Source organism: Bufo bufo, chromosome 7 (assembly GCF_905171765.1).
Source record: "Bufo bufo chromosome 7, aBufBuf1.1, whole genome shotgun sequence".
Lineage (NCBI taxonomy): Eukaryota > Metazoa > Chordata > Amphibia > Anura > Bufonidae > Bufo > Bufo bufo.
Window position 1 is genome coordinate 15,275,914 of NC_053395.1, and position 70,693 is coordinate 15,346,606.

Consider the following 70,693-nt stretch of genomic DNA (forward strand, 5'->3'; position numbering starts at 1 on the left):
TAATTAAAGCACAAAAGGCTACATAATCAGTTTACAGAAATCCACTCTATTATGGGGCGGAGGGGTGGACCCCCCCTCCCCCCCCATACCGGCACATTTAACAGTGCAGCCAACCATAACCCAAGATGGGAAGAACCCCCCCCCCCCATAACGCTGCACACATTCACTGTACTGCCACAGCGCCACTCCTGTCCGTGGGTCGTGTCTGGTACTGCGGGGTGAGCTGAGCTGTAATACTACACACTGCCCACGGGCAGAAGAGGCGCTGTGCAAGAATATACAAAACGCCTGCAGCAAACAAATGGTTAAATAGGGATCCGACTGTTGCCACGGGCAACGACTACATCTCCCACAATGCACTGCAGCCAGGACTATAAATGGAGCACAAAACTCCAGATTTAGGACCACGGGTCAAGGAAAGTAGGACAGGCCGAGCCCCGGGGGTCACTAACCCAATGACTGGAGTCATCCTCCATATCTTCTGTTACCGGGAAAGTTGGGTGACCAGGAATAATCACCATGACAACTTCCAAAGGGGGCGTCACCGCAGGAGGACACTCTGCAAACACAGCCAGGGGTCTGGGAAAGCTGGGTGACACAGAAACAAAGGCCATGCTGTGGCAGAGCTGAGGGTTTGTTGTGGTGACATCCTCTCCGGATCAGACTGGCAGAATTCAGGCCATAACTGGAACCAGCTCCGCCAGAGCCGGAATCTGACAACCGCCGGCCTGTCCGCAGCCTGACAACATCTAGACAGTGTCAACACTGCACGGCTGCACTCACCATGCAGCTGGTTACCACTGGAAACTGTCAGCAAGCTGGTTGTCACACAGAGGTCACTGGAAACTGTCAGCAAGCTGGTTGTCACACAGAGGCCACTGGAAGCGGTCAGCAAGCTGGTTGTCACACAGAGACCACTGGAAGCGGTCAGCAAGCTGGTTGTCACACAGAGGCCACTGGAAGCGGTCAGCAAGCTGGTTGTCACACAGAGGCCACTGGAAGCGGTCAGCAAGCTGGTTGTCACACAGAGGCCACTGGAAGCGGTCAGCAAGCTGGTTGTCACACAGAGACCACTGGAAGCGGTCAGCAAGCTGGTTGTCACACAGAGGCCACTGGAAGCGGTCAGCAAGCGTGTTGTCACACAGAGGCCACTGGAAGCGGTCAGCAAGCTGGTTGTCACACAGAGGCCACTGGAAGCGGTCAGCAAGCTGGTTGTCACACAGAGGCCACTGGAAGCGGTCAGCAAGCTGGTTGTCACACAGAGGCCACTGGAAGCGGTCAGCAAGCTGGTTGTCACACAGAGGCCACTGGAAGCGGTCAGCAAGCGTGTTGTCACACAGAGGCCACTGGAAGCGGTCAGCAAGCTGGTTGTCACACAGAGGCCACTGGAAGCTGTCAGCAAGCTGGTTGTCACACAGAGGCCACTGGAAGCGGTCAGCAAGCTGGTTGTCACACAGAGGCCACTGGAAGCGGTCAGCAAGCGTGTTGTCACACAGAGGCCACTGGAAGCGGTCAGCAAGCTGGTTGTCACACAGAGGCCACTGGAAGCGGTCAGCAAGCTGGTTGTCACACAGAGGCCACTGGAAACTGTCAGCAAGCTGGTTGTCACACAGAGGCCACTGGAAGCGGTCAGCAAGCTGGTTGTCACACAGAGGCCACTGGAAGCTGTCAGCAAGCTGGTTGTCACACAGAGGCCATTGGAAACTGTCAGCAAGCTGGTTGTCACACAGAGGCCACTGGAAGCGGTCAGCAAGCTGGTTGTCACACAGAGGCCACTGGAAGCGGTCAGCAAGCTGGTTGTCACACAGAGGCCACTGGAAGCTGTCAGCAAGCTGGTTGTCACACAGAGGCCACTGGAAGCTGTCAGCAAGCTGGTTGTCACACAGAGGCCACTGGAAGCTGTCAGCAAGCTGGTTGTCACACAGAGGCCACTGGAAGCTGTCAGCAAGCTGGTTGTCACACAGAGGCCACTGGAAGCTGTCAGCAAGCTGGTTGTCACACAGAGGCCATTGGAAACTGTCAGCAAGCTGGTTGTCACACAGAGGCCATTGGAAACTGTCAGCAAGCTGGTTGTCACACAGAGGCCACTGGAAACTGTCAGCAGACCTCTGTGTGACAACCAGCTTGCTAACAGTCAGGAGCCGCTGCTTCTGTGTTCAGTAATTTCATAACTTTGTGGAAACTATCAGCAAGCAGTTAATGAAGGATCTGTTGTAGCTGGACTGACATCGACAGTGCGGGGATATTAACCCCTCCGGGGCCCCTGCCGAGCAGAATACAGGGGGGCCTGCGAATGGGATCAGTACCTGGCACAGCCCTGTGGCCCCCATCATGCTGTTGTTCGATGGGGGCCAGATTCATGTAGTGATCAGTCCAGGACATGCACACAAGCCATTATAAGATCCATGATCAGCAGACACCCTGCTTGCTGATGGTTTCCAAGGAAACCTGATTTGTTCCACACCCTGAAGACTCCCCACCATATAATAATACAATGTAATAGGTGACAGCATGCTGGGAGTTGTAGTCCCCCTAGTTTACAGGTTAGAAGATCTACGAAGAGAACACATAACAGATACTGCGATGGCAGAATGCATATATAATGGTGACAGCCCGGACCCGCAGCAGCCACGCATGGAGGACTGCGGCCGGGCACCTAGGTGGGCGACAACCCCAGCCGCCCGGAGACGCCCCCGCATCCCACGCACTCACCTCCACTCTCCCGGCTGCTGACTCTAACTGCTCCTGTTTACTCCCCGAACTGCACTTTGGGAGCTGTAGTCCCGCCCCTCCCTCAACGAACTACAACTCCCGGCGGCCAGCAGGAGCACTTCCGCTTTCTGATAACTCCCTAACAGGTTTTTTTTATGAATAACTTTATTGTCCATGTTACAATTTTACATTAAACAAATATTTATTATGACACAGATTTCGAGGGAGTCCTGCAGCAACCAATCAGAGAGCAACTTTCATTTTCTAAGTTGCCATAGAAAAACGTGAGCTGCCATCCAGTTGGTTGCTAAGGGCAATTCCCACTGTTTTTACTTTAACGAGACCCAATATAATTAGTAAAAATCAATTGATTGTTTGCGAGACTTGCTTAGCAAATTTTACTCGGTTTTCACAAAACGTTGTAAAAATGGCCTGGGTATAAAGTGCATGTTGCCCGTAGCAACCAATCAGATGGCCGCTTTCATTTTTTTCTAACTTGCCTCAAATTAACAGCTGCTTAGTGATTGGTCGCTAGGAGGAACGCCATTTTCTCCATTTGCTCTAGTTCTTACACATGTACCGTACACTGCTGTCGGGGCTTTAGAAGTAACCGGAGGACTTTTTTAACATTCGTGACTACAATAGGAATAGCGGTTTTTCCTTCAAGCGACACAACTTGAATATCTTTGAAACTGCCATGTGATTGGTTGTCCTTCCGGCCAATCACAGCCCAGCATGCAGCCGCCGAGTTTCAAATCCCAACCCCAGAAAATGTGATTCGTTGGGCAGAAATCGGGTGTTTTAGGTCGTAAACGAACCCCTTCCCCTGGCAATACGGTACGTGATGTAGGGCAAAAATAACCACGTGGAGGGCGCATAATTATTACAGGGACGGGAAAGGGGGCAAATGTGACTGTGATATCCGTATCATGGCCAAATGACATCAACAGACAAAGTCATGAAACGCATGGGATGTACATACAGCTGGGCGGGACGCGGGGGGGTTCGCTGGACTGGGCGCGTTTTAGGCTGAATTTGTGCTCTTAAACGTCCTCAGGTATGTAACACGCAGCAGGTAAGTGGACGGATGGCAAAAATGGAATTGTTGCTTCAAGCAAATAGACGACAAGCGCCTCCTCCACAATCACATCGTGAAGCCACTCTAAGGGTATATTCACACAATGGAAGCTCTGCATGGTATTCCTGCGGCTGCACATCCCCCCTCCCCTTGTTGTGGCTCCTGCGTTTAAAGGGTTTGTCCAGAATTAGAAAAACATGGCTGCCTTCTTCCAAAAACAGCGCCACCCCCATCTATTGGTTGTCTGTGGCATTGCAGCTCCACTGAAATGAATGCGGATAAGCGGCAGTACTCAGACGACCTGTGGAGAGGTGCGGCCCTGTTTTGGGAAGAAAGCAGCTATGTTTTTTCCACTCCTTTAAAAACTGCTTTAACCTTCTCCCGACTCCTCTGCATATGCGCAAGCTTGACCTCCTATAGCTACACCCGTTTAGTCAACGCTGATTTACGATTCTGACCGGGATCCGTCAGCAGGAGGTAATGACGGAAACCATCAGCATGTAGTAGTGGAAGGATCCGTCAGCAGTTTTGTTTTTCCTCTGCGCGCTGGTCCACTACCAGGGATAGAACGGGCAACCGTATATCGAGCCCCGTACTGCGCTCGCTGCCGGCTGACTGGTTGCAGAGGTCCATTGTGCAATGGTAGGAGGTGCAGGGGTTAAATTACCAGAGGTAGCAACAGGGACATAAACAGTAGACAAGTGTCCTCTGCAGATTACCAGGCGTTTCTGTGTCTCCTAGCAACCGGAGAAAACTTCCCGCACAGTCCGGGAGTCAGTAGGCATGGCTGGCTGCGAGGGTTGCTATGAGGGTTCAGTGTAGTGTAGAATGAATTCCAGCATGCATGAGCTAGACTGAAGAGCTTGCACTTTAGGTACAGCTATCTGGAGACCCCCGCTACCTCTGTTTCTTCATAAGGTAAGGTACTGGACTATTAATCATGGAGCTGAGGATGGAGCAGGGATTAGTGAAGAAAGTCACTATATTTCTGAGGGGAAGATGCCGGCGACAACACATTTCCACTTCTTTAGTAAATAAATGGACAACCCCTTTAAGTGTCCTTAGGACTATCCCTTTAAGTGCTGGTTTAGCCCCCCCATACAACATTTATCAGGTATCGACAGGTTAGGTCTGATCGCTGGGACCCCCGACGATCACGAAAATGGTCCTTGCGTGAAAGCAGTGGTAGGCGTGTTTCACCCTGAAGGCTGTTCTGGCCGGGAATAGCCTGCCGGATCCGGCATTGCCGGCACTGCTGGAATTCCATCCGTCCGGTCCAGCGGAGATGCGGCCAAAACCCGGCAAATATGCCAAAAATTCAGCCGGCAGGAAGACCGTACCTGTAGTGTGAAACAAGCCTTAGTGCCCATGTGTGACCACCACTCCATGGACTTTGGGACTGTTGAGGAGAGCGCTCGCTCGACCATAGAAGTGAATGGGGCGGTGGTCAGGTTGAGATCATCTCCTCAGGGGTGTCTTGCTCTTCTAGAGAATCTCTTGCCTCTTTACTCCAGTTTATTTATTTCTTCCTTTAGACCCCTCCGCCATTTCCACCATGTCTGGTTCCGTGTCCTTCAAGGAGCTACTGAAATTAGCAATAGGTTCTCCAGAACTTGGTGCCGTCAACTTCAATGCCCTCTACTCCCTGCTCTATGGTCTCCTGGAACACCTGCAGGCGGGGGACGTACGGAAGAAGTTGTCCCAGGAGGAGAGGGAATTCATACAGCCGGAGCAAATTCATGTGGACGACTCTGGGAAACCATCCACCCTATTCCACCACCTGCAAGACAAGATGGCTCAGATGGAGGCCAAGCTCCAACACCTAGATGCTCTGCCCAGCTCCACTAGTCTCTTGCAAGCCAGCCAGTCCCAGAAGAAACCTGTGGAGGAGATGTGGCAGCTAATGCAGCTGAAGAAGAAAACAGAGATGAACGAAGATGGAGTCAACAAGGTGAGACATGGATGTGATGCGGGGGCATACATACCCTAGAGGAAGCCTTAGCTATGGGAGCTATAGAGAAGCACCTCAGGTCAGCCATGTTCCCATCTGCCATGGGTGGTGTAAACATGGGCATGGTTTTGCAGAAGTACCTCAAAAGTTGGAGGGAACAAGCCTGAGGATCATTCTGTTCTACTGCGTTTCTGAATCACAACCCTCGCCCATAACCCTGGGCCCATGTGGGACTGCAACCACTACCCCCAATAGCTGCATCCCTGGCAGAGCTTGGTTTTCTGTATGAATATAGGAGAAAAGGTAAATGTCCAGGTGATGTCCTGTAACTGACCAATGATATCTCCATTTTCTAGGCCATGAACGCCTTCCAGGAATTACTCAGCACATTCAATTCCCTCAGGGAGGCCAACAACATGATCCAAGAAAGGCTGGCGACTCTTGGTGACCAAATGGCAAAGGTAAGACAGTGTGGTCAGGGTGGCTAAAGATTCAAGCCAGAAATGGTTGCTCCTTGGGGGCCGGCATGCCAAGAACAGAGGAACCACTAAAGGAATTCCAGCCCAGTTGATGCATTTTCTCCTCACCAGTAGATTTATCAGACCTTGTGCTGTTTCTTTTTTTGTAGATAAATATCGGAGAGATGGAGAGGAGACTACAAGATCTGGACGGGAGGACACAACATATCCCCCTGCTAGAAGACAAGCTGGTGAGATCACAAGGGAAGCTCAGCCCCATATATCTCATATAATTCTATGGTACTATGCTGGTTTTCCTCTGTCTGTGTAATTGGTAACCTTTACTGCAACTATAGACTATTCATGAACTAGAAAGCCCAGGATGAACAGGGCTCAAAGTCCTGTCTATATACAGGGAACATACAGTGTATGTGTTTTTAGCCAATGGAGTCCCCCGCAGTTTATTTTAAGAAGAATTTATAAATCCTCCTTTCCATTTTAATTTCCATGTTCTATATGGCCTGTATGGTGTCTATAGTCTATATGAAGTATAGGATTTACTGTATATGTGTCTATAGTCTATAGGAGTATATGATTTACTGTATATGTGTCTATAGTCTATATGGAGTATATGATTTACTGTATATGTGTCTATAGTCTATATGAGTATATGATTTACTGTATAGGTGTCCATAGTCTATATCAGTATATGATTTACTGCATATGTGTCTGTAGTCTATATGAGTATATGATTTACTGTATATGTGTCTATAGTCTATATGAGTATATGATTTACTGTATATGTGTCTAGAGTCTATATGGAGTATATGATTTACTGTTTATGTGTCTATAATCTATATGAGTATATGATTTACTGTAAATGTGTCTAGAGTCTATATGGAGTATATGATTTACTGTTTATGTGTCTATAATCTATATGAGTATATGATTTACTGTATAGGTGTCCATAGTCTATATGAGTATATGATTTACTGTATATGTGTCTATAGTCTATATGGAGTATAGGATTTACTGTATATGTGTCTATAGTCTATATGGAGTATATGATTTATTGTGTATGTGTCTATAGTCTATATGGAGTATATGATTTACTGTATATGTGTCTATAGTCTATATGAGTATATGATTTACTGTATAGGTGTCCATAGTCTATATCAGTATATGATTTACTGTATATGTGTCTATAGTCTATATGGAGTATATGATTTACTGTATATGTGTCTATAGTCTATGAGTATATGATTTACTGTATACGTGTCTAGAGTCTATATGGAGTATATAATTTACTGTATATGTGTCTATAGTCTATATGAGTATATGATTTACTGTATAGGTGTCCATAGTCTATATGAGTATATGATTTACTGTATATGTGTCTATAGTCTATATGGAGTACATAATTTATTGTATATGTGTCTATAGTCTATATGGAGTATATGATTTACTGTATAGGTGTCCATAGTCTATATGAGTATATGATTTACTGTATAGGTGTCCATAGTCTATATGAGTATATGATTTACTGTATAGGTGTCCATAGTCTATATCAGTATATGATTTACTGCATATGTGTCTGTAGTCTATATGAGTATATGATTTACTGTATATGTGTCTATAGTCTATATGGAGTATATGATTTACTGTATATGTGTCTATAGTCTATATGAGTATATGATTTACTGTATAGGTGTCTATAGTCTATATGGAGTATATGATTTACTGTATATGTGTCTATAGTCTATATGAGTATATGATTTACTGTATATGTGTCTATAGTCTATATGGAGTATATGATTTACTGTATATGTGTCTATAGTCTATATGAGTATATGATTTACTGTATATGTGTCTATAGTCTATATGAGTATATGATTTACTGTATAGGTGTCCATAGTCTTTATGGAGTATATGATTTACTGTTTATGTGTCTACAGTCTACAGGGGCCATGCCGTTATCTGCTATTTGCTTGTGAATGTCATTACTTCTCTTTACAGGAGAATCTGCAGAAAAGGCTCTATTCGTATCCGGAGCAGTCTGACCTGGCGACCTGGACATTGCTACACGATGCCTTCACTGACAAGGTTGGAGTATATATTATATGGATATTGTATTTTACATCTCAGACATTTCTCCACAGTTATTTGCTTTGCCCATGAAATAACGATTCTGCGGCATCTTTTCTTAGACCACCGTGTTGTGCCGTTCTGCTATAAATCCTCAAAAAAAAATGTATCAATAACTTGACAGTTGGGTGTCCTTGTCAATTTGGTGTCTCCCTACACAGTCTAATCAGTTGTCAACTTATTCATACACTTCCAGGAGGAATAACAGATGAACCAGAGCATTTTAAGAATAAATGTTTCAGAATTGTTATTGGGTGGGTGATGCAGGTACCTACTGATACGGACATTTCAGGAGAAAAACTATGGGGGAGATTTATCACACTAGGATAAAGTAGACTGGCTTAGTTTCCCATAGCAACCAGTCAGATTCCACCTTTCATTTTGGAATCTGATTGGTTGCTCTGGGCAACTAAGCCAGTTCTACTTAACACCAGTTTGATAAATCTCCCCCCTATATCTGCCTGTATCACCGTCAGACTGCAGACTGGGCCCTCAGCAACGAAACCAAGCAGCGTAATGTGAAGAGAATCCTGAACGGTCTAGGGACGCTGCCCGGAAAACATGACGGTCTAGAGAGTCGAGTTCAGGATATCGAACAAGAGCTGAAAAAGCTGAATCAAGAGATGGGTGAGCACAGAATAGTAATACAATGCGTGCACAGGGCATGGCCGTCACCTTATAAACTCATCCAGCCCTTCTCCTGACAAACGAAGTCTAAAATCATAACTCTATCACCACTAACTACTATAATACTGCTCCTATGTACAAGAATATAACTACTATAATACTGCTCCTATGTACAAGAATATAACTGCTATAATACTGCCTCCTATGTACAAGAATATAACTACTATAATACTGCTCCTATGTACAAGAATATAACTACTATAATACTGCCCTCTATGTACAAGAATATAACTACTATAATACTGCTCCTATGTACAAGAATATAACTACTATATACTGCTCCTATGTACAAGAATATAACTACTATAATACTGCTCCTATGTACAAGATTATAACTACTATAATACTGCCTCCTATGTACAGGAATATAACTACTATAATACTGCTCCTATGTACAAGAATATAACTGCTATAATACTGCTCCTATGTACAAGAATATAACTACTATAATACTGCTCCTATGTACAAGAATATAACTGCTATAATACTGCCTCCTATGTACAAGAATATAACTACTATAATACTGCCTCTATGTACAAGAATATAACTACTATAATACTGCCTCCTATGTACAAGAATATAACTACTATAATACTGCCTCCTATGTACAAGAATATAACTACTATAATACTGCCTCTATGTACAAGAATATAACTACTATAATACTGCCTCCTATGTACAAGAATATAACTACTATAATACTGCCTCTATGTACAAGAATATAACTACTATAATACTGCCTCCTATGTACAAGAATATAACTACTATAATACTGCTCCTATGTACAAGAATATAACTACTATAATACTGCTCCTATGTACAAGATTATAACTACTATAATACTGCCTCCTATGTACAGGAATATAACTACTATAATACTGCTCCTATGTACAAGAATATAACTGCTATAATACTGCTCCTATGTACAAGAATATAACTACTATAATACTGCTCCTATGTACAAGAATATAACTGCTATAATACTGCTTCCTATGTACAAGAATATAACTACTATAATACTGCCTCTATGTACAAGAATATAACTACTATAATACTGCTCCTATGTACAAGAATATAACTACTATATACTGCTCTTATGTACAAGAATATAACTACTATAATACTGCTCCTATGTACAAGAATATAACTACTATAATACTGCCTCCTATGTACAGGAATATAACTGCTATAATACTGCCTCCTATGTACAAGAATATATCTACTATAATACTGCCTCCTATGTACAAGAATATAACTACTATAATACTGCTTCTATGTACAAGAATATAACTACTATAATACTGCTCCTATGTACAAGAATATAACTACTATAATACTCCTCCTATGTACAAGAATATAACTACTATAATACTGCTCCTATGTACAAGAATATAACTACTATAATACTGCTCCTATGTACAAGAATATGACTACTATAATACTGCTCCTATGTACAGGAATATAACTACTATAATACTGCTCCTATGTACAAGAATATAACTACTATAATACTGCCTCCTATGTACAAGAATATAACTACTATAATACTGCCTCCTATGTACAAGAATATAACTACTATAATACTGCCTCCTATGTACAAGAATATAACTACTATAATACTGCTCCTATGTACAAGAATATAACTACTATAATACTGCTCCTATGTACAGGAATATAACTACTATAATACTGCCTCCTATGTACAAGAATATAACTACTATAATACTGCTCCTATGTACAAGAATATAACTACTATAATACTGCTCCTATGTACAAGAATATAACTACTATAATACTGCTCCTATGTACAAGAATATAACTACTATAATACTGCCTCCTATGTACAAGAATATAACTACTATAATACTGCCTCCTATGTACAAGAATATAACTGCTATAATACTGCTCCTATGTACAAGAATATAACTACTATAATACTGCTCCTATGTACAAGAATATAACTACTATAATACTGCTCCTATGTACAAGAATATAACTACTATAATACTACTCCTATGTACAAGAATATAACTATTATAATACTGCTCCTATGTACAAGAATATAACTACTATAATACTACCTCCTATGTACAAGAATATAACTACTATAATACTGCTCCTATGTACAAGAATATAACTACTATAATACTGCTCCTATGTACAAGAATATAACTACTATAATACTGCTCCTATGTACAAGAATATAACTACTATAATACTGCTCCTGTGTACAAGAATATAACTACTATAATACTGCTCCTATGTACAAGAATATAACTACTATAATACTGCTCCTATGTACAAGAATATAACTACTATAATACTGCCCCTATGTACAAGAATATAACTACTATAATACTGCTCCTATGTACAAGAATATAACTACTATAATACTGCTCCTATGTACAAGAATATAACTACTATAATACTGCTCCTATGTACAAGACAATAACTTCTATAATACTGCTCCTATGTACAAGAATATAACTACTATAATACTGCCTCCTATGTACAAGAATATAACTACTATAATACTGCCTCCTATGTACAAGAATATAACTACTATAATACTGCCTCCTATGTACAAGAATATAACTACTATAATACTGCTCCTATGTACAAGAATATAACTACTATAATACTGCCCCTATATATTAGTATAATACTGCCCCTATATATTAGTATAATACTGCCCCAATATATTAGTATAATACTGCCCCTGTATATTAGTATAATACTGCCCCTGTATATTAGTATAATACTGCCCCTGTATATTAGTATAATACTGCCTCCTTCTATATATTAGTATAATACTGCCCCTATATATTAGTATAATACTGCCTCCTTCTATATATTAGTATAATACTGCCCCTATATATTAGTATAATACTGCCTCCTTCTATATATTAGTATAATACTGCCCCTGTATATTAGTATAATACTGCCTCCTTCTATATATTAGTATAATACTGCCCCTATATATTAGTATAATACTGCCTCCTTCTATATATTAGTATAATACTGCCCCTATATATTAGTATAATACTGCCCCTGTATATTAGTATAATACTGCCCCTGTATATTAGTATAATACTGCCCCTATATATTAGTATAATACTGCCCCTGTATATTAGTATAATACTGCCCCTGTATATTAGTATAATACTGCCCCTATATATTAGTATAATACTGCCCCTGTATATTAGTATAATACTGCCCCTATATATTAGTATAATACTGCCTCCTTCTATATATTAGTATAATACTGCCCCTGTATATTAGTATAATACTGCCCCTATATATTAGTATAATACTGCCCCTATATATTAGTATAATACTGCCCCTATATATTAGTATAATACTGCCCCTATATATTAGTATAATACTGCCCCTATATATTAGTATAATACTGCCCCTATATATTAGTATAATACTGCCCCTATATATTAGTATAATACTGCCTCCTTCTATATATTAGTATAATACTGCCCCTGTATATTAGTATAATACTGCCCCTGTATATTAGTATAATACTGCCCCTATATATTAGTATAATACTGCCCCTGTATATTAGTATAATACTGCCCCTATATATTAGTATAATACTGCCCCTGTATATTAGTATAATACTGCCCCTATATATTAGTATAATACTGCCCCTGTATATTAGTATAATACTGCCCCTATATATTAGTATAATACTGCCCCTGTATATTAGTATAATACTGCCCCTGTATATTAGTATAATACTGCCCCTATATATTAGTATAATACTGCCCCTATATATTAGTATAATACTGCCCCTGTATATTAGTATAATACTGCCCCTATATATTAGTATAATACTGCCCCTATATATTAGTATAATACTGCCCCTGTATATTAGTATAATACTGCCCCTATATATTAGTATAATACTGCCCCTGTATATTAGTATAATACTGCCCCTGTATATTAGTATAATACTGCCCCTGTATATTAGTATAATACTGCCCCTGTATATTAGTATAATACTGCCCCTGTATATTAGTATAATACTGCCCCTATATATTAGTATAATACTGCCCCTATATATTAGTATAATACTGCCCCTGTATATTAGTATAATACTGCCCCTATATATTAGTATAATACTGCCCCTGTATATTAGTATAATACTGCCCCTGTATATTAGTATAATACTGCCCCTATATATTAGTATAATACTGCCCCTGTATATTAGTATAATACTGCCCCTGTATATTAGTATAATACTGCCCCTGTATATTAGTATAATACTGCCCCTGTATATTAGTATAATACTGCCCCTATATATTAGTATAATACTGCCCCTGTATATTAGTATAATACTGCCCCTGTATATTAGTATAATACTGCCCCTATATATTAGTATAATACTGCCCCTGTATATTAGTATAATACTGCCCCTGTATATTAGTATAATACTGCCCCTATATATTAGTATAATACTGCCTCCTTCTATATATTAGTATAATACTGCCCCTGTATATTAGTATAATACTGCCCCTATATATTAGTATAATACTGCCCCTATATATTAGTATAATACTGCCCCTATATATTAGTATAATACTGCCCCTATATATTAGTATAATACTGCCCCTATATATTAGTATAATACTGCCCCTATATATTAGTATAATACTGCCCCTATATATTAGTATAATACTGCCTCCTTCTATATATTAGTATAATACTGCCCCTGTATATTAGTATAATACTGCCCCTGTATATTAGTATAATACTGCCCCTATATATTAGTATAATACTGCCCCTGTATATTAGTATAATACTGCCCCTATATATTAGTATAATACTGCCCCTGTATATTAGTATAATACTGCCCCTATATATTAGTATAATACTGCCCCTGTATATTAGTATAATACTGCCCCTATATATTAGTATAATACTGCCCCTGTATATTAGTATAATACTGCCCCTGTATATTAGTATAATACTGCCCCTATATATTAGTATAATACTGCCCCTATATATTAGTATAATACTGCCCCTGTATATTAGTATAATACTGCCCCTATATATTAGTATAATACTGCCCCTATATATTAGTATAATACTGCCCCTGTATATTAGTATAATACTGCCCCTATATATTAGTATAATACTGCCCCTGTATATTAGTATAATACTGCCCCTGTATATTAGTATAATACTGCCCCTGTATATTAGTATAATACTGCCCCTGTATATTAGTATAATACTGCCCCTGTATATTAGTATAATACTGCCCCTATATATTAGTATAATACTGCCCCTATATATTAGTATAATACTGCCCCTGTATATTAGTATAATACTGCCCCTATATATTAGTATAATACTGCCCCTGTATATTAGTATAATACTGCCCCTGTATATTAGTATAATACTGCCCCTATATATTAGTATAATACTGCCCCTGTATATTAGTATAATACTGCCCCTGTATATTAGTATAATACTGCCCCTGTATATTAGTATAATACTGCCCCTGTATATTAGTATAATACTGCCCCTATATATTAGTATAATACTGCCCCTGTATATTAGTATAATACTGCCCCTGTATATTAGTATAATACTGCCCCTGTATATTAGTATAATACTGCCCATATATATTAGTATAATACTGCCCCTGTATATTAGTATAATACTGCCCCTGTATATTAGTATAATACTGCCCCTGTATATTAGTATAATACTGCCCCTGTATATTAGTATAATACTGCCCCTATACAGTGGGGGAAATAATTATTTGACCCCTCACTGATTTTGTAAGTTTGTCCAATGACAAAGAAATGAAAAGTCTCAGAACAGTATCATTTCAATGGTAGGTTTATTGTAACAGTGGCAGATAGCACATCAAAAGGAAAATCGAAAAAATAACTTTAAATAAAAGATAGCAACTGATTTGCATTTCATTGAGTGAAATAAGTATTTGAACCCTCTAACAAAAAAAAGACTTAATACTTGGAGGAAAAACCCTTGTTTGCAAGCACAGAGGTCAAACGTTTCTTGTAATTGATGACCAAGTTTGCGCACATTTTAGGAGGAATGTTGGTCCACTCCTCTTTGCAGATCATCTCTAAATCCCTAAGGTTTCGAGGCTGTCTCTGTGCAACTCTGAGCTTGAGCTCCCTCCATAGGTTTTCGATTGGATTAAGGTCCGGAGACTGACTAGGCCACTCCATGACCTTAATGTGCTTCTTCTTGAGCCACTCCTTTGTTGCCTTTGCTGTATGTTTTGGGTCATTGTCGTGCTGGAACACCCATCCACGACCCATTTTCAGTTTCCTGGCAGAGGGAAGGAGGTTGTCGCTCAGGATTTCACGATACATGGCTCCGTCCATTTTCCCGTTTATGCGAATAAGTTGTCCTGTGCCCTTAGCAGAAAAACACCCCCAAAGCAAAATGTTTCCACCCCCATGCTTGACGGTGGGGACGGTGTTTTGGGGGTCATAGGCAGCATTTTTCTTCCTCCAAACACAGCGAGTTGAGTTAATGCCAAAGAGCTCTATTTTGGTCTCATCAGACCACAGCACCTTCTCCCAGTCACTCTCTGAATCATTCAGGTGTTCATTGGCAAACTTCAGACGGGCCTGCACATGTGCCTTCCTGAGCAGGGGGACCTTGCGAGCCCTGCAGGATTTTAATCCATTGCGGTGTAATGTGTTTCCAATGGTTTTCTTGGTGACTGTGGTCCCTGCTAATTTGAGGTCATTAACTAACTCCTCCCGTGTAGTTCTAGGATGCTTTTTCACCTTTCTCAGAACCATTGACACCCCACGAGGTGAGATCTTGCGTGGAGCCCCAGAGCGAGGTCGATTGATGGTCATTTTGTGCTCCTTCCATTTTCGAACAATCGCACCAACAGTTGTCACCTTCTCTCCCAGCTTCTTGCTAATGGTTTTGTAGCCCATTCCAGCCTTGTGCAGGTCTACAATTTTGTCTCTGACATCCTTGGACAGCTCTTTGGTCTTTCCCATGTTGGAGAGTTTGGAGTCTGCTTGATTGATTGATTCTGTGGACAGGTGTCTTTTATACAGGTGACTAGTTAAGACAGGTGTCCTTAATGAGGGTGACTAATTGAGTAGAAGTGTCTAACCACTCTGTGGGAGCCAGAACTCTTAATGGTTGGTAGGGGTTCAAATACTTATTTCACTCAATGAAATGCAAATCAGTTGCTATCTTTTATTTAAAGTTATTTTTTCGATTTTCCTTTTGATGTGCTATCTGCCACTGTTACAATAAACCTACCATTGAAATGATACTGTTCTGAGACTTTTCATTTCTTTGTCATTGGACAAACTTACAAAATCAATGAGGGGTCAAATAATTATTTCCTCCACTGTATATTAGTATAATACTGCCCCTGTATATTAGTATAATACTGCCCCTGTATATTAGTATAATACTGCCCCTGTATATTAGTATAATACTGCCCCTGTATATTAGTATAATACTGCCCCTATATATTAGTATAATACTGCCCCTGTATATTAGTATAATACTGCCCCTGTATATTAGTATAATACTGCCCCTGTATATTAGTATAATACTGCCCCTATATATTAGTATAATACTGCCCCTATATATTAGTATAATACTGCCCCTGTATATTAGTATAATACTGCCCCTGTATATTAGTATAATACTGCCCCTATATATTAGTATAATACTGCCCCTGTATATTAGTATAATACTGCCCCTATATATTAGTATAATACTGCCCCTATATATTAGTATAATACTGCCCCTGTATATTAGTATAATACTGCCCCTGTATATTAGTATAATACTGCCCCTGTATATTAGTATAATACTGCCCCTATATATTAGTATAATACTGCCCCTATATATTAGTATAATACTGCCCCTATATATTAGTATAATACTGCCCCTGTATATTACTATATAACTATTCGGAGCTGTTTCCTATGATGACAGGTAAGATGGCTCTTCCTGAGGATCTGCTGAAGCAGTTGCGGACTCTGAGGACGGATGTGGACAGTCTGTTCTCTGAGAATAAGAAGGTTGGTGCTGCAGGTCCTGTGGTCGCCCTCCTTGTAGTGAGGTCCTTATTACAGAGATTTCTCCTCCTCTCAGGACAAGATAGACCTGAGCGCCCTGAAGACCGGACTGCATGATCTGAATATGGCTCTACAACGACTGGACACCAGAACTGACAAACTGGCAGCAGACCTGGCAGAGAGCGCGGTGAGGAGACCTACATATAATCTCCAGGGGAGCAGTGTATCTAAGCTTATCACGTGTGATACTGTCTGCTGAGCTGTGTATCTAACCCTATCCTGTGTGATACTGTCTTCTGAGCTGTGTATCTAATCCTATCCTGTGTGATACTGTCTGCTGAGCTCCTGTATCTAATCCTATCCTGTGTGATACAGTCTGCTGAGCTGTGTATCTAATCCTATCCTGTGTAATACAGTCTGCTGAGCTGTGTATCTAATCCTATCCTGTGTGATACTGTCTGCTGAGCTGTGTATCTAATCCTATCCTGTGTGATACTGTCTGCTGAGCTGTGTATCTAATCCTCTCCTGTGTGATAGTCTGCTGAGCTGTGTATCTAATCCTATCCTGTGTGATACTGTCTGCTGAGCTGTGTATCTAATCCTCTCCTGTGTGATACTGTCTGCTGAGCTGTGTATCTAATCCTCTCCTGTGTGATACTGTCTGCTGAGCTGTGTATCTAATTCTATCATGTGTGATACTGTCTGCTGAGCTGTGTATCTAATCCTCTCCTGTGTGATACTGTCTGCTGAGCTGTGTATCTAATCCTATCAGTGTGATACTGTGTGCTGAGCTGTGTATCTAATCCTCTCCTGTGTGATACTGTCTGCTGAGCTGTGTATCTAATCCTCTCCTGTGTGATACTGTCTGCTGAGCTCTGTATCTAATCCTATCCTGTGTGATACTGTCTGCTGAGCTGTGTATCTAATCCCATCCTGTGTGATACTGTCTGCTGAGCTGTGTATCTAATCCTATCCTGTGTGATACTGTCTGCTGAGCTGTGTATCTAATCCTCTCCTGTGTGATACTGTCTGCTGAGCTGTGTATCTAATCCTTTCCTGTGTGATACCGTCTGCTGAGCTCTGTATCTAATCCTATCCTGTGTGATACTGTCTGCTGAGCTGTGTATCTAATCCTATCCTGTGTGATACTGTCTGCTGAGCTGTGTATCTAATCCCATCATATGTGATACTGTCTGCTGAGCTGTGTGTATCTAATCCTATCCTGTGTGATACTGTCTGCTGAGCTGTGTATCTAATCCTATCCTGTGTGATACTGTCTGCTGAGCTGTGTATCTAATCCTATCCTGTGTGATACTGTCTGCTGAGCTGTGTATCTAATCCTATCCTGTGTGATACAGTCTGCTGAGCCGTGTATCTAATCCTATCCTGTGGGATACTGTCTGCTGAGCTGTGTATCTAATCCTATCCTGTGTGATACTGTCTGCTGAGCTGTGTATCTAATCCTATCCTGTGTGATACTGTCTGCTGAGCTGTGTATCTAATCCTCTCCTGTGTGATACTGTCTGCTGAGCTGTGTATCTAATCCTTTCCTGTGTGATACCGTCTGCTGAGCTGTGTATCTAATCCTCTCCTGTGTGATACAGTCTGCTGAGCTGTGTATCTAATCCTATCATGTGTGATACTGTCTGCTGAGCTGTGTATCTAATCCTATCCTGTGTGATACTGTCTGCTGAGCTGTGTATCTAATCCCATCATATGTGATACTGTCTGCTGAGCTGTGTGTATCTAATCCTATCCTGTGTGATACTGTCTGCTGAGCTGTGTATCTAATCCTATCCTGTGTGATACTGTCTGCTGAGCTCTGTATCTAATCCTATCCTGTGTGATACTGTCTGCTGAGCTGTGTATCTAATCCCATCCTGTGTGATACTGTCTGCTGAGCTGTGTATCTAATCCTATCCTGTGTGATACTGTCTGCTGAGCTGTGTATCTAATCCTCTCCTATGTGATACTGTCTGCTGAGCTGTGTATCTAATCCTATCCTGTGTGATACTGTCTGCTGAGCTGTGTGTATCTAATCCTATCCTGTGTGATACTGTCTGCTGAGCTGTGTATCTAATCCTATCCTGTGTGATACTGTCTGCTGAGCTCTGTATCTAATCCTATCCTGTGTGATACTGTCTGCTGAGCTGTGTATCTAATCCTGTCCTGTGTGATACTGTCTGCTGAGCTGTGTATCTAATCCTATCCTGTGTGATACTGTCTGCTGAGCTGTGTATCTAATGCTATCCTGTGTGATACTGTCTGCTGAGCTGTGTATCTAATCCTCTCCTGTGTGATACTGTCTGCTGAGCTGTGTATCTAATCCTTTCCTGTGTGATACCGTCTGCTGAGCTGTGTATCTAATCCTATCCTGTGTGATACTGTCTGCTGAGCTGTGTATCTAATCCTCTCCTGTGTGATACTGTCTGCTGAGCTGTGTATCTAATTCTATCATGTGTGATACTGTCTGCTGAGCTGTGTATCTAATCCTCTCCTGTGTGATACTGTCTGCTGAGCTGTGTATCTAATCCTATCAGTGTGATACTGTGTGCTGAGCTGTGTATCTAATCCTCTCCTGTGTGATACTGTCTGCTGAGCTGTGTATCTAATCCTCTCCTGTGTGATACTGTCTGCTGAGCTCTGTATCTAATCCTATCCTGTGTGATACTGTCTGCTGAGCTGTGTATCTAATCCCATCCTGTGTGATACTGTCTGCTGAGCTGTGTATCTAATCCTATCCTGTGTGATACTGTCTGCTGAGCTGTGTATCTAATCCTCTCCTGTGTGATACTGTCTGCTGAGCTGTGTATCTAATCCTTTCCTGTGTGATACCGTCTGCTGAGCTCTGTATCTAATCCTATCCTGTGTGATACTGTCTGCTGAGCTGTGTATCTAATCCTATCCTGTGTGATACTGTCTGCTGAGCTGTGTATCTAATCCCATCATATGTGATACTGTCTGCTGAGCTGTGTGTATCTAATCCTATCCTGTGTGATACTGTCTGCTGAGCTGTGTATCTAATCCTATCCTGTGTGATACTGTCTGCTGAGCTGTGTATCTAATCCTATCCTGTGTGATACAGTCTGCTGAGCCGTGTATCTAATCCTATCCTGTGGGATACTGTCTGCTGAGCTGTGTATCTAATCCTGTCCTGTGTGATACTGTCTGCTGAGCTGTGTATCTAATCCTATCCTGTGTGATACTGTCTGCTGAGCTGTGTATCTAATCCTCTCCTGTGTGATACTGTCTGCTGAGCTGTGTATCTAATCCTTTCCTGTGTGATACCGTCTGCTGAGCTGTGTATCTAATCCTCTCCTGTGTGATACAGTCTGCTGAGCTGTGTATCTAATCCTATCATGTGTGATACTGTCTGCTGAGCTGTGTATCTAATCCTATCCTGTGTGATACTGTCTGCTGAGCTGTGTATCTAATCCCATCATATGTGATACTGTCTGCTGAGCTGTGTGTATCTAATCCTATCCTGTGTGATACTGTCTGCTGAGCTGTGTATCTAATCCTATCCTGTGTGATACTGTCTGCTGAGCTCTGTATCTAATCCTATCCTGTGTGATACTGTCTGCTGAGCTGTGTATCTAATCCCATCCTGTGTGATACTGTCTGCTGAGCTGTGTATCTAATCCTATCCTGTGTGATACTGTCTGCTGAGCTGTGTATCTAATGCTATCCTGTGTGATACTGTCTGCTGAGCTGTGTATCTAATCCTCTCCTGTGTGATACTGTCTGCTGAGCTGTGTATCTAATCCTTTCCTGTGTGATACCGTCTGCTGAGCTGTGTATCTAATCCTTTCCTGTGTGATACCGTCTGCTGAGCTGTGTATCTAATCCTCTCCTGTGTGATACTGTCTGCTGAGCTCTGTATCTAATCCTATCCTGTGTGATACTGTCTGCTGAGCTGTGTATCTAATCCTATCCTGTGTGATACTGTCTGCTGAGCTGTGTATCTAATCCCATCATATGTGATACTGTCTGCTGAGCTGTGTGTATCTAATCCTATCCTGTGTGATACTGTCTGCTGAGCTGTGTATCTAATCCTATCCTGTGTGATACTGTCTGCTGAGCTGTGTATCTAATCCCATCCTGTGTTATACTGTCTGCTGAGCTGTGTATCTAATCCTATCCTGTGTGATACTGTCTGCTGATCTGTGTATCTAATCCTATCCTGTGTGATACTGTCTGCTGAGCTGTGTATCTAATCCTATCCTGTGTGATACTGTCTGCTGAGCTCTGTATCTAATCCTATCCTGTGTGATACTGTCTGCGGAGCTGTGTATCTAATCCTATCCTGTGCGATACTCTCTGCTGAGCTGTGTATCTAATCCTATCCTGTGTGATACAGTCTGCTGAGCTGTGTATCTAATCCCATCCTGTGTTATACTGTCTGCTGAGCTATGTATCTAATCCTATCCTGTGTGATACTGTTTGCTGATCTGTGTATCTAATCCTATCCTGTGTGATACTGTCTGCTGAGCTGTGTATCTAATCCCATCCTGTGTTATACTGTCTGCTGAGCTATGTATCTAATCCTATCCTGTGTGATACTGTCTGCTGAGCTGTGTATCTAATCCTATCCTGTGTGATACTGTTTGCTGATCTGTGTATCTAATCCTATCCTGTGTGATACTGTCTGCTGAGCTGTGTATCTAATCCTATCCTGTGTGATACAGTCTGCTGAGCCGTGTATCTAAATCCTATAAGTCTGTGATACAGTCGTAGCAGCACATGGCACTACAACCCCCATCATGTACAGTCACTGATTTTCTCCTCCCCTCGCAGACCCTCCAGAGTCAGATCGATGAGCTGGAGAAGAAGAAGCTGGATCTGGAGGACTTCCTGTTGGAGCTGAATTTGGTGAGGATTTATTTGGGGGTCACGGTGTGATCGGGTCGGGGGCGCAGAGGTGGTAGTCCTACCCGGGACCTGGTGCCGGAAGATTGTCCAAAGTCCTCTCTGACCTATAGGAAGAGTCTGATATTACACATGGTCCATGGTGGGCGTGGCCTGGTCCGGGGGGAGGAGCCTGTGTGTGACTGGATGGCAGAAGGGCAGCCCCATGGCAGCTAATATGGCCGACTATGGTCCTGCCCCCGAAACTGAAGGTCAAAGACCACGGGGCGGGATCATGTGCAGGATCGGCAGCAGTCAGGACGTCTTCTTCTCTATCTTATGTGCAGAAAGCTGACAAGCGGGCGCTGGAGAGCAAGGTGGGGCACGCCCAGATGGAGGCCACCGTCGGCGAGGTCAATGCCGTGCTAGAGGATCTGATCAAGAAACTGGCAGCACAGGAGTCCGAGTGGCGGAACATGCTGGCCAAGCTGCTGGCGGGGCTGGAGGCCAAGGTGACGTATACACAGGAGGACACGCCCCGTGGTGCAGCCATGAGGTGAACCCCTTTCAATGAACTTTATTGAGGTTGTCCACAGGAGCGGTACAGCAGCAGGATGGGCCGTACGTGGCCTCTCTGCCACGTCTGTTTGCTCAGAGATCTTTGTTCCTGTATCTAGTTGAGCAATCGCCATCGCTAGGCGACTGAGATCCATCACCCGGACAAAGCAAAACAATCCTGGTGACATCATCAGAAGGCCATGACATCAGAGGGAACCATGGCAACATCAGAGTGCCTCGCCCGAAATACTCTGTGCTGCTGGGAAACCAGATCCCTGACATTATGTCTCTGCCCCGTCCTCAATGACATCTTCGTATAAGTGGACAGGACACCCCCTCCCACCCCCCCGAAATAGTCAAACTTTCATTGCCTGAAATCCTCTGTGCTGCTGGGAAACCAGATCCCTGACTCCCCCCTCACATCATGTCTCTGCCCCGTCCTCAATGACATCTTTCGTATAAGTGGACAGGACACCACCCCCCAAAATAGTCAAACTTGCATTGCCTGAAATCCTCTGTGCTGCTGGGGATCTGTTTCCTTCTCTGTGTGTCTCAGTCTGTGATCTTCCACTGGCCTCCTCATCCACATAGACAGGGCACTACTCTCCTGAAATCCTCTGTGCTGCTGTGTGGTCTGAGGGTCTGTGTGTGTGTTTTCCAGCTCAGCCGCTCCGACTTGGACTCCATTCACAAAGACCTGGAGGATCTCTGGAGGTTCCTGAAGAAGCATCTCAACTCCGGCCAAACCTTCGATCCAGACGGTGCGGCGGGCTTCAGGAAGTGAGTGGCGCAGTCTATGGGGAGCGGTGAATATAATTCTATAAATACAGTAAAGACTGACACCTGCACAGGAGGGGGGGGGGGGGGGAGAAAGAAACGGCAAATCTCAGACATCTTATCAAACATCCACAGGAAACTGTTCGAGAGAGTCAAGTGCATTTCATGTGACCGTCCTGTAACCATGGCGACCGGACCGTGAGTGACCTGATGTACCACCACACATCCGCTCTCATGTCTGTCTGTCTGTCCCCGGTAATGTCCGCCTTTCTCTCTTGCAGACATCTTGTCACCGTGCGTTCTCTTAACCCCCGGAACTCCTCTAACAGCGGAGACTACAACAAGTATTCCGTGTACGTGCGCGCACAGGGCTGAAGGACGGTTTGGGGTCGGATATTCGCACTTTTCAGGGCTCTGACAACGTTCTGTTCATGAAGAAGATGATGGTTGTCAGCACCCGCCTCTGTGCACAGCCCTACCCCTCCCCCGCCTGCATCTCTCTCCTTGTGTTGCCCCCTGTCCAGTATTCCTTGCTGGGGTAGTGGCCACCAAGTCAACTGCATTAACCCCTTACCTGCCCTAGACCACCAGGGGAGCTTACATTAACCCCTTCTCAACCCTAGATCACTAGGGATTCTTACATTAACCTCTTTCCTGCCCTAGACCACCAGGCAGACTTACATTAACCTCTTCCCTGCCCTAGACCACTAGGGATTCTTACATTAACCCCTTCTCAACCCTAGACCACTAGGGATTCTTACATTAACCTCTTCCCTGCCCTAGACCACCAGGTAAGATTACATTAACCTCTTCCCTGCCCTAGACCACCGGGCAGGCTTACATTAACCTCTTCCCTGCCCCAGACTACCAGGCAAGCCTACATTAACCTCTTCCCTGCTCTAGACCACCAGGAGGCAGACTTACATTAACCTCTTCCCTGCCCTAGACCACCAGGCAAGCTTACAATAACCCCTTCTCTACCCTAGACCACTAGGAATTCTTACATTAACCTCATATGTACCTTAGACCACCACAGATGCCTACAGTAATCCCTTCTCTTCCCCAGACCACAAGGGATGCCTCCTATGACCCCTTCATTGCCTTAGACCACCAGGGATCCTTACATTAAGCCCTGTACTGCTTAGACCACCAGAGATTTTGGGATTGCTATAGTTAATACTGTAGACAATCAGGGTTACCAGTCTGGATCCCAGGAGTACGGGGACCGCTCCCACCCTTTATATAGATTTCAATTTCGGGGGAAGGGGGGGCACCTCAACAATAAATGTAGAGCCCTAGCCCCAGTCTCTAGACAAGGGGGCCGCATCTCCGGCTCTAAATCAGTCACCAGACATGCTGCGCCCGTCCCACATGTGAGTACGGGACCCCCGGCCGCTCAGGGGCCCGGACTGTAGCCGGCCTCAGGATCGGCTGTCGGCGAGATCTCTGCTCATGCGGACTCTTCTTTACAGGGACCCCTCTCGCCTGTCAGAGCTCGAATTCCAGTACAACGAGCCCCCGAGACCCCACACGTCCTGCACGTTCCACCGAAAGACATCCCGAAACCAGAACCTCACCACGGTCTACCCGTACGGAGACCCCGGGCAAGTCCAGTACAAGAACGTAAGTGTGGGGGGAGTGGCAGGAGGCATCTACATGAGGGTCCACGTGGGGTGGCTATAGGGCCCGGCCCATGAGCAGCTATGGAGAGGTTAATAGATAGGAGATAGAAACCGCTGTCACTTCTTCTGCTGGTTGTATCACAGTCGGAGTTTGACCTGATGGGGATCGATGGCGTAATGTACAAAGGCCGGATAGACAAGAGTTACACGGCTTACATCCCTGAGAGGGACCCCCCAGGTGAGTGTCAGCTCTGTGGCCCAGCTGTTTAGCCTCCTTGCGCCATGGATTGCAGAGTGACGCTCTCTTCTCCTCCGCAGTGAAGACTCCTCAGCCGCCATACAGGATGGAAAGAGCGCGTTCAGCGACCCCGCACTACAGGACCTCCAGCGCCCCCACCTCACGTAAGCAGTACTGCCGCTACCCCCTATAGTCAGTACCCTCATAGATGGAGCATGTGTATGACCCCCGCTCTCCCCCTCACAGGGCCCCTCAGTCACTCTGCCCACTCCTCCCGCACCGGACTACAGGTGCCATCTACCACAGACGCCGCGCAGCCCACATTTCACGTGCCGTCAGCCACAGAGGACACAAGCTTTCTGCAGCAACCAATCAACAGCCAGGAGCAGGAGGTCTGACCAATGACGAGGCCTTCAGTCAGAGGCCATCGCCCTCAACGCCATCCCTGCTGCCACCTACTGCTGGGCACCTATCCCCCCCCAGGACTTTATAACTGGAGTTTATATTTTATCTCATGTACTGTGTATAGAATAAACCTGTCATATAATAAATGTACAATTCAATGGGCATGTCGTGTGTGGGCACTGAGGGGCAGACGGGCATGTCGTGTGTGGGCACTGAGGGGCAGAAATACTATCATTGGTGAGCACTGAGGGGCAGACGGGCATGTCGTGTGGGCACTGAGGGCAGATGGGCATGTCATGTGTGGGCACCGAGGGCCAGATGGGCATGTCCTGTGTGGGCACCGAGGGTCAGACGGGCATGTCATGTGTGGGCACCGAGGGTCAGACGGGCATGTCATATGTGGGCACCGAGGGTCAGACGGGCATGTCGTGTGTGGGCACCGAGGGTCAGACGGGCATGTCGTGTGTGGGCACCGAGGGTCAGACAGGCATGTCATGTGTTGGTACGGAGGGGCAGACAGACTATCATTGGTGAGCACTGAGGGTCAGACGGGCATGTCATGTGTGGGCACCGAGGGTCAGACGGGCATGTCATGTGTGGGCACCGAGGGTCAGACGGGCATGTCATGAGGGCACCGAGGGTCAGACGGGCATGTCATGTGGGCACCGAGGGTCAGACGGGCATGTCATGTGGGCACTGAGGGGCAGATGGGCATGTCGTGTGTGGACACCGAGGGTCAGACGGGCATGTCGTGTGTGGGCACCGAGGGTCAGACGGGCATGTCATGTGTGGGCACCGAGGGTCAGACGGGCATGTCATATGTGGGCACCGAGGGTCAGACGGGCATGTCGTGTGTGGGCACCGAGGGTCAGACGGGCATGTCATGTGTGGGCACCGAGGGTCAGACGGGCATGTCATGTGTGGGCACCGAGGGTCAGACGGGCATGTCATGTGTGGGCACCGAGGGTCAGACGGGCATGTCATGTGGGCACCGAGGGTCAGACGGGCATGTCATGTGGGCACTGAGGGTCAGACGGGCATGTCATGTGGGCACTGAGGGGCAGATGGGCATGTCGTGTGTGGACACTAAGGGGCAGACGGGCATGTCGTGTGGGCACTGAGGGCATATAGGCATGTCATGTGTGGGCACTGAGGGTCAGACGGGCATGTCGTGTGGGGGAACTAAGGGGCAGATGGGCATATCATGTGGGCACTGAGGGCAGATGGGCATGTCATGTGTTGGTACTGAGGGGCAGACAGACTATCATTGGTGAGCACTGAGGGTCAGACGGGCATGTTGTGTGGGCACTGAGGGGCAGGTCGTGTGTGGACACTAAGGGGCAGATGGGCATGTCGTGTGGGCACTGAGGGCAGGTGGGAATGTCGTGTGTTGGTACTGAGGGGCAGACAGACATGTCATTTGTGAGCACTGAGGGTCAGACGGGCATGTTGTGTGGGCACTGAGGGTCAGAAATGCATGTTGTGTGGGCACTGAGGGTCAGACGGGCATGTTGTGTGGGCACTGAGGGGCAGAAATGCATGTGGTATGTGGGCACTTAGAGGCAGACGGGTATGGTCATGGGGGTGCAAGGTGGCAGACAGGCATGTCATGTGTGGGCACTGAGGGAAAGAGGGCAGTCATGTGGGCACTAACCCTTTTTAAATACCTTATGTCTAGGCCAAGATATGATCATTTAACGTTACAGGCCCAAAGCCTGAGGCTGCACTACTGAGAGATCCGATGACACTTCCTGCTCTAATTCCTGTCAGGTTTATACAGAGAAGGTCACTGCAGTAGTGCAGCCTCAGGTTTTGGGCCTGTAACTTCAATCGATCATATCTCAGCCCAGAAGTCAGGTATGAAAACCATTTTTTCACGGATTTTCTCCACGGATTCTCCCGATCCAGCGGCCGCCACGTGGAAAAGATGAAAATATTTATTGTCAACTCTTAAAACCGCTACAGGAACGTTTGTATTAAATGACATCCGAAACACAAATCCCTACACCGTAAGCTCCGCGGGCGAGAGGCCGAGGCCTGGAAATGCTCTGCACCAGCACACAACGCGCTATGAGGTACGGCCGACGTCCCGGGGCGGCTCTGCCGTGGTGTGCTTATCGTGCAGAGCGTCTCTCTAGTGGAGGATGGAGCGGTACAATGCTCTGCAGGCAAGTGAGGTAAATAGAGAGTGTCAGACAGACGGGCGCTGCCGCTGACGTATTGCTAGGGTGAGATGCCCGCCGCAGAGCCGCACCCTGAAGGTCCCATCCTGCCTCCTTCCTGGTGTCCGTCAGTCCTCGGCGCCTCATCTCTCGGCTTCGGCCGCTGGGTTCGCCTCCGCTCCTCTCGGGTTGTTCCCTCCGGGGAAGGTCATGCCCGGCTGGTGGCCCCGGGGGTCGTGGGGCAAATGGCTGCCGCTTCCTCCCTGCTGGAGCGGCGGGGACGTGGCCAGGGAAGACAGGTATCCGCTCTCCGAGGCTTTCAGACGGGAAAACATAGTGAGGGCGTCGGGGAAGTTCGGAGGGGTCGCCGGGGTGTTGGCGGGGGTCCCCATCTGAAGAGAGAGGAGAACAGGATGGGCGGCGGGCACAGGTGACGCGGGGCTGCTACCTGAAACTACAACTCCCAGCATGCCCTGACAGCGAAAGCCTGGGAGTTGTAGTCTCACATCAGCCGTCACGCCCCTGAGCTACACAATATCACCTCGTCTTATTCTTACTTATTTCATCCAGATTCCCTCTCTGCTTGCTGTCAATGAATGTAAGCATCACTGGTTATATCCAGACCCAACACTGCTCACAGCTGAGGGTTTGTTACAATCCTATCCAGTCTCAACACTTCAGCAGCACATATTTCTCCCCTGTCCTTGTGGTTTGTTACAATGTATCAGTCCGGAGCTCACAGAGGGGTATCTAAACTAGATACAACAGTAACAAACCCTCAGCTTTGAAAAGTATTAGGTCTGTACAGGCTTTCAGCCTTGGGATATGAACACGAACAGTTCTATTCACTGACAGCCAGCAGAGAATAGCGGGGAACTGACACACAAAGCTTCTTAGGCTGCAGACTACACAATATCTCACGCCTCTTATTCTTTCTTACTTGATTCAGATTCCCTCTCTGCTTGCTGTCAATGAATGTAAGCATCACTGTTAATATCGTCCAGAGATCGAAAATCTGTACAGACCCAATGCTGCTCACAGCTGAGGGTTTGTTACAATCATCTCCAGTCTAAACACATCAGCAGCACATATTTCTCTCTTTTCCTGGTAGTTTGTTACAATGTATCAGTCTGAAGCTCACAGAGGGGCATCTAGACTAGATACAACAGTAACAAACCCTCAGCTAGGAAACAGGCTTCATTCAGTGACAGCAAGAAACTGAGACACAAGGGTTCAGACTTTACACATCTTCTTTCTTATGTGATTCAGATTCCTACTCTGCTTGCTGTCAATTAATTTGTACCTTCTTGTTAATATCCAGAAGCTAAAAAAAAACTAAAAAAAACATCCTGAATGAATACTTTTCACAGCTGGCGGTTTGTTACAACTGTATCCAGTCTAGACAGAGCTCAACACATCAGCAGCCCGCATTTCTCTGCTGTTCTGCCAGTTTGTTACAATGTATCAGTACAGGTAAAATGTATCATTCTGGAGCTCCCAGAGGATGGCCTACACTGGGTACAACGGTAACAGACCCTCAGCTGTGAAATGTATTAGGTCTGCACAGGTTTTCAGCACAAGAACGTGTTCCATTCACTGACAGCCATCAGAAAATAACAAGGATGTGGAAAAGAAACCTTTCTTATTACGCAATGATAAAGCTTTATTAACACAGATCCGGGAGGAACTCTGCAAACGCTTTGCTCCTCTTTCCCCATCTCATCCTCCAGAGCTGAACTCACAATTTTAACGGCTGCTACTTGGAACCGGTCAGCGCTGCGTATAATATACGTCTGTATATAATACCCACAGCGGCGCATATATTACAGTACAAGCGCCTCCCCCACTTACCATCTGGTGGTGCGGTATATACGGGTGATTCGTCTCCAGGAAGAAGGCGCTAAGAGCGGTCTGTAGAGGGGAGAATAAAATGGTAGTGTCACTTTAAATTCTGGGTGACCACCCACCTGGCCTACAGCGTATCTACCACACTGGTTGTCACCCAACTTTCCCAGAACAGCAAACCCCTTTAAGCAGCGCCCTCTCTGGTCTCGCTGCGTAACTACCTGGGGGCCCGGATAGATGGCCGACAACCCTCGTGGGAGCCGTCACGGCGGCCCTGTTGGTTGTCACCCAGCTTTTCCCGAATTAAGTTTTACAGCTTGAAGAATGTTGGGAGTAGTAGTTTCCACATCTGAGCGGGCATGCCTCACCTCATACTGCCAGTGCGCGGCCCGTAACAACTGCTCGGCCTGGTCGGTGGCGCATCCGGCCGCCAGCACGAACTGGGACACCAGAAGCTGCTGCTTCAACTGCTCAATGTCACCGGACATCCCGACGGGCGCCACGAATGCCACCGCAGGGTCAGAGGTCACTGGTCCGCTCTGCAACACAAAACATAGCACAAAAAAATCACGTCAACGATACGACTGCAGGACGGCGACCAACCAAGTGCCGCCATCTACTGCGCAACACCCAGCGCCAACCTACCGCGCGCACAGGTGACACACAGACGGCCCCGAGGTGGAGGGGGGCGCACGATCCCCTATAGACGGGGGATAGACATTTATAAACACAACACACATCGCACACTCACTGCCTCCGTACAGCTGCCCATCAGCCAGATCCGGCCCCACGGAGGCGGGGACGAGCAGAGCATGATGGGAGCTGTAGTTTATCCCTCCGCTCGGCGTCTTCCAGGAATCTCTATCCGGAGGGGGGGGGGGGGAAAAAACCAGAGTTCATACAAGGCTCTACCTATCACGCTGCATGGTACGACCCACGTCCTATCCATACGATAGATCAGCAGCGATCGCCGATCCAGCCGCGTTACCCCGAGAAGAGAGCGCGCGCAGGGCCGGGGAAGTTGTACTGTGCAATAAAAAAAATTATAATGCAGCGATGTGGTGAGACACGAGAAGTGTGGGGGCCGTGCCCTGAGAAGTTGTACTGTGCAGTTATAAACAATATTATGTGACCGCGGGAAGTAGTACTGTGTATGACCAACACGAGACCCTGGGAGAAGGGGCTTAGGGGAGGTTGTACTGTGCGTCCAAGCGCAAAACATCACACAGACTGCGGGGGAAGGGGGGCACGTGGGAAGTTGTACTGTGCGTCCAAGTGCAAAACATCACACATAGCGTGGGGGAAGGGGGCACGTGGGAAGTTGTACTGTGCGTTCAAGTGCAAAACAACACAGACTGTGGGAGTACGTGAGAAGTTGCACTGTGCATCCAAGTGCAAAACAACACACAAAGTGCGGGGGGGGGGGGTACGTGAGAAGTTGTACTGTGCGTCCAAGAGCAAGGACTCATACCAGACACTGAGAAGGGGAGAGGCCGACAAAAGACACTACGGGGTAGGGGGTACATGAGAAGTTGTACTGTGCGTCCAAGTGTAAAACATCACACAGAGTGCAGGGGGGTACGTGAGAAGTTGTACTGTGCGTCCAAGTGCAAAACATCACACAAAGTGCGGGGGGGGGGGGGGTACTTGAGAAGTTGTACTGTGCGTCCAAGAGCAAGGACTCATACCAGACACTGAGAAGGGGAGAGGCCGACAAAAGACACTACGGGGAGGGGGGTACGTGAGAAGTTGTACTGTGCACTTTATAGTCAATACATAGTGGCGCCATATAGAGTAAGGGAAAAACAACCAAAGCATGTACCGAAGGCCACCGGGGGGTGGGGGCTATTAGAAGTTGTACTGTGCATTTATAAAAATATATAACACAAAGGGAAGTAGTACTGTGTATGAAGAGCACCAGATATCCATGTGAGGAGTTGTACTGTGCACCCAAACGTCCCAGATCTGCACAGACTCGCACCAGACACTTAGCAGGACGGGGAGGAAGTCTCGTGAGAAGTTGAACTGTGCAAACTCAATGGCAAATACCAGCGACCCGGAGGAGTTGTACTGTGCATCCAAGTGCAAGAGACGCACAACCTCGCACCAGACCCTCGCGAGAAGTCGTACTGTGCACGTTAGGACCAATAAATAGTAGCGCCTTATAGCGCAAGAGATAAACAAACAAAACCCAAACAGAACACGAAGGGGGTCCGATTAGAAGTTGTACTGTGCAAACACACAATGAGAAGTACCAGAGGGAAGGAGGTTGTACTGTGCATGTTAGTGCCATGAGGTGCACATGACGTCATCTCAGAAGTTGTACTGTGCATGTTACAGTCAATACACAGGAGTGGCGCCGTATAGAGCAAGACAAACGGGGGGGGGGGGTCATCCTAGAAGTTGTACTGTGCATCTGAAGAGATCTTGAAGCGACAAGTGACCACGCAATAAATACTGAGAAGGGAAGTTGTACTGTGCATTGACAGATGCAAAGCAAGCAGAGGTTGTACTGCGCAAGATTCAGCAATATCTATAGGGAAACCCGCACTCAGCCTCAGCACAGCGCCGCGGACCGGGCACATGCCCTGAGGACAGAAGACTACATCTCCCGGCATGCTCCGCTTTGTTTGTGTAGTGAGATCATCACGAGGCCTCAGCCGGCAGCCAATAGCGGCGTTAGCTGAGGCAGTGTCAGGCCATATATGGTAAACATCCCGCGCACCAATAGCAGGGCAGCACCGGGCGGCGAGGGCGTGGTCTGGTGGCGATGAACGGGTCAGGCCAGGCTGGCAGGCAGTGTGGATTGTATACAGGGGTTTCATGGGTTGGTCGGTGACGTCACGCGGTGGGTGTGGCCGGCAGAGCCCTGAGTGACCTGCAGCGGCCACTGAGTTCATTATGGAATTGTATTCTGGGCAGTTGTCTGATACAGGAGTAGTATGATTACTGCTCTTACGGCCACCGCCAGAAACTCCGAGAGTGCAGCACCATAATATATCCAAAGCCCCATCACACTGACAGGGGTCTAGGGAGGGACATCAGGAGAACACAAGCAGGGATGGGACCCAACCAGTACTCATCACAATCCTGCTGGACCTTAGTGGAAACAGTCAGCAAGCCTGTAACCAGAGAGCCCCTCCATGAGCTCCTATAATACAAGCAGGCCTGCAGAATAGTGAGTGCAGCTCTGGAGTATAATACAGGATGTAACTCAGGGCCAGTACAGGATAAGTGATGTATGTACACAGTGACTGCACCAGCAGAATAGTGAGTGCAGCTCTGGAGTGTAATACAGGATGTAACTCAGGATCAGTACAGGATAAGTAATGTATGTACACAGTGACTGCACCAGCAGAATAGTGAGTGCAGCTCTGGAGTATAATACAGGATGTAACTCAGGACCAGTACAGGATAAGTAATGTAATGTATGTACACAGTGACTCCACCAGCAGAATAGTGAGTGCAGCTCTGGAGTATAATACAGGATATAACTCAGGATCAGTACAGGATAAGTAATGTATGTACACAGTGACTGCACCAGCAGAATAGTGAGTGCAGCTCTGGAGTATAATACAGGATGTAACTCAGGATCAGTACAGGATAAGTAATGTATGTACACAGTGACTGCACCAGCAGAATAGTGAGTGCTGCTCTGGAGTATAATACAGGATGTAACTCAGGATCAGTACAGGATAAGTAATGTATGTGCACAGTGACTGCACCAGCAGAATAGTGAGTTCAGCTCTGGGGAATAACACAAGGATGTGAATCTACATTATCCCATGTAGTTATAGTTCGGTAAGGAACACGTTAATACGTATACATCAACCACGGACACTTCCAATGATCCAAGGTGATAACAGGCTTCCGACCTTTGTACTATAGCAATGAACTAACACCAGAATGGACTATTCCAGCGTGCACCCCTATTCCTCTCACTTTTGATACGGTCCAAGGTATTGTTTTCTTTGGTGACGCTCGTCAGCTGTGAGGACGTCGCTGTGCATCTCGGGAAAGGTAGTTGTTATTGCTTCCTCCTAAAACGCTGTGCGTTGGTGACGTCACTACGTAAGAACTACAGCTCCCGGCAGTCATTGCGGTTTAGCGGTGGAATCTCAGGGATCTGTAGAGGAAAGAGGCCCAGAAAGCGATAAGAAGAGGCACGTAGGTATGTCTCCCCGTGTGAGGCGCGGGCTGAATGTGTCCCCGTATGGCTGGTGTGTGAGCGACGTCCGTGCTGGTGTGCCCCGGAGCCGCTGTAGTACTACCAGTCCCAGCATAGTCTGATAGACAGGCGGGGGGAGGGGCACACTACTGAGGGGGGACTCTGTGGCCTCTGCAGCTCCTCAGATCCAATTTTGGGATTAAAAACACAAAATCAATGAATGAGGGATAATTGGTGAAGTTTTGCCCCTCAGGGGGTGACTGATGGTTTTTGGGGGTGAGGCTGGGTGTATATGGCTGCAGATTAAACTCTGCGTTTCCATGGCGATCTACGGTCTTGCCAACTATTCGCTGGTGACCGCAAGTGAGGGGTTAACAACACTGGTCGTCTACAACGGTGCGCTTAGTGCTTGCTGTCAGTGAATGGGAACACAACCACCTTTCCTGACTCGATCCCTCTCGCCGCTGAGGGTTTGTTACAGTTGTATCCAGTCTAGACAATGCTCTGTTACCTGCGCTGATACACTGTGACGACCCAGAGTGAGTTCTGTGCTGCAGTGGAGCGGGGTTACGCCCTGTGCCCGCCACATATGCCCCCCCTCACCCCCGCCAGCCCCCACTACATTGTGTAGATTTAGCGGATCCCCCGCGGCCTCTGTCTGAGACTTAAAGGGGCGGTCAGATCCGTCTCCCTCCGGTCGCCGTGACTCACGTGTTTGACGCGTTTTTTTTCTTAGATCATGGGGGCCGTCTGGGGTCGGAGGATCGCAGGTGTAGAGGACATCGACATCCAGGCAAATTCCGCCTACCGCTACCCCCCGAAATCTGGTGAGTGCCCTGCGCTACATGGTAATGATGGGGGTTATAATCCATACACAGGTAGGTGATCCTTTGTGTTCACGGGACTGAAGCTACCGCCAAGAAGTCCTATGACCTGATGGAGAAGACATGCATGCTCGGCCGAGCCCGCTGCGCGTGATGTCAGGAGGAAGAGCTGCCAGCCACAGCGATGTCAGAGCTGTCACTCACACTGTAGCTCCACCCACATTCAGCCGCTCGCATTGTGAACACTGCGGGGAACGCGGAACAGCCGGTTTTGGGCCTTTCTGACTAAGTGATTTTTTAATTTTTTTTTATTTTTATTATATATATAATTTTTTTTTTTTTTTTTTTTTTTTTCATCATCGCTTCCTTGGAGCTTTAACTTTTATTTTTCCATATAGCTTTATGAGGGCTGTTTTTTTGCGGGACAAGTTGTAGTTTTTAATGGCGCCATTTTGGGATACACGTAACTTTCTGATTAACTCTTTTATTAACTCTTTCTGGGAGGGAAAATCTTTTTGCATTGCAGCATCACAAGACCCATAACTTTATTTTTTTTTTTCTTTCTTCGGAGTTGATTTTTGCGGGATGATGTGTAGTTTTCGTTGGTATCGCCCTTTTTGATTACTTTTTATTTAGGTTTTTTTTGGTAGCTACAAAAAGCAGCAATTCTGGCATTTATTTTTAACCGTTTACAGGGACTATAACAGGCAATGTTTTGATGGCTTCTACAATACAATACACAATTTCTATAGTGCATTGTATTTTAGTGTCGGTGCTATACTGACAGTGACCAGCAGGCCGCGCCAGAGAGGAGCAGTCTGCTGGGAGACGCTGGAGGCAGGCCTGAGGCCTACACTAGGTCTCAGCCTGCCTTCACTGGCATTGGCACCCCGCAATATCATTTGCAGGGTGACTAAGGGGTTAAAGAGGTTTTATACTGATGACCTATTCTCAGCATAGGTCATCAATATATTATTGTTGGGTGCCACTTCCTGGGGCCCCCGCCGATGAGCTGTTTGAGGCCGTGGTGCTCCAGTGAGATCTGCGGTGTCTTCCTATTCCAGTGACGTCACATGACCTGGACGCCTCTCGGCCCCATGGAAGTGAATGGACCTGCGCTGCAGTACCAAACACGGCCACTATACAATGGGCGGCGCTGTGCTGGGTGAGCTGAGGGGAGGCTGCAGCACTGACGGAAGCTCCGCAGCCTCTTCAGACAGCAGAGCGGTGGGGGTCCTACTCCCCCATAGATCATCAATATAGAACACCGGAAACCCCTTTACTTGTACACTTTTTATATTAGACTTTTCTTTTTTGGTGAAATTTTTCTATTTTCAAATTAGTCAAATTAAAAAAAATATTGTATTTTTTTTTTCTTCTTTCTCCAGGAAACTATTTTGCCAGTCATTTCTTTATGGGAGGAGAGAAGTTTGAGACCCCGCACCCCGAGGGTTATCTGTTCGGGGAGAATAGTGACCTCAACTTCCTGGGAAACCGCCCTGTTCAGGTAGGTCCGATGTCTTAAAGGGGCGGCTCTGTGGAGCCAGTGCCTAGAGGGACCGTTCTGTTTAATGTCGATAAAGTTTAAACTTCATGTATAGCGACAAACTGTAACTTTTAGAGACTTTGTGTCTCAATTCATCACTGTGTGCAAGATCTCTGCTTGCTTTCAGTAAAGGAAGCAGTCATTGTTTACACACCAAGGCTGAAAACCCCTCCTGCTCACACTGGGGCACAGCTTGCTTCAAGAGATCTGTGATACGCTTGTCACCGACGTTCCCACGACAGGTGGCGGGAGATCGGTGAGACTGGCAACACGTGGTTTGATCTGACATGTTTTCCGTTTGGATCAAATGACGTCTGTGTTTCTGGTGCTTGCCGCACCTTCTCTCCCCAGGTGTCATTTAACCTTCTCTCCCCATGGCTTCTCCCACAATGCTGTGCGGTTTATAGCTTCAGCTTCTGTTTGGACCGTTGGATAGATTGTGGTTGGATCTCGGCTGAGTTCCTGCCGCTTCCATTGCTCCTTTGAAGTTAATGGGGTTCTGCACTTTGTTTAAACTGATGATCTCTCCTCTGGATAGATCATCAGCATCTGATCGGCGGGGGTCCGACACCCGGGACCCCCGCTGATCAGCTGTTTGAGAAGGCAGCAGCGCCGCGGCCTTCTCACTGTTTACCGCTGGCCGAGTGACGTCACGGCTGGGCACGGCTAAGCTCCGTTCAAGTGAACAGAGCTTAGCCGCGGCGGGGGTCCCGGGTGTCGGACCCCCGCCGATCAGAACCTTAGGATCTATCCAGAGGATAGATCATCAGTTTAAACAAAGTGCAGAACCCCTTTAAGTCTTTCCTTTCCCTTTTGTATTTTGTTTGGGTTCTGTGTGTTGCATTTCCCCATTGTTTGTATTAGGCCTGTAGGAGACTTGTGTTTGTCCTTCCTTTGGGAGGAACAGGTAGTCTCGTCCCTGCCATAAGTGCCAGGGTCCTATAGGGCTAGATAAGACTCTAGGTATTCCTGCGTATGAACTCGCCTACCTCTGGGGTCTGTTCATACTGGTATGGTTAGGGTTTTCACTAGGAGGTGTCCGTCTTCCTTCCCTAGTTCTCAGGAATGATTCCCCCCCCCCTTCTCTCCTATGCTTGGTGTGGTGTTTCCCTCCCACACCGAAGCGTGACGGACCTTGCGCCGGCGTGACGACGCCGTGACGGACCTTGCGCCTGGGGGATGCCGCCGTGGCGCACCTTGCGCCTGCATGATTAGGATGTCTCTGGAGCTTTTGGATCTAAAACAGAATGGTCTCATTCACTGACAGCAAGCAGAGATCTTCAAGGTATATTAGGACATTTTATTAGTACTACATGGAACCCCTTTTAATTAGAGAGCAGCAGGAAGGACACGTCCCTATTATTGTCACGCTTCAGTGTGGGAGGGAAACACCAGAGCATAGGAGGGAACAGGGAATCGGGCCTGAGAACTTGGGAAGGAAGATGGACACCTCCTAGTAAAACCCTAACCCAAATCCTGACTGGTTACCAGTATGAACAGACCCCAGAGGTAGGCGAGTTCATACGCAGCAATACCTAGAGTCCTATATAGCCTTATAGTACCCTGGTATTAATGGCAGGGACGAGACTACCTGTTCCTCCAAAAGGAAGGAGTCTCCTTCAGGCCTAATACAACCAATAGGAAAATGCAACACACAGAACCCAAACAAAATACAAAAGGGAAAGGAAAGACTTAACTTCAAAGGAGCAATGGAAGCACCAGGAACTCAGCCGATATCCAACCACAATCTATCCAAAGGTCCAAACAGAAGCTATAAACCGCACAGCATTGTGGGAGAAGCCACTATAAATAGAGAAGGTTAAATGACCCTAATAGCCACACCTGGGGAGAGAAGGTGCGGCAAGCACCAGAAACAGACGTTTGATATAAACGGAAAACATGTCAGATCAAACCACGTGTTGCCAGTCTCACCTGTCGCGGGAATGTCCGTGACAGCTATGTGTTCTGCAGAGTGCAGGCTGCTGTTTATGGCGGCCTGTATTGTGCTTCTCATGTACTTCCCTCTCTTCCCAGTTCCCGTATCTGACCCCAGCCCCCCATGAGCCGGTGAAGACCCTGCGCAGCCTGGTGAACATTCGTAAGGATTCGCTGCGTCTCATCAGGTAACGGTCACCTTACAGCGTCGCTGTCGTGGCACTCCTGCGCCCTGCGCTGCACCGCTCGTGGTCGTATCGCGGTGATGACTTCTGTGTGTTTCCAGGTACAAGGAGGGAGCGGACAGTCCCATGGAGGATGGCGGGAAGCCCCGGGTCTTGTACGGTCTGGAGTTCACGTTTGACGCAGACGCCCGCGTGGCGATTACGGTTTACTGCCAGGCTAGCGAGGAGTTTGTTGGGGGGATGGCGGTGTAAGTACAACCAGGGTGGAATCGTGATTGACCTCTGCAGGCAGAGGGACGGTACTGCAGCCTCCTGAAGGACTCGGTCTCACGTTCTCACTTGCATCCCTCACAGGTACAGTCCCCGCAGTCCTGCCCTGCAGTCTCAGACCGTCTACTATAAGCGAGGACTGAGCCAGCACTTCTCTCTGCCAGCTTTTAAAGTGGACTTAAATGACTGGAAGGATGAAGAGGTGAGCGATGCAGAACCTCTCCTGCGGGGGACCCGCTACACCCCGACTGTGGGGCCCCCCCATTCCTCAGACAGAAGGGGCTGCGGCACTGGTTAAAGAGTAACCAGTTTTCACCTACTGATTGGTGGCGGGGACTAATGACTGGGACCCCCACCTGTTCTGTACCCCCCACTTTGAAAGGAGTGGCTATCGAACATATATGATACCTCCGTTCAAAGTCTGTGGGACTGATGGAGGTGGTCAAGTACAGCGCTCAGACCCCCAAGATCTGGTGCATATCACATACTGAGTGGATGGGACCTCATTATACCTACACCCCTGTTCATTTCGGGGGTATCAAGGCTCCTCCTGTTCTCTCGATTGGTGGCATCTCCAGCGTTTTGGACCTCCACCAATCACTTGCCTATCCCCTACCCCTTTACGCAGTGCAGCTCATTCAGTTTGTCCCCTTCACTTGAATGGGTTCAGTTGACTTGCTCTGTGCAGCCCGGTTCTCGTCCACATGGGTCCCCACATTTGAGGAATAGTTGGTGGTCCCAGAGTTAGGACTCCCAGTGATCCGGAAGCGATGGCATGTGCTAGTGATGGGAGTACACCACAGATTTTTTTTATGTCTCATCCCAATGTTTTTTTGTTTTGTTTTTTCTTCCCAGCTGAACTTTGACCTTGATAAAAGTGTGATTCCTCTGGTGATCCAGGCTGTCGTGGCTGAGGGTGGAGGTAAGATGGAATTGCTGCACGTGGATCAGAGACTATTAATTACTATTTAGGGGGGATTATTATAAGTGATTAACATGTCGTTGTTCACACCTCTCTATTTTGTACAGAGGGATCAGGACATGCTCATGTTGTCTTGGCTGCATTTGAAAAGGTAAGACACCAGGTCATGACCACATAACCTGAGCTATGGCCGTCACTGTATCCATGGGTTAGAGCCTGAACTCTGTCCGTCACGCGTATCCCGGGGCTAGAGCTTGAACTCTATCCTTCTCTGGACATGTATCCAGGGGTTAGAGCCTGAACTCTGTCCTTCTCTGGGCACGTATCATGGGGCTAGAGCCTGAACTCTTTCCGTCAATGGACACGTATCCCGGGGCTAGAGCCTGAACTCTGTCCGTCAATGGACACGTATCCCGGGGCTAGAGCCTGAACTCTGTCCGTCAATGGACACGTATCCCGGGGCTAGAGCCTGAACTCTGTCCGTCAATGGACACGTATCCCGGGGCTAGAGCCTGAACTCTGTCCGTCAATGGACACGTATCCCGGGGCTAGAGCCTGAACTCTGTCCGTCAATGGACACGTATCCCGGGGCTAGAGCCTGAACTCTGTCCGTTAATGATATAGAGCCCAAATGATATAGTTCCTTTAGACAGATTTCACTTGTAGGCAGCAGATGACTCTCCAGCACCGCTCCCTGCACCGTCCTCTCTTTTCTCTTCTTTGCAGCACGTCGATGGCAGCTTCTCAGTGAAACCTCTGAAACAGAAGCAAATAGTGAGTAAAGAAATGGATCATGTCTGTAAATGTAATGGGTGGGGCGGACTGACTAACCTGGAAGTCTCCAGACAAGGTCCTTACTTTTGGAAATGAGCGTCACAAGGGCTGTTAGGGCTCATTCACACGACCATAAATTTGTGTCCGCATCCATTCCACAATTTTGCGGGAACAGATGCGGACCCGTTTGTTGCAGTGGGGCCGCAAAAGATGCGAACAGCACACTATTCCGTAGCCCCTCAAAAAAGATAGAGCGTGTCCTGCGGACAAGAATAGGCATCTCTATCATGGTGCTGGCCATTCCATTCCGCAAAATGTGGAACGCACACAGCAGGTATCCGTGTTTTGTTTTTTCCGCAATTTGTGGACCGCAAAAAAGGATATGGTCGTCTGAATGAACCCTTATGGGGTGGGGGCCTCTGGGGTCGTGTTGGGACTATTATAGGACTCAGTAGCGGTTACCTGACTGCCATTACTGACCATCATGGCGGTGTATGTTACAGGTGGATCGTGTCAGTTATTTGCTGCAGGAAATATACGGCATTGAAAACAAGAACAATCAGGAAACGAAGGTAAGTCCGTGCCACACGACTGAATGCTATAAAAGGAGGGCTTTGCACAGGGTGGGCATTGCATGTCGCCAGGACTCTCACCGATAAGCCGAATGAGGGGGCAGGACACTGTTGGAGTCACGTTCTCCCTCATGTGGCTGTGTCTAGTACTGCAGCCACGGTCACTTGGACAGGCGGAGCTGCATTACCAGAAACAATCGCCCCGCTGTAGACATGGCGCTGCCCCCGGGACACTCCGTGATCTCACATTAATGGCCGATCTTACACAAAACTCTTTCCCTGCAGCCCTCAGAAGACGAGAACAGTGACAACAGCAACGAGTGTGTCGTGTGCCTCTCTGACCTGAGGGACACGCTGATCCTGCCCTGCCGACACCTCTGCCTGTGCAACTCGTGTGCCGACACCCTGCGCTACCAGGCCAACAACTGTCCCATCTGCCGACTACGTGAGTCACCCCACCACTAGGCTAGGCGCCATCAGCGGTTTGCCGAGCAGTGCCCCCCATACACATAAATCCGATCTGTGCTCTCCTGTTTAGTGTATATTGTGTCTTACAGCTTTTCGCGCCTTGCTCCAGATCCGCGCAGTGCGCCGGAAGCCGGGACCCCTCCCCCCCATCTCATTCAGCCCTGTGCTGGCCCAGACTCTGGACCACGATGACAACTCTGTAAGTGGCCGCTCTCGTCCGTATGTATTCCTACAGAGGGACACATCTGGCAGTTTTATTATATGGCTCCATCATTATATCGCAGGGTGCAGATAACATCCCTCCCGGGTTTGAGCCTATCTCTCTGCTGGAGGCGCTGAACGGGCTAAGGTCTCCCCCCGCCGTTGCCCCCCTGTATGAGGAGATTCCTTACAGTGAGGGTCTACCTGCCCGGGGACCTCCAGACAACTCCCACCTCAAAAACAAGCACGTAAAGACTCCGGACAGGTGAGCGCGCCCCCTGCCTCTGTTCCCCCGTGTGTCCCTCCGGGCTCTGTATTAACACTTTCCTGTTCATGGTCCCACAGTGGTCTGCGTTCTCCCTCCTCTCCCATCCATGAAGAAGATGAGGAAGTGACAGGACCCTGTGACAGCGAGAGGCCGGCGTTACTGGGGTCGCTTAGCAGAGACTCTTCACAGATAGAGGTGGGTGGTAGTAGTCTCGCTAGGATCCTGGGCGTCAATCCGTCCCGATTCAAGTTGGACTAAACCAAACCACAAAAGGGGTGGGGTTTATGTAAATTATCTCGACAAGGCGCATTTCTGTCCTGGACAGACTGGGGGTGGGTCTTGGTATGTGTGCCATAGGCTGCCGCCATGTTTGACTCTCTGCTGTCTTGTAGAATATCTCCTCTGCTGACAGTCCTGAGATCGTCTCTGCACATCGAGGTAGGAAGCCTCCATCGTCCTGGACTTCATATCATCTCGGGCTTTTGTAATTAACACGTCCTCACATAGTGTCCTTCTCTTCCGTAGGATCTCGATCACAGTCTCAGATAGATGAGCCTCTCGAAAGTCCGGAGACTCAAGAGCTGAAAGAGGATGAAGGCCAAGATGTGTCACGTGAGTCTATCTGTGTGTGAACCTGTGTGTACAGGACGGGCTGTCAGGCAGATCTCTCCTCCCCAGCAGGAAATCCCAGCACCATTATATTGCTTTATTACATTTAGCTGAATGTATCAGAAGCCAAGTGTGGATTTATTCACCCGCCATGTGAATGGCGTCTAAAAACAAGATCAGATCCTGTCTGACAACCATGGTAATAACTAATCATCTAATACCTACTAAGGCCATCTGACCAAAAAGTAGTTGTAGTTTTGATTGACGGGTCTGTTGTATCTTCATATTGACGCTAACAGCCAGCGGCGCCACCAATATGACCGTTCTCATACTACTATTATAGAGTCACGTGTTACCTGCAGCTTCTATATGTTATAAGGACGTTCCGTTACTATACGTGCAGCTTTTGTGGCGTCGGACACTTGTGTTAATGACCTGATTCTTCTGTGTTCCCTGCAGCGCTGGGTCCTGATTCCTGTTCTATCGGGATTGATGAGTGACGGGTGAGTGGCTCCAGATATATGCGGGATAATACTGGAGCATTACATGCCGGACAATCTGGATAATGTATTACTGAGCTCTGGAGTATAATACAGGATCTAACTCAGGATCAGTAATGTAATGTATGTACACAGTGACTGCACCAGCAGAATAGTGAGTGCAGCTCTGGAGTATAATACAGGATGTAACTCAGGATCAGTACAGGATAAGTAATGTATGTACACAGTGACTGCACCAGCAGAATAGTGAGTGCAGCTCTGGAGTATAATACAATATGTAACTCAGGATCAGTACAGGATAAGTAATGTATGTACACAGTGACTGCACCAGCAGAATAGTGAGTGCAGCTCTGGAGTATAATACAGGATCTAACTCAGGATCAGTAATGTAATGTATGTACACAGTGACTGCACCAGCAGAATAGTGAGTGCAGCTCTGGAGTATAATACATGATGTAACTCAGGATCAGTACAGGATAAGTAATGTATGTACACAGTGACTGCACCAGCAGAATAGTGAGTGCAGCTCTGGAGTATAATACAGGATGTATAATATAGATAAACAGTATCTATATTATACGTTTTTCTGTATTTAGTGAGTGGTCTCAATTTACAGGAGCACCTGGTGGTGTTCAGTGCCCTTAGTGCGACATCTTACCTATTATTTATAATACAGGATGTAACTCAGGATCAGTACAGGATAAGTAATGTATGTACACAGTGACTGCACCAGCAGAATAGTGAGTGCAGCTCTGGAGTATAATACAATATGTAACTCAGGATCAGTACAGGATAAGTAATGTACAGTATATACACAGTGACTGCACCAGCAGAATAGTGAGTGCAGCTCTGGAGTATAATACAGGATGTAACTCAGGATCAGTATAGGATAAGTAATGTATGTACACAGTGACTGCACCAGCAGAATAGTGAGTGCAGCTCTGGAGTATAATACAGGATGTAACTCAGGATCAGTACAGGATAAGTAATGTATGTACACAGTGACTGCACCAGCAGAATAGTGAGTGCAGCTCTGGAGTATAATACAGGATGGAACTCAGGATCTGTACAGGATAAGTAATGTATGTACACAGTGAGTGCAGCTCTGGAGTATTCTATCTGGCTTATTCATATTTTTATTTTTATTTTTTTCCTCCAGATTTCACTTCCAACCTAATCATCGAACAAATTCCTTCTCCCTGCCCCTTCATAGGTTCTCAGCACTGGGGTAATCCGGGTTGGGGCTCAATCTCCTCTCCAATCATCTACATTCCAGAGGGGCCGGTAGCGAGGCCCTCCTCCGTTTGTATCTCACTCTGTGGACCGTCTGACCGGCATTCTACACTGCGATGTGCCAGGCTGTATATAAATGTCAGGTTTAGTGCCCGCTTGATGTGCCATGTGACAGTATATTGTAGACGTGCCGGCCTTGTGTGTGTGCAGCCGTGAGCATGGCATGTAATGTGCCAGCCTGCATGTTTGCATTGCAGTGTACACATATTGGTAGCACTTGCCGCCATGGCTGCCGCTGTGCCACTCTGAATGTCTCCCTGTAGGGATCAGCCCCGACTCCACATAGCTAACGGTACATCCCAGGCCCTGCAATGCACAATAGAAAGTAGCCTCAAGGTCTGGGGCGCCATGTTCCTACTGCGTCCTTGGCGCGATTGGTTTCAGGACATTAAATGGCTGCCTCTGAGTTCTTGAGTCGTCTTCTTCTGTGAGGTTGTTTTAAGTCTTATTCCGCCATGTCGTGTGCAAATCATTGACTACGTAGTTTATACAGAGATGTATGGCTGCTTATAGGTAGGCGGTGTAAGTAAAAAGCTGAGCGACGACCCCTGTGGTGTCCACAATGGTGGCCATACTGGTTGTCTCCCAGAAAGCAGGTTTAATGGTAAATGTTGAGCTACTTAATGGAAGACGACTCAAGGATTCATGCTTCTTGGAGGAATTTTTAAACAAAACCCGTTGGATAATGTGTGCACCTTAGAGGAGGCCTCGAAAACAAAATGGCGGTGTTCAATGTATATAATACCGCCACTCACTGTTATCTCAACCACATCGACCATTGCAAATAACCTGAAACGCGTTCAGTAAAGCTGCCGAAAAGGCCCGAGCCTTAAAGAGGACACTAACAGAAGCGGCCATTAACCCTTTAGGCTGCTTGGTTGAATGTCTGTCCACGGTGGGATTAACCCCGTGTACTGACCACAGGACGGTTAAAACGGCAACTCCGGAAGATGACTGTTTGTAAAAATGATTTTTGTTCATTTTAACGAGAATATGTTAAAATAAAAGATGAAATTCTTGACAAAGCTTCAGTGTGAGGTTGTTTTGTGTCCGGTCAGGGCTGTGACCAATCACAGTCACCGTTGTTCAGCAGTGACAATGAGGCCTCCTGATGGACCAATCAGCTGTCGGCAAGTGAAGGAAGGGGCTAAATGACATGTTCTGGGCAGGGGTGGAGTCTCTAATGAATATTCATGAGCAAGTATTGTAATTAAAGGGATCTTCCCAATAAGGATCGGGGGATGTCTTATCAGTGGAGTTCTGACTGCCGGGACCCCTCTGATTATGAGAACGGGGGCCCGTGTTCCCATATTTGAATGGAGTGTTGGTCACGCATGTGAACTATGTATGGAGTTTTAGGAGAACACGGGTCCCTGTTCTCATGATCGGCATGGGGCCCCAGCATTCAGACAGTTATCATAATGCGACAACCCCTTTAATATTCATCTATGATACCTCAAAGACAGAGGGGCCCCAGATAGTGTTTATATCAGTGGGTACAATCACATCCCCTAAATTATTATTATTATTTATTATTAAAGCGCCATTCATTCCCTAGCGCTGTACATATGATAAGCGGTGCACATACATAATACAGAAAATTGCACTAAGCATAAACAAGACGAGGTACAGACTGGTACAGAAGGAGAGAGGGCCCTGCCCGCGAGGCTTACAATCTACATGGTATGGGAGAAGGACACAGTAGGTGCGGGTGAAGTTAGTCGTGGCGGTATAGAGGCAGCAGGGTCACTGGTTGTAGGCTTGTCTGAAGAGGTGGGTTTTCAGGTTTCTTTTGAAGGATTCTACTGTAGGGGAGAGTCTGATATGTTGGGGCAGCGAGTTCTAGAATGTTGGGGATGCACGGGAGAAATCTTGGAGGTGTTTGTGGGAAGAGGCGATAAGAGGAGAGAAGGAGGTCTTGTGAGGATCGGAGATCACGTGTGGGGGTGTATCGGGACAGTAGCTCAGAGATGTAGGGAGGGGACAGGTTGTGGACGGCCTTGTATGTATTTGTTAGTACTTTGAACTGAATTCGTTGGGCAATGGGGAGCCAGTGAAGGGATTGGCAGAGGAGTAACAGGGTGAGAGGTGGATTAGTCGGGCAGCAGAGTTGAGGATAGATTGGAGGGGTGCGAGAGTGCTAGATGGAAGGCCACAGAGGGGAGTGTTGCAGTAGTCTAGGCGGGAGATGATGAGGGCATGTACAAGCATTTTCGCAGATTCAAAGTTAAGGAAAGTGTGGATGCAGGAGATGTTTTTGAGTTGGAGGCGGCAGGTGGTGGAAAGTGCTTGGATGTGCGGTCGGAAGGAGAGGGCAGAATCCAAGGTCACTCCAAGGCAGCGGACTTGGTTGACCGGGGAGAGTGTGCAGCCATTGATCGTGATAGATAGGTCTGTTGGGAGGGGTTAAGCAATATGGGGGAAAGAGGATGAATTCTGCTTTATCCATGTTAAGTTTTAGAAAGCGAGAGGAGAAGAAGGATGATATAGACCAGGGGTACTCAACTAGTTTTATTAAAGGTCCACATACCTGGGTCTGCAGTCAGGTGAAGGTCCGAGCTGAACGCCAACAGTAAAGATGCCATGCGATCATGTGATCCATGCGCGTGGGGCGCTCTGACGTTATAGTGGAGCGCCCCGGGTAAGTCCCAGAATTAGTAATGGCCACATTAGTGCCAAAGTAAGAATAATGTCCCCATTAGTGCCCCCAGTAAAAGTAATGCCCCCATTACCTGGCTGCGGTGAACATTCGCTGCTGACTGCAAGCTCAGGACCGGTGCTCCAACGTGATGACGTCTTGTAGGTCCTGTCTTGAGCTTCTAGTCAGCAGGGAGTGTTCTCCACAGCGTCAGCAAATGGAGGTGGAGGTACCGTAATTTTATTAATTTTTTTACTAGCACAAGTTGCGGTGGAGGTAAAGGCTGTACTAATGGGCGTTCCATGATGGAAGCGCTCATTAGTAAGGGTACTTTCACACTTGCAGCAGGACGGATCCGACAGGCTGCTCACCCCGTCAGATCCATTTTGCCACTACTTCGCCGTGCCGCTGCTCTGTGCCCATCGACTATAATGGGGATGGGGGCAGAGCTACGGCGCAGCCAGACTGAGAGGCCGCCAGACTAAAAGTACTACATGTCCGACTTTTTTGTCTGCCGGCCTCACGCCATGCACTGCCATGCTGCACCGTAGCTCCACTCCCGCTATAGTCAATGGGGAGTGGCAGTCCGGCGAAATAGCGGCAGGACGGATCTGACAGGGTGAACAGCCTGTCTGATCCGTCCTGCCGCAAGTGTGAAAGTAGTCTAACAGTCCTTACAGGAAAATTCTGACACCGGCAAGGGAACTAAAATACCAGCCTTGCTGGTGAACTACTGGCCGGGTGGCAACCCAAGCCACAGAACAGACATGTGATAGTTTTGTTCCGCATCCAATTCCCATTATTGGGGGATTGGATGCGGCCCCTTAATTAGAATGGGGCCCCAAGAGATGCAGACAGCACACTGTGTGCTGTCTGCATCTTTTTCCGCTCCATTGAAACTAAGGGGTCCGCATCCAATGCCCCAATAATGGGAATTGGATGCGGAACAAAACTATCATGGTTTGATGGGGCTTAATCACTTTATTTAATCAGGTTACCTAAAGAAGATGGCCCAGGGGAGATGGAAACATGACACTGGAGTCAGTGACGTGTTCCCGCCTCTCTGTAGCCCTCTCCACGCACCCCTTACTTTCCAAATGTGACATTTATTTCATTGGTGGCAGTGGTGATGTCCCTCCCCTCTCCAGCAGCACGTAAGTGTCCTTTGGAGCTTGAAGCTCCCTTATGTGCTGCCGCTGCTGCAGGGGAGGAGGGACCTGTGAGCGCACTGAGGGAGAAAGCGCTGGTGCCTGCATGTGGAGGGAGCCGTCTCTCACTGCGCTCTGGGACAGGAGGAAGTGCGCCGGTAAGCTCCGCCTCTTGCACGTACCAGAGTGTGCAGGAGAGGAGGAGCGCTACATGTGGAGGGAGCCGGCCTGTCTCACTGCGCTCTGGGACAGGAGGAAGTGCGTCGGTAAGCTCCGCCTCTTGCACGTACCAGAGTGTGCAGGAGGAGGAGCGCTATATGTGGAGGGAGCCGGCCTGTCTCACTGCGCTCTGGGACAGGAGGAAGTGCGTCGGTAAGCTCCGCCTCCTGCACGGCACAGTGTGCAGGAGATAGTGATGGGAAGTTCGGATCTTTTAGGTGAATCGGTTCATTTGAATCAGCTCATTCGGATCAGAATCGGATCTTCGGTTCACTTGGCGAGTCAGACTGCTGAGCTGACTCGCAAGTGAACTGAAGACTCTAGGTGCCGGTGCGCATGCGCAGCTGCTGACTCAGTCAGTGACACTGCAGTGAGTCGGCTCTTCAGCTCTCTGAAGTTGAACTCGTCTCTGATTAGTATTGAGTGAGTCAGGAAGAGTGATTTTTTTTATAGTAAAGGGAAGCTGAGGCTGACGTTGGACAGGCGGACAGGAGGAAGCTGTCACTGTGGTGTGCAATGTGAATTGTTGTCTGTTGTGCATTGTTCCCCACAGTGACAACAGTCTGACACTGACAGTAGTACAACCAACCAAGTGAAGTGAAATGTGAATGCACAGGGAAAACTATGTGCTGAACTGTGTCATCTGTCCCTTCTCTTATCTCTCTGCGCCTTATCACTGCTGCAACAAGAGCCGACAGCCTCAGTGTAACCTGTTCTACAGTCTGACAGCCTCAGTGTAACCTGTTCTACAGTCTGACTCACAGCCTCAGTGTGACCTGTTCTACAGTCTGACTCAGCCTCAGTGTAACCTGTTCTACAGTCTGACAGCCTCAGTGTAACCTGTTCTACAGTCTGACAGCCTCAGTGTGACCTGTTCTACAGTCTGACAGCCTCAGTGTAACCTGTTCTACAGTCTGACAGCCTCAGTGTAACCTGTTCTACAGTCTGACTCAGCCTCAGTGTAACCTGTTCTACAGTCTGACAGCCTCAGTGTAACCTGTTCTACAGTCTGACTCAGCCTCAGTGTAACCTGTTCTACAGTCTGACTCAGCCTCAGTGTAACCTGTTCTACAGTCTGACTCAGCCTCAGTGTAACCTGTTCTACAGTCTGACAGCCTCAGTGTAACCTGTTCTACAGTCTGACAGCCTCAGTGTGACCTGTTCTACAGTCTGACAGCCTCAGTGTAACCTGTTCTACAGTCTGACAGCCTCAGTGTAACCTGTTCTACAGTCTGACAGCCTCAGTGTAACCTGTTCTACAGTCTGACTCACGGCCTCAGTGTAACCTGTTCTACAGTCTGACAGCCTCAGTGTGACCTGTTCTACAGTCTGACAGCCTCAGTGTAACCTGTTCTACAGTCTGACAGCCTCAGTGTAACCTGTTCTACAGTCTGACAGCCTCAGTGTAACCTGTTCTACAGTCTGACAGCCTCAGTGTAACCTGTTCTACAGTCTGACAGCCTCAGTGTAACCTGTTCTACAGTCTGACAGCCTCAGTGTAACCTGTTCTACAGTCTGACAGCCTCAGTGTGACCTGTTCTACAGTCTGACAGCCTCAGTGTGACCTGTTCTACAGTCTGACAGCCTCAGTGTAACCTGTTCTACAGTCTGACTCACGGCCTCAGTGTAACCTGTTCTACAGTCTGACAGCCTCAGTGTGACCTGTTCTACAGTCTGACAGCCTCAGTGTAACCTGTTCTACAGTCTGACAGCCTCAGTGTAACCTGTTCTACAGTCTGACAGCCTCAGTGTAACCTGTTCTACAGTCTGACAGCCTCAGTGTAACCTGTTCTACAGTCTGACAGCCTCAGTGTAACCTGTTCTACAGTCTGACAGCCTCAGTGTAACCTGTTCTACAGTCTGACAGCCTCAGTGTAACCTGTTCTACAGTCTGACAGCCTCAGTGTAACCTGTTCTACAGTCTGACTCACGGCTCTTCTAACTCAATGAATGGAATGAGTCACTGACTGAGTCGGATCTTTAGGTTCTTGTGACTCATTCCATTCATTTAGACTCCCTGACCCTGCACTACTCCGAGGACTCGAGTCAGAGCTGCAGTGTGCTGTGCTTGCCTCGCCCCCTCAGCTCTGGTCGGTGATTGGTTGGTGGGCGGGGAGGGGTGGGGCTGGCAGAAGCAGCTTCCACTCTAAGATCATATTACTGACTCCTCCCAGTCCCTCCCTCAGGCTCCTGCTGCCAGCGTGAGGTGAGCGTCTCTGTCAGCATTGCTGTGTGCTGTGACTGAGCCGAGCCGGTTCAAATGGATCGGATCACTCTGAACTGAATCTATTGGAGGAGCGCTCTGAAGGATGGCCGGGGTCCGGACAACTGGCGGCCGCGGTCCGTATTTGGACCGCGGTCCGCCAGTTGAGTACCCCTGATATAGACGATAGACATTGTGGGATTCTGGATAGTACGGTGGTGATGTCTGGACCCGAGAGGTAGATTTGTGTGTCATCAGCGTAGGAGTGATACTGAAAGCCATGGGATTCTAAGAGATGTCCCAGGCCAAAAATGTAGATGGACAAGAGCAGGGGTCCTAGGACAGAGCCTTGCGGGACACCAACAGAGAGGGAATGAGACGAGGAGGTGGTGCGGGAGTGGGAGACGCTAAGTGTCCGGTCTGTGAGGTGTGATGTGATCCAGGAGAGGGCCAGGTCAGTGATGCCAAGAGATGAGAGAGTTTGCAACAGAAGGGAGTGGTCGATAGTGTCAAAGGCAGAGGACAGGTCAAGGAGAAGGAGGACAGAGTATTGTTTCTCGGTTTTGGCTGTCAGTAGGTCTGTGGTGACTTTGGTGAGGGCAGTCTCAGTCGAGTGGTGGGGACGGAAGCCAGATTGTAGGCGGTCAAAGAGGGAGCAGGAGGAGAGATAATGAGAGGGTCATGAGATAATGTACAATACAGGACTCCAAAGATAGAGGAAATGTAGGCTGGATCACGTGATTCTTTTCTAACAGCTGACTGGCTGAAGAACAGTCATGTGATACACCATGTGACTTTACAGGAGGTGCTTCCTTTCCAGATCCCAGGTTTTCCCTTTTGATGCGCTGTCTAGTGGATGTTCTGTCTACCAAGGGGTAGATGAAGATTGGGCAGCTTTTATGTTTACTGCGGTCGCCTTGAGACAGTTATGTTCAAGGATCCAAAATGTAGGCCGGGCCTGCGCTCGAGGTTTTGTATTGTGTCTTCAATCAAGATGGCCGCGAAGGCCTCTACGCAATCAAATGGATAGGGTGAGTATTTTTTTTTTTTTTTGTGTGACCCTGATTAATCCCTGAAAGGCCTAAATAGTAGCCTCAGATGCCGCGATCAGCGATGAACACGACCGACCTCTGAGGGATTCAATGATCCTTTCCCCGTCATTAATCAAAGAAGTTCACTTCGTGACTAAGTAATTTCTTCCATAACTTCGCTCACCTCTAGTCACATGACCGTATCTGCGCAGGTCCTCAAGCCAGTGAGTAAAACTGCACAGAGGAGCAGAGTGCGAACTGTCCTGTGCAAGCGTCTGGGGAACGTGCTTATTTAGGGGGTCCAAGGTCAGTTAATAGCAGGTTCTGTACGTATTCTGGGGTACGCATGTCTTTAGGGGGCTAGTCGAAGATATATGTCCATTCTGAGGTCTATATTTTGGGTCTGATTCTCAGATCTGTATTTTGAGGACTATGGGTCTGGGCCTTCAGGGGTCTTTAGTAATTTTGGGGTGTGCTGAAGGATCTTTGCACTACATATGACTGGGGCACAGTGGGCCGGCGGTTTGGTCTTTGTGAACGGTAGCATATGTTTTTACCCAGTGCTTCTCCCACCCCTGTTTGGGAGTTTCTGAACCTGATGAGGACAGAACTGCCCATCCGTATATCAGGATCTCTGAGCTCTCAGATGTAGCTGTAGAGCAGTGCTGGAGCCTGAGGAGGAAGGTAACCGCCGGGCGGCAGGTACTGCGGCCGTTAGGTCCTGGACAGGTACTGCGGCCATTAACTCATTCACTTCCATAAACCACCATTGATGTCTACAATAACCTCTCCTCTATTATTTCAAATATTGAATGGTTTGGTGGAGAAAAGGAGGGGGTGGGGGAGGTACCAGCATATCTTGTCCCAGGGCACCTGCCCTTTTTAGTAATCCCCCTCAAAATTATAATGATATTAAATGTCACCAAGAGGCCCCATAATTATACAAAACCATGAGACCTCAGGCTAAGCACATTTTTACAGGTCATGGGAAGCCTTGGTGACTTCTAGTAGTTTTAGAACTTTCCAAATTATTGCTTACAATAGATACCACAGCTGCTGCAGAACCTCTCTTTGTGTAAGTCGGAGATTCTTTTTTTTATATGAAATTCCCTCATTGTTTTCATAAAGAAGGTCCTCAGCAGCAGCTGAGGTGTGCTTCAGGAGGTTCTGCAGCGGCTGAGGTGTCCTTTAGGAGGTTCTGCAGCGGCTAAGGTGTGCTTCAGGAGGTTCTGCAGCGGCTGAGGTGTGCTTTTAGGAGGTTCTGCAGCGGATGAGGTGTGCTTTAGGAGGTTCTGCAGCGGCTGAGGTGTGCTTTAGGAGGTTCTGCAGCGGCTGAGGTGTGCTTTAGGAGGTTCTGCAGCGGCTGAGGTGTGCTTTTAGGAGGTTCTGCAGAGGCTGAGGTGTTCTTTAGGAGGTTCTGCAGCGGCTGAGGTGTGCTTCAGGAGGTTCTGCAGCGGCTGAGGTGTCCTTTAGGAGGTTCTGCTGAGGTGTGCTTTAGGAGGTTCTGCAGGGGCTGAGGTGTGCTTTAGGAGGTTCTTCAGCAGCTGAGGTGTGCTTTAGGAGGTTCTGCAGCGGCTGAGGTGTGCTTTAGGAGGTTCTGCAGCAGCTGAGTCAGTGTTGTATAATGTCTACACCACAGCTATAAGAATAGCAACTAATCGACATCCTGCAGGAAGAGATCAGTGGTGTCTGTAGTGCCGCTCATCCCTATGTAATCAGGTTCTTTCTATCGATCATTGTAACTCATGCAGGTCAGTGATTTCTGCTCACATCTTGTGTTCTTCCAGTCGATGCCGAGTATCCAGATCCGATGTATTCTAAGAGCAGATCATATAAGTATTGCCATAAATCGTACATTTCTTTGTATAACATAAAATGGACGCCACAACTGGACAGAACATGGTGTTAGTCACTTCAAACATTACAGGACTGCAGGGGTTAATTCTTCTACAGGAGCTCTCCGCCTTCTTATGTAATGATACTTTTCCACTTTCGATTCCTGCTCCTCCGTACCACAATGGCGTCTGCTGATCTGAGTGCCGAGCTGGACTGCTCCATCTGCCTGAGCCTCTATACAGATCCCGTATACCCGAGATGTGGACACAACTTCTGCCGCTCGTGTATTGTGAGTGCGCTGGATGCGCAGGAGGCAGCTGGAGTGTATTCCTGTCCTGACTGCAGAGCAGAATATCCGGAGCGTCCGGCCCTGGAGAAGAACAGGAAGCTGGGGAACATAGTGGAGCGTTTCTTATCTGCTCGGCCTGATATGGAGGAGACCGGGATCTTCTGTACTTACTGTGATTCTCCTGTACCAGCTGTGAGGACATGTCTGCAGTGTGAGACCTCCATGTGCCATAAACATCTTGGAGCCCATAACAAGTCAGTAAATCACAGTCTGATTGAACCTACTGTGTCGTTTCTTCACAGAAAATGCTCCACACACAATGAGATTCTGAAATACTATTGTCCGATGGACGCCGCCTGTATCTGTGTGTCCTGCTGGGTGGCCGGAGACCACAAGGGACATGATGTGGAGCTACTGGATTTGGCCTCTGAAAAGGAGAAAGATAAACTGAGACCTCTCATTGAGAAACTGAAGTCTGAAAGAGAAGAAGCTGGAAGAAGAGTCCAGAGACTAAAGGATCATAAGACAGAACAGAGAGAGAAATCGACCAGACTTGCTGAGAAGGTCACCGGTCTGTTCAATGATATCAGGGAGAAGCTGGATGATCTAGAAAAGAGAATCCAGGGTGAGATTTCCAGACAGAAGGAGCAGGTGTCACTCTCAGTCTCTGATCTGGTCAGACAGGCGGAGCTACAGAAAGATGAGCTGACCAAGAAGATTAATCAATTTGAGGGACTATGTATAATCACAGATCCATTGATTTTGCTACAAGAAGATTTCAAGACTTGTGACATCAGTGATAGGAGTGGTGATTTCATCGGTGATGTAAGGGACGCTCAGTGCCTGGATGAAGGCTTAGTCTCACAGATATTAAACAGAGGACTGTTAAGCTTTGCAGATAATCTGATTGATCTGAAGATGAAGAGACAGTTCCCAGTGATGGAGAAATCCGACGTACAGCTGGATACAGACACGGCTCATAATTACATTATTATATCTCAGGATCTCAGATCTGCTTCTATCTACCGCTTACACCACAGAACAGACCTGATGGGCCCAAGAGGTTCAAATCGTTCAGGTTTTAAGCTCCCGCATCTTCTCCTCTGGGAGACATTACTGGGAGGTTGATGTGAGTCGGGCAGAGAAATGGATCATTGGAGTGGCCGAGGAAAGTCTGGAGAGGAAAGTGGATGGAAACGAATCTTACATTGGTTATAATGAGAAATCCTGGGGTTTGATATCTAATAGTTTTAGTGTGGGTCATAACAATACCTTTAAGCACCTGGTGTCAGATTCTCCTGTGAAGGTTGTCGGGATCTATCTGGACTATGAGGCCGGGCGTCTGTCCTTCTATCAGCTGTGTGACCCCATCAGACACTTACACACCTTCACCGCCTCCTTCTCCGAGCCGCTCTATGCCGCTTTCTATCTGTATGAAAATTCCACTATTAGCATCATGAAATAATTACAAGAAAATAGCGACTGTGAGGGCTTTAAAGTGAATCTTCCATCAGCCTTTAATGTTTAGGTCCCAAAATTATGTGCTGGAAATTTCTGTATTTTATCTTTTAGAGCTGTTGGAACTGTTGTTTCCTGTTACTGAACTCCAAAATCCCCTGATTAGACATGAATTTGAAGGGATTATCCAGCTTTTTTATTTCCCTCCCAGCCTGTGGAGCAATCCATATTCACCTGATCTTCCGGTTCTTGTCCTGTAAACTTTCAGACAGGGTCATGTGCGCCGATGCAGCCAATGTCTTCTCTGAGTGGTCATGTGTCCTCAAGTGGCATTGTGATCAGGCAGTGACGAAACCACTTAGGGACGTGGTCCGCCGCTGAGGCCTGTAAATGGCTGCAGCTCTGCACATGACCCTGATCTGTTTAAAATTTTGCAGGACCGGGACCAGAAGACCACCGATGAGAGCTAAGGAGCTGGAATGAAACGGTGGGGAGCAGGCCGAGCGTGGATGTTTTCCACAGGTAAAGCGGCCTAGAGTGAAATTTAAACAAGTAAAAATAAAAACAGGAAAACCCCTTTAAGAGAAAAGATGCTGATCACCTGCAGCCACCATTAGGGGAATCTCATAATTGAGTGCAATATATATCAGTATGCATGTGGTCTTTTCACATCCATGGGTCATCAGAGGACTACTCCAAGAGTTAATGACCTGGTGGTTCCCCTGCAGCTGAGTAAAGGGTCAGACCAGGGGGTTGCCAGGATAATGCCCTTAGGAGTAGTGATGAGCGGCAGGGGTCATATTCGAATTCGTGATATTTCACAAATATTTTGTAGAATATTCGTTGAATATTTTCGGAATTCGAATATTCGTTATTTTCTACATTCTTTTTTACTCGAAAAATCGGCAAGGTAATGATTGCGTAATATTCGCATATTACGCAATCAATACAGGCGTGGGTCAAAAACTAATATATAGCACTATAGAATATAGGGCTATATATTCATTTTTCAAATATTCGTCATTTTTTCCATCTGAAGTCATGATTCCTCCCTGCTTAAGTGGCTTGACAAGAAACTTAAGCAGGAGGGAATCATAACTTCAGATGGAAAAAATGGACGAATATTCGAAAAACGAATATATAGCACTATATTCGAATATCGAGAATTCTCGAAGTGCCGATATTCGCGATAAAAAATTGTAATCGAATATTCGCGCTCAACACTACATAGGAGTAGCCTACATCTTAAACTGTACAGTAGACACAGCTTTGTAACATCTCTTCTGTGAGAGTTTCGCGCACTTTATTCTTCCTTGCTTCTATTTTGATTACTACTGAGTTCTTATAAGGCGACTGTTCTAATCCTAAAATCCAGAGCAGAGATTAATTCTGCACCAAATTCACCATCAGCAATATGCATTTTGCTGTGAAATCCTGTGATTCTACAAAACATATGTCCGTCTTCACAACCTAAACTGTTGTCATTTGTCCTAATGCATCTAAAACGAAACACGTTGGCCAATAGTCCTGATTGAAATTGTACTTTTTGTACACGGCTCCAGGCAGACTTCTGGTTTTTCCATGGTAACAGACTACAAACAAACCCTTTGTAGTCTGATCCTGCTGTCACACTCCCTTCCATCTGATTTGTGCCAAATGTAGATGAGCAAGAAGTAGGGGACAGAGTTATGACTGCAGGATTGTACTTGTTTGTTGCCATGGAGACACATAGGTCTGCTTAGGGTTTGTGTGCACAAAATGATAACCAAAGTTTATTGTAAAGTGTTTTTTTTTCCTTTTAAATGCATTGGGGGTAATACAGAAATGTTTTTCAAGTGAAAAATAGTCTTAAAGTTTAACAATTAGCAATAAATAACAGATTTATGAAAGATCAGATAGAATGTTATAGATTTTTTTATGATTGTCCGATAATGAAGTATATGATGTATCATTGGTTAATACTCGCTGCTGTATCCTGATGTTAACAGATCAGTATCTATCGTATATCACTTGGTTGCTATATTCTTCTTCATTGACTTCTAATAAAAACATTACACCGCTGATATCAGTCCATTTCTGGAGAAGATCCCTGAAATTGCTTTGTGACCGTTCACGAAAACTCCATTCTTGGGTCATGATTGGGGGTCTCCATGGGCCCTGTGTGACCAAGGTCTGATCATAAAAGTTATAACTTATGGGGAATTCTTTTGCCAAGTGCTGTTTATGGTGGCCTGTTTTGTCCGCAACAAGGAAGTTATTGTGATAGGAACACTGCACGTTCAATAATCTTATGTTTCAGACAGTGATGTGCGGCAGTTTTGAGACAATTTTTAACAAAATTGAACTCCTTTAATCGTAAGCTGTGACCGCTCGTTCTCTGCTGGGTTCCATGAAAAGAATAATTGCAGAGGTTATTATAGGGACGATATACATATTTATATAACGATATCATATCCCTCCTCAGCCTTCTCATCTCTGGTAGACAGATTTAGATTTGCTAACCTGAGATCTTCCATACCTTGTATTCATTTGGTTGCCCTTCTTTTGAACTGTTTTTGATATCATTTAAATGGACTGATGCCACAAATCAATTCTTGCATTGCACTTAGTAAAGAAGACCTTGTCACATTTCACACTGGCCTCCTTCTTTGGTTCAACGGCTTTAGGGAGGTACACATGACACAAGATTTAATCAGCGCCACTACCACTCCTATCCTCTACACCGTCTCCTCGGAGGATCACTACATCTGCACCAACGATCCTATTACCTGAGGAATCAGGAGTTCCGCTCCTTCATTAGGAAATTGCGGCACCTTTACACGAGCCTATTATCGCTAACAGCAATTAATTTGCCGGGAACGTCGGGCAGTGTGAAGCGGCCTTCAGTCATGTCTTCCAACACTTCAATCCCAATTTTTTTCAGATTTAAATCTATAAGAGATACCGGGGGGACTCAGACACCTTTGATGAGAGGTTCAGGGGTGGACAATGGACATTAACATCCTGATGAGATTCATTCCATCCAGACATTGAACCAAACCCATGGCTCTCCATCCTAAATTCACATAAATGAAATACCGGATATACAATATAATACATCCCAGTAGACGGGCCTTTTACACAAGCAGATAAATTATAAGACGAGCCTTTGTATTGTACAAGTTTTTGTTTTATTACCTTCTCCGATGCTGTTATACAAGGAGAAGACGTTCCTCCTGCAAAAATTCATGAAAGATGTGATGAACTGTCAACAAGACAATTACTGTTTACGTCGTTGGATCGCGACGTCCGTTCAATAGAAAAGATTAGAACAAACTCTCTTTTCTAATGTCCGATCTGCTCAGAAGATAAAGGTCTATCGTGGTAATAGGCAAATAGTTTCACTGAATTGAGTTATGTCAGTCTTTTTCTACGGTGGGAGTGTATGAATATAATATTATTATGTTCCTCAGCCACCAACCATCCAGAAGTGATTTAATAATAAAAGCGATGTCTGATTATTATTATTCTTCATATCATCTGCTAATACAGAGCATGTCCGTCTTACGATTTTATTTTATATGCTTTTATATGCAACAATTTGTAATCACATGAACCTTGACCCACTTCTGGGTGGTCTTTTCCCATCTGTTAATGGATATATATCCTGAAGTTTATGTATCAAACTTATGCTTTTCTTTTTGACCTGAAGAAGGGGTTTAGACCTGAAACGCGTTGTCTTGGAAGCTTTTGATGCTGTTACTTTGTGTTTGTGTTTTGCAAAGCAGAGCTACAAAACTGATAAAAGGCCTGGAAGATCTCAGTTCAGAGCAAAGATTAAAAGAACAGAATTTGTTTAGTCTTGAAAAAAGACGTCTAAGGGGGAATGTGATTAAACTGTACAAATATATAAGCGGACCACACAAAAAACTCCAAGGGAAGCTATTCTGTGTTAAACCCCCTCAAAAAACAAGGGGCCGCTCCCTGCGTCTGGAGAAAAAAAGATTTAGTAATGAGAGGCAAGAAGCATTCTTTACAGTAAGAGCGGTGAATCTCTGGAGGAGCCGCAGGAGCCGGTCACAGCAAATACAGGAGATGCTTCAGAGAAGGTTCAGATGACTTTTTAATTCAAAATAACATTGAGGCTTCTGACAATGTATAGGAATCTTGTCCTGCACACCCTGTCCCTTTGGCCCAACTCCTTTTTAAAAGGAAGAGGGACATTGATCCAGGGATTTTTTCTGATTGACACATCTAGAGTCGGGAAGGATTTTTTTCTCTCCTAAGGTTTTTCTCTTTTTTTCCTTTCCCCTGGATCAATATAGCAGATCACAAGTTGGACTTGATGGACTTTTGTCGTTTTCCAACCTTAACAACTATGTAACTGTGATAAGACACACTTTTATTATCCACATACTAAGCCAATTTTTATATGTTAAGCGCGCTGTCCCTGGAGTCTAGGAGGACGGGTCACTTTGAGAGACCTTTGGAAGAAAGCTTATATAACTTGGAACCAAAATGTGAGTAAACCATAAATTCAGGGTACCCTAAAAGGTTGTACATGCTTAACAATCAAAAGGGTACTCCAGTAATAACACGTATACATTGGTAGTAATAAATGGTAGATCAATAAGGGTCCCAGTGGTTGGACCCCCACCAGTTGCCAGAATTGAGGTCCAGTGTCCCAAATTTGAAGAAAGTGGTGGTCAAGCATGCACGCTGGTGCTCTACTACCCTGTGTACGGGACTGATGGAGATGACCCCTACTTCATTCAAATAGCCGGACTCCCAATCTCAGAACTGATGGGGGACCTCCACCGATCTAGCTGTTATCCCCTACAACAGAATACCCCTTTAACAATCTTTTAAGACCATTGTTCTTGAGTAAACTACAGACAAGAAGATGTTGGGGAAGGGATTTATGGAGACTGAAACACAGAAGACAGAAGTAAAAATTAAAATAATAATCCAGACTGAAAGCTGCTTCCTATAACATTATATTCACATAGAAGGCTGCGCTGTCACCGCAAGGATTTTCAAGACACTCCGATTATTGGCAGAAGGGATACTTCTTTATTCTGTGATCTTATGATCGGCATGGGGCCCCAGCATTCAGACAGTTATCATAATGCGACAACCCCTTTAATATTCATTTACGATACCTCAAAGACAGAAGGGCCACAGATAGTGTTTATATCAGTGGATACAATCACATCCCCTAAATGGCCGCAGAGCAGCACCTGGTCCTGTGCTGGAGCCTGTAGAGACGTCACATGATCCCTCTCAGCCAGTCAGAAGATCTAAAAGGGTCATGAGATAATCAACAATACAGAGGAAATGTAGGCTGGATCACGTGATTCTTTTCTAACAGCTGACTGGCTGAAGAACAGTCATGTGATACACCATGTGACTTCACAGGAGGAGCTTCCTTTCCAGATCCCAGGTTTTCCCTTTTGATGCGTTGTTTAGTGGATGTTCTATCTACCAAGGGGTAGAAGAAGATTGGACAGCTTTTATGTTTACTGCGGTCGCCTTGAGACAGTTATGTTCAAGTATCCAAAATGTAGGCCGGGCCTGTGGTCGAGATTTCGTACCGTGTCTTCAATCAAGATGGCCGCGAAGGCCTCTACGCAATCAAATGGATAAGGTGAGTATTTTTTGTGTGACCCTGATTAACCCCTGACAGACCTAAATAGTAGCCTCAGATGCCGTGATCAGCGATGCACATGACCGATATCTGAGGGATTCAATGATCCGTTCCCCGTCATTGCGCCCGCTATAATCAAAGAAGTTCGCTTCGTGACTAAGGCTACTTTCACACTGGCGTTTCTGGGTCCGCTTGTGAGATCCGTTCCAGGGCTCTCACAAGTGGCCCAAAACGGATCAGTTTAGCCCCAATGCATTCTGAATGGAAAGTAGCCTTAAATGTCACCAAGAGGCCCCATAAAAATACAAAACCATGAGACCTCAGGCTAAGCACATTTTTACAGGTCATGGGAAGCCTCGGTGACTTCTAGTAGTTTTCAAACTTTCCACATTATTGCTTGCAATAGATACCACAGCTGCTGCAAAACCTCTCTTTGATGTGTAAGTCGGAGATTCCTTTTTTATATGAAATTCCCTCATTGTTTTCATAAAGAAGGTCCTCAGCAGCAGCTGAGGTGTCCTTTAGGAGGTTCTGCAGCAGCTGAGGTGTGCTTTAGGAGGTTCTGGAGCGGCTGAGGTGTCCTTTAGGAGGTTCTGGAGCAGCTGAGGTGTGCTTTAGGAGGTTCTGCAGCGACTGAGGTGTGCTTTAGGAGGTTCTGCAGCGGCTGAGGTGTGCTTTAGGAGGTTCTGCAGTGGCTGAGGTGTGCTTCAGGAGGTTCTGCAGCGGCTGAGGTGTGCTTTAGGAGGTTCTGCAGCGGCTGAGGTGTGCTTCAGGAGGTTCTGCAGCGGCTGAGGTGTGCTTTAGAAGGTTCTGCAGCGGCTGAGGTGTGCTTTAGGAGGTTCTGCAGCAGCTGAGGTGTGCTTCAGGAGGTTCTGCAGCGGCTGAGGTGTGCTTTAGAAGGTTCTGCAGCGGCTGAGGTGTGCTTTAGGAGGTTCTGCAGCGGCTAAGGTGTGCTTGAGGAGGTTCTGCAGCGGCTGAGGTGTGCTTCAGGAGGTTCTGCAGCGGCTGAGGTGTGCTTTAGGAGGTTCTGCAGCGGCTGAGGTGTGCTTTAGAAGGTTCTGCAGCGGCTGAGGTGTTTTTTAGGAGGTTCTGCAGCGGCTGAGGTGTGCTTTAGGAGGTTCTGCAGCGGCTGAGGTGTGCTTCAGGAGGTTCTGCAGCGGCTGAGGTGTGCTTTAGGAGGTTCTGCAGCGGCTGAGGTGTGCTTTAGGAGGTTCTGCAGCGGCTGAGGTGTGCTTTAGGAGGTTCTGCAGCGGCTGAGGTGTGCTTTAGGAGGTTCTGCAGCGGCTGAGGTGTGTTTTAGGAGGTTCTGCAGCGGCTGAGGTGTGCTTTAGGAGGTTCTGGAGCAGCTGAGGTGTGCTTTAGGAGGTTCAGCAGCAGCTGAGGTGTGCTTCAGGAGGTTCTGCAGCGGCTGAGGTGTGCTTTAGGAGGTTCTGCAGCGGCTGAGTCAGTGTTGTATAATGTATACACCACAGCTATAAGAATAACAACTAATCGGCATCCCGCAGGAAGAGATCAGTGGTGTCTGTAGTGCCGCTCATCCCTATGTAATCAGGTTCTTTCTATCGATCATTGTAACTCATGCAGGTCAGTGATTTCTGCTCACATCATGTGTTCTTCCAGTCGATGCAGAGTATCCAGATCCAATGTATTCTAAGAGCAGATCATATAAGTATTGCCATAAATCGTACATTTCTTTGTATAACATAAAATGGACGCCACAACTGGACAGAACATAGTGTTAGTCACTTCAAACATTACAGGACTGCAGGGGTTAATTCTTTTACAGGAGCTCTCCGCCCTCTTCTGAGAAGAGACTTTTCCACTTTCGATTCCTGCTCCTCCGTACCACAATGGCGTCTGCTGATCTGAGGGCCGAGCTGGACTGCTCCATCTGCCTGAGCCTGTATACAGATCCCGTATCCCTGAGATGTGGACACAACTTCTGCCGCTCGTGTATTGTGAGTGCGCTGGATGCGCAGGAGGCAGCTGGAGTGTATTCCTGTCCTGACTGCAGAGCAGAATATCCGGAGCGTCCGGCCCTGGAGAAGAACAGGAAGCTGGGGAACATAGTGGAGCGTTTCTTATCTGCTCAGCCTGATATGGAGGAGACCGGGATCTTCTGTACTTACTGTACTAAGTCTCCTGTACCGGCTGTGAGGACATGTCTGCAGTGTGAGACCTCCATGTGCCATAAACATCTCGGAGCCCATAACAAGTCAGTAAATCACAGTCTGATTGAACCTACTGAATCGTTTCTTCACAGAAAATGCTCCACACACAATGAGATCCTGAAATACTATTGTCCAATGGACGCCGCCTGTATCTGTGTGTCCTGCTGGGTGGCCGGAGACCACAAGGGACATGATGTGGATCTACTGGATTTGGCCTCTGAAAAGGAGAAAGATAAACTGAGACTTCTCATTGAGAAACTGAAGTCTGAAAGAGAAGAAGCTGGAAGAAGAGTCCAGAGACTAAAGGATCATAAGACAGAACAGGGAGAGAAATCGACCAGACTTGCTGAGAAGGTCACCGGTCTGTTCACTGATATCAGGGAGAAGCTGGATGATCTAGAAAAGAGAATCCAGGGTGAGATTTCCAGACAGAAGGAGCAGGTGTCACTCTCAGTCTCTGATCTGGTCAGACAGACGGAGCTACAGAAAGATGAGCTGACCAAGAAGATTAATCAATTTGAGGGACTATGTATAATCACAGATCCATTGATTTTGCTACAAGAAGATTTCAAGACTTGTGACATCAGTGATAGGAGTGGTGATGTCATCAGTGATGTAAGGGACGCTCAGTGCCTGGATGAAGGCTTAGTCTCACAGATATTACACAGAGGACTGTTAAGCTTTGCAGATAATCTGATTGATCTGAAGATGAAGAGACAGTTCCCAGTGATGGAGAAATCCGACGTACTGCTGGATATAGACACGGCTCATAATGACATTATTATATCTCAGGATCTCAGATCTGCTTCTTATACCGCTACACCACAGAAGAGACCTGATGGGCCTAAGAGGTTCAAATCTCGTCAGGTTTTAAGTTCCTGCATCTTCTCCTCTGGGAGACATTACTGGGAGGTTGATGTGAGTCGGGCAGAGAAATGGATCATTGGAGTGGCCGAGGAAAGTCTGGAGAGGAAGGTTAATGGGAATGAATCCTTTATTGGTTATAATGAGAAATCCTGGGGTTTGATGTTAGTTAATAGTTTTGGTGTGCGTCATAACAATATCTTTATGCCGCTGGTGTCAGACTCTCCTGTGAAGGTTGTCGGGGTCTATCTGGATTATGAGGCCGGGCGTCTGTCCTTCTATCAGCTGTGTGACCCCATCAGACACTTACACACCTTCACCGCCTCCTTCTCCGAGCCGCTCTATGCCTCTTTCTATCTGTATGAAAATTCCAGTATTAGAATCATGAAATAATTACAAGAAAATAGCGACTGTGAGGCTTTAAAGTGAATCTTCCATCAGCCTTTAATGTTTAGGTCCAAAATTATGTGCTGGAAATTTCTGCATTTTATCTTTAGAGCTGTTGCAACTGTTGTTTTTCTGTTACTGAACTCCAAAATCCCCTGATTAGACATGAATTTGAAGGGATTATCCATCTTTTTTCCCCCTCCCAGCCTGCTGTACCTGTGGAGCAATCCATATTCCCCCGATCTTCCGGTTCTTGTCCTGTAAACTTTCAGACAGACAGGGTCATGTGCGCCGATGCAGCCAATGTCTTCTCTGAGTGGTCATGTGTCCTCAAGTGGCATGTGATCAGGCAGTAACGAACCGCTTGGGGACGTGTCACCGCTGAGGCCTGGAAATGGCTGCAGCTCTGCACATGACCCTGATCTGTTTAAAAGTTTGCAGGACAGGGACCAGAAGACCACCGAAGAGAGCTAAGGAGCTGGAATGAAACGGTGGGGAGCAGGCGAACGTGGATGTTTTTCCACAGGTAAAGCGGCCTAGAGTGGAAATTTAAACAAGTAAAAAAAAAAAAAGCAGGAAAACCCCTTTAAGAGAAAAGATGCTGATCACCTGCAGCCACCATTAGGGGAAGCTCATAATTGAGTGCAATATATATTCAGTATGCATGTGTCTATTCACATCCATGGGTCATCGGAGACTACTCCAAGAGTTAATGACCTGGTGGTTCCCCTGCAGCTGAGTAAAGGGTCAGACCAGGGGGTTGCCAGGATAATGCCCTTAGGAGTAGTGATGAGCGGCAGGGGTCATATTCGAATTCGTGATATTTCACAAATATTTTGTAGAATATTCATTGAATATTTGCGAATTCGAATATTCGTTATATTCTACATTATTTCTTTTCTCGAAAATCAGCAAGGTAATGATGGCGTAATATGCGAATATTACGCAATCAATACAGGCGTGGGTCAAAAACGAATATATAGCACTATAGAAGATGACTTTTTAATTCAAAATAACATTGAGGCTTCTGACAATGTATAGGAATCTTGTCCTGCACACCCTGTCCATTTGGCCCAACTCCTTTCTAAAAGGAAGAGGGACATTGATCCAGGGATTTTTTCTGATTGACACATCTAGAGTCGGGAAGGATTTTTTTCTCTCCTAAGGTTTTCTCTTTTTTCCTTTCCCCTGGATCAATATAGCAGGATCACAAGTTGGACTTGATGGACTTTTGTCGTTTTCCAACCTTAACAACTATGTAACTGTGATAAGACACACTTTTATTATCCACATACTAAGCCATTTGTTATATGTTAAGCGCGCTGTCCTGGAGTCTAGGAGGACGGGTCACTTTGAGAGACCTTTGGAAGAAAGCTTATATAACTTGGAACCAAAATGTGAGTAAACCATAAATTCAGGGTACCCTAAAGGGTTGTACATGTTTAACAATCAAAAGGGTACTCCAGTAATAACACGTATACATTGGGTAGGTAATAAATGGTAGATCAATAAGGCTCCCAGTGGTTGGACCCCCACCAATTGCCAGAATTGAGGTCCAGTGTCCCAAATTTGAAGAAAGTGGTGGTCAAGCATGCACGCTGGTGCTCTACTCCGTGTACGGGACTGATGGAGATGACCCCTACTTCATTCAAATAGCCGGACTCCCAATCTCAGAACTGATGGGGGACCTCCACCGATCTAGCTGTTATCCCCTACAACAGAATACCCCTTTAACAATCTTTTATGACCATTGTTCTTGAGTAAACTACAGACAAGAAGATGTTGGGGAAGGGATTTATGGAGACTGAAACACAGAAGACAGAAGTAAAAATTAAAATAATAATCCAGACTGAAAGCTGCTTCCTATAACATTATGTTCACATAGAAGGCTGCGCTGTCACCGCAAGGATTTTCAAAACACTCCGATTATTGGCAGAAGGGATACTTCTTTATTCTGTGATCTTATGATCAGCATGGGGCCCCAGCATTCAGACAGTTATCATAATGCGACAACCCCTTTAATATTCATTTACGATACCTCAAAGACAGAGGGGCCCCAGATAGTGTTTATATCAGTGGATACAATCACATCCCCTAAATGGCCGCAGAGCAGCACCTGGTCCTGTGCTGGAGCCTGTAGAGACGTCACATGATCCCTCTCAGCCAGTCAGAAGATCTAAAAGGGTCATGAGATAATCAACAATACAGAGGAAATGTAGGCTGGATCACGTGATTCTTTTCTAACAGCTGACTGGCTGAAGAACAGTCATGTGATACACCATGTGACTTCACAGGAGGAGCTTCCTTTCCAGATCCCAGGTTTTCCCTTTTTGATGCGTTGTTTAGTGGATGTTCTATCTACCAAGGGGTAGAAGAAGATTGGACAGCTTTTATGTTTACTGCGGTCGCCTTGAGACAGTTATGTTCAAGTATCCAAAATGTAGGCCGGGCCTGTGGTCGAGATTTCGTACCGTGTCTTCAATCAAGATGGCCGCGAAGGCCTCTACGCAATCAAATGGATAAGGTGAGTATTTTTTGTGTGACCCTGATTAACCCCTGACAGGCCTAAATAGTAGCCTCAGATGCCGTGATCAGCGATGAACATGACCGATATCTGAGGGATTCAATGATCCGTTCCCCGTCATTGCGCCCGCTATAATCAAAGAAGTTCGCTTCGTGACTAAGGCTACTTTCACACTGGCGTTTCTGGGTCCGCTTGTGAGATCCGTTCCAGGGCTCTCACAAGTGGCCCAAAACGGATCAGTTTAGCCCCAATGCATTCTGAATGGAAAGTAGCCTTAAATGTCACCAAGAGGCCCCATAAAAATACAAAACCATGAGACCTCAGGCTAAGCACATTTTTACAGGTCATGGGAAGCCTCGGTGACTTCTAGTAGTTTTCAAACTTTCCACATTATTGCTTGCAATAGATACCACAGCTGCTGCAAAACCTCTCTTTGATGTGTAAGTCGGAGATTCCTTTTTTATATGAAATTCCCTCATTGTTTTCATAAAGAAGGTCCTCAGCAGCAGCTGAGGTGTCCTTTAGGAGGTTCTGCAGCAGCTGAGGTGTGCTTTAGGAGGTTCTGCAGCGGCTGAGGTGTGCTTTAGGAGGTTCTGGAGCGGCTGAGGTGTGCTTTAGGAGGTTCTGCAGCGGCTGAGGTGTGCTTTAGGAGGTTCTGCAGCAGCTGAGGTGTCCTTTAGGAGGTTCTGGAGCAGCTGAGGTGTGCTTCAGGCGGTTCTGCAGCGGCTGAGGTGTGCTTCAGGAGGTTCTGGAGCAGCTGAGGTGTGCTTTAGGAGGTTCTGCAGCGGCTGAGGTGTGCTTCAGGAGGTTCTGGAGCAGCTGAGGTGTGCTTTAGGAGGTTCTGCAGCGGCTGAGGTGTGCTTTAGGAGGTTCTGCAGCAGCTGAAGTGTGCTTTAGGAGGTTCTGGAGCAGCTGAGGTGTGCTTTAGGAGGTTCTGGAGCAGCTGAGGTGTGCTTTAGGAGGTTCTGCAGCGGCTGAGGTGTGCTTCAGGAGGTTCTGCAGCAGCTGAGGTGTGCTTTAGGAGGTTCTGGAGCAGCTGAGGTGTGCTTTAGGAGGTTCTGCAGCGGCTGAGGTGTGCTTCAGGAGGTTCTGGAGCAGCTGAGGTGTGCTTTAGGAGGTTCTGCAGCGGCTGAGGTGTGCTTCAGGAGGTTCTGCAGCAGCTGAGGTGTGCTTTAGGAGGTTCTGCAGCGGCTGAGGTGTGCTTTAGGAGGTTCTGCAGCGGCTGAGGTGTGCTTTAGGAGGTTCTGCAGCGGCTAAGGTGTGCTTTAGGAGGTTCTGCAGCGGCTGAGGTGTGCTTTAGGAGGTTCTGCAGCGGCTGAGGTGTGCTTTAGGAGGTTCTGCAGCGGCTGAGGTGTGCTTTAGGAGGTTCTGCAGCGGCTGAGGTGTGTTTTAGGAGGTTCTGCAGCGGCTGAGGTGTGCTTTAGGAGGTTCTGGAGCAGCTGAGGTGTGCTTTAGGAGGTTCTGCAGCAGCTGAGGTGTGCTTCAGGAGGTTCTGCAGCGGCTGAGGTGTGCTTTAGGAGGTTCTGCAGTGGCTGAGTCAGTGTTGTATAATGTATACACCACAGCTATAAGAATAACAACTAATCGGCATCCCGCAGGAAGAGATCAGTGGTGTCTGTAGTGCCGCTCATCCCTATGTAATCAGGTTCTTTCTATCGATCATTGTAACTCATGCAGGTCAGTGATTTCTGCTCACATCTTGTGTTCTTCCAGTCGATGCAGAGTATCCAGATCCAATGTATTCTAAGAGCAGATCATATAAGTATTGCCATAAATCGTACATTTCTTTGTATAACATAAAATGGACGCCACAACTGGACAGAACATAGTGTTAGTCACTTCAAACATTACAGGACTGCAGGGGTTAATTCTTCTACAGGAGCTCTCCGCCCTCTTCTGAGAAGAGACATTTGCACTTTCGGTTCCTGCTCCTCCGTACCACAATGGCGTCTGCTGATCTGAGGGCCGAGCTGGACTGCTCCATCTGCCTGAGCCTCTATACAGACCCCGTGTCCCTGAGATGTGGACACAACTTCTGCCGCTCGTGTATTGTGAGTGCGCTGGATGCGCAGGAGGCAGCTGGAGTGTATTCCTGTCCTGACTGCAGAGCAGAATATCCGGAGCGTCCGGCCCTGGAGAAGAACAGGAAGCTGGGGAACATAGTGGAGCGTTTCTTATCTGCTCGGCCTGATATGGAGGAGACCGGGATCTTCTGTACTTACTGTACTAAGTCTCCTGTACCGGCTGTGAGGACATGTCTGCACTGTGAGACCTCCTTGTGCCATAAACATCTCGGAGCCCATAACAAGTCAGTAAATCACAGTCTGATTGAACCTACTGTGTCGTTTCTGCACAGAAAATGCTCCACACACAATGAGATCCTGAAATACTATTGTCCGATGGACGCCGCCTGTATCTGTGTGTCCTGCTGGGTGGCCGGAGACCACAAAGGACATGATGTGGAGCTACTGGATGTGGCATCTGAGAAGGAGAAGGAGAAACTGAGACCTCTCATTGAGAAACTGAAGTCTGAAAGAGAAGAGGCTGGAAGAAGAGTCCAGAGACTAAAGGATCATAAGACAGAACAGAGAGAGAAATCGACCAGACTTGCTGAGAAGGTCACCGGTCTGTTCACTGATATCAGGGAGAAGCTGGAGGATCTAGAAAAGAGAATCCAGGGTGAGATTTCCAGACAGAAGGAGCAGGTGTCACTCTCAGTCTCTGATCTGGTCAGACAGGCGGAGCTACAGAAAGATGAGCTGACCAAGAAGATTAATCAATTTGAGGGACTATGTATAATCACAGATCCATTGATTTTGCTACAAGAAGATTTAAAGACTTGTGACATCAGTGATAGGAGTGGTGATGTCATCAGTGATGTAAGGGACGCTCAGTGCCTGGATGAAGGCTTAGTCTCACAGATATTACACAGAGGACTGTTAAGCTTTGCAGATAATCTGATTGATCTGAAGATGAAGAGACAGTTCCCAGTGATGGAGAAATCCGACGTACTGCTGGATATAGACACGGCTCATAATGACATTATTATATCTCAGGATCTCAGATCTGCTTCTCATACCTCTACACCACAGAACAGACCCGATGGGCCCAAGAGGTTCGAATCTGTTCAGGTGTTAAGTTCCCGCAGCTTCTCCTCTGGGAGACATTACTGGGAGGTGGATGTGAGTCGGGCAGAGAAATGGATCATTGGAGTGGCCAAGGAAAGTCTGGAGAGGAAGGTGGCTGGAAACGAATCGTTTATTGGTTATAATGAGAAATCCTGGGGTTTGATGTTAATTAATAGTTTTGGTGTGGGTCATAACAATACCTATAAGCCACTGGTGTCAGATTCTCCTGTGAAGGTTGTCGGGATCTATCTGGACTATGAGGCCGGGCGTCTGTCCTTCTATCAGCTGTGTGACCCCATCAGACACTTACACACCTTCACCGCCTCCTTCTCCGAGCCGCTCTATGCCGCTTTCTATCTGTATGAAAATTCCAGTATTAGCATCATGAAATAATTACAAGAAAATAGTGACTGTGAGGCTTTAAAGTGAATCTTCCATCAGCCTTTAATGTTTAGGTCCAAAATTATGTGCTGGAAATTTCTGCATTTTATCTTTAGAGCTGTTGGAACTGTTGTTTTTCTGTTACTGAACTCCAAAATCCCCTGATTAGACATGGATTTGAAGGGATTATCCAGCTTTTTTTCCCCCCTCCCAGCCTGCTGTACCTGTGGAGCAATCCGTATTCACCCGATCTTCCGGTTCTTGTCCTTTAAACTTTCAGACAGACAGGGCCACGTGCGCCGATGCAGCCAATGTCTTCTCTGAGTGGTCATGTGTCCTCAAGTGGCATGTGATCAGGCAGTGACGAACCACTTGGGGACGTGTCACCGCTGAGGCCTGGAAATGGCTGCAGCTCTGCACATGACCCTGATCTGTTGAAAAGTTTGCAGGACAGGGACCAGAAGACCACCGAAGAGAGCTAAGGAGCTGGAATGAAACGGTGGGGAGCAGGCGAGCGTGGATGTTTTCCACAGGTAAAGCGGCCTAGAGTGGAAATTTAAACAAGTAAAAAAAAAAAGCAGGACAACCCCTTTAAGAGAAAAGATGCTGATCACCTGCAGCCACCATTAGGGGAAGCTCATAATTGAGTGCAATATATATTCAGTATGCATGTGTCTATTCACATCCATGGGTCATCGGAGACTACTCCAAGAGT

General features: G+C 46.6%; 6 protein-coding genes across 8 annotated transcripts in view; 4 read left to right on the forward strand and 2 right to left on the reverse strand.

The window, feature by feature from the left end:
* Positions 1 to 2,794, reverse strand: part of CDIP1 (cell death inducing p53 target 1) — a 16,797-nt gene extending 14,003 nt beyond the window's left edge. The window contains exon 1 of one of the 2 annotated variants that reach the window (XM_040441238.1): positions 2,713 to 2,794. The gene's annotated coding sequence lies outside the window, so the exon portion shown is untranslated. The other variant, XM_040441239.1, reaches the window with a different exon arrangement.
* Positions 2,795 to 4,565: 1,771 nt separating this feature from the next.
* Positions 4,566 to 25,651, forward strand: C7H16orf96 (chromosome 7 C16orf96 homolog). Its single transcript, XM_040440270.1, has 17 exons — positions 4,566 to 4,708; positions 5,326 to 5,741; positions 6,098 to 6,202; positions 6,370 to 6,450; positions 8,216 to 8,302; positions 8,821 to 8,971; positions 17,003 to 17,088; positions 17,162 to 17,272; positions 21,883 to 21,957; positions 22,281 to 22,445; positions 23,153 to 23,271; positions 23,404 to 23,466; positions 23,550 to 23,621; positions 24,741 to 24,891; positions 25,035 to 25,128; positions 25,209 to 25,292; positions 25,375 to 25,651. The coding sequence occupies exons 2-17, from the start codon at positions 5,346 to 5,348 to the stop codon at positions 25,524 to 25,526; spliced, it is 1,992 nt and encodes a 663-aa protein (XP_040296204.1). The 5' UTR covers positions 4,566 to 4,708; positions 5,326 to 5,345; the 3' UTR covers positions 25,527 to 25,651.
* Positions 25,652 to 27,456: 1,805 nt separating this feature from the next.
* Positions 27,457 to 30,426, reverse strand: LOC121008489 (UBA-like domain-containing protein 1). 2 transcript variants are annotated; one of them, XM_040441082.1, is made up of 4 exons: positions 30,292 to 30,426; positions 29,909 to 30,079; positions 29,547 to 29,606; positions 27,457 to 28,087 (listed from the first exon to the last, which is right to left on the reverse strand). In XM_040441082.1, exons 1-4 carry the CDS (start codon positions 30,352 to 30,354, stop codon positions 27,839 to 27,841), a joined length of 543 nt encoding a protein of 180 aa, XP_040297016.1. In that variant the 5' UTR covers positions 30,355 to 30,426; the 3' UTR covers positions 27,457 to 27,838. The 2 variants fall into 2 exon arrangements, with proteins under 2 accessions (XP_040297016.1, XP_040297017.1); XM_040441083.1 differs by having other exon boundaries at positions 30,186 to 30,326.
* A 3,129-nt stretch (positions 30,427 to 33,555) lies between these two features.
* Positions 33,556 to 45,101, forward strand: MGRN1 (mahogunin ring finger 1). The gene is made up of 18 exons (XM_040441194.1): positions 33,556 to 33,711; positions 34,445 to 34,535; positions 35,921 to 36,039; positions 38,113 to 38,201; positions 38,300 to 38,446; positions 38,553 to 38,670; positions 39,324 to 39,390; positions 39,498 to 39,541; positions 40,117 to 40,164; positions 40,668 to 40,736; positions 41,022 to 41,181; positions 41,294 to 41,403; positions 41,489 to 41,670; positions 41,751 to 41,868; positions 42,066 to 42,111; positions 42,199 to 42,285; positions 42,742 to 42,785; positions 43,942 to 45,101. Exons 2-17 carry the CDS (start codon positions 34,448 to 34,450, stop codon positions 42,780 to 42,782), a joined length of 1,533 nt encoding a protein of 510 aa, XP_040297128.1. The 5' UTR covers positions 33,556 to 33,711; positions 34,445 to 34,447; the 3' UTR covers positions 42,783 to 42,785; positions 43,942 to 45,101.
* Positions 45,102 to 62,293: 17,192 nt separating this feature from the next.
* LOC121008564 (E3 ubiquitin-protein ligase TRIM11-like) lies at positions 62,294 to 64,517 on the forward strand. The gene has a single exon (XM_040441192.1). It carries the CDS (start codon positions 62,374 to 62,376, stop codon positions 63,949 to 63,951), a length of 1,578 nt encoding a protein of 525 aa, XP_040297126.1. The 5' UTR covers positions 62,294 to 62,373; the 3' UTR covers positions 63,952 to 64,517.
* Positions 64,518 to 68,360: 3,843 nt separating this feature from the next.
* Positions 68,361 to 70,693, forward strand: part of LOC121008563 (E3 ubiquitin-protein ligase TRIM11-like) — a 2,350-nt gene continuing 17 nt past the window's right edge. The window contains exon 1 of the mRNA XM_040441191.1: positions 68,361 to 70,693. This exon is cut by the window's right edge and continues 17 nt beyond it. Within this exon, the coding sequence (XP_040297125.1) occupies positions 68,413 to 69,990 (1,578 nt within the window). The 5' untranslated portion in view covers positions 68,361 to 68,412 and the 3' untranslated portion in view covers positions 69,991 to 70,693.

Bases quoted from the DNA above. Each gene is read 5' to 3' on its own strand.
- C7H16orf96 (XM_040440270.1), top strand. From the start codon at position 5,346: ATGTCTGGTTCCGTGTCCTTCAAGGAGCTACTGAAATTAGCAATAGGT. The intron at 8,303-8,820 runs GTTGGAGTATAT...TATCACCGTCAG, and splicing joins ACGATGCCTTCACTGACAAG to ACTGCAGACTGGGCCCTCAG. The intron at 8,972-17,002 runs GTGAGCACAGAA...CTATGATGACAG, and splicing joins AAAGCTGAATCAAGAGATGG to GTAAGATGGCTCTTCCTGAG.
- LOC121008489 (XM_040441082.1), bottom strand. From the start codon at position 30,354: ATGCTCTGCTCGTCCCCGCCTCCGTGGGGCCGGATCTGGCTGATGGGC. The intron at 30,080-30,291 runs GTGAGTGTGCGA...TTTGTGTTGCAG, and splicing joins TGGGCAGCTGTACGGAGGCA to AGCGGACCAGTGACCTCTGA. The intron at 28,088-29,546 runs GTAAGTGGGGGA...CTCTCTCTTCAG, and splicing joins ATATACCGCACCACCAGATG to ATGGGGACCCCCGCCAACAC.
- MGRN1 (XM_040441194.1), top strand. From the start codon at position 34,448: ATGGGGGCCGTCTGGGGTCGGAGGATCGCAGGTGTAGAGGACATCGAC. The intron at 41,182-41,293 runs GTGAGTCACCCC...TGTGTCTTACAG, and splicing joins CTGTCCCATCTGCCGACTAC to CTTTTCGCGCCTTGCTCCAG. The intron at 41,869-42,065 runs GTGGGTGGTAGT...GCTGTCTTGTAG, and splicing joins GAGACTCTTCACAGATAGAG to AATATCTCCTCTGCTGACAG.
- LOC121008564 (XM_040441192.1), top strand. From the start codon at position 62,374: ATGGCGTCTGCTGATCTGAGGGCCGAGCTGGACTGCTCCATCTGCCTG.